We start from the raw sequence: 72,089 nt of genomic DNA on the forward strand, positions 1-72,089 counted from the left end.
GTTAGGTAAGAAAAGAGATGTAAAATTTGCCTTTTCATACAACAAAACTACCACTTTTTCCATTTGCTTTAAATCTCAGAGAAAACATTTGGCCATCAACTATATCTATAGGGCCATTCAATAGATCATGCTACATGTGCCTCTTAAATACAAATAATGACTTAACAAGAGCTATATGAAGTAAAACACTAATAAAATTTTTCCTAGACAGAAGGGTGAATGTTCCTAATCTTGAGAGTCCATTAGAGTAACTGGTTCCAAGTATGCATTTGCTTAGTATACACCAAAAAGATCAACTTTTCTACTTTAGCAGTGGTATCTTTATATCTTCTCCACACCTTGAATAGAAACTGTCAAAACAGTACTGTTTGGAGGTAACAGATTTTTTTCAAATAGTTAATAGTATTAAAAATTCTAGCCACTGCATATTTAACTTTACTTTTTAACATGAACATTATAATGTCAGACAGTCATACTTTAAAATCTAATATTAGGCATCATCAAGTCCATGTATTTTATTTTTACTTTTTTATTCTCTAAGAATGCTCTTTAAATTGTATTTATTCAGCTGAGAAGAGTAAGAATTAGAGGATAATATGAGCCATTGTTCTATAATCAAATAAGTCATATACTTCAATCTTCTTACATGCTAACATAACCTGTCAAGACCTGACCTTTTTGTATAGTCTTACTTGATTTGGAGCTAGAGAATAAATGAAATCATGATGTTCCTTCTGTCTGTTCTTTAAGAACTCCTTTGTCTTCCACCCTCATCTGTGGGACTGTGAAAAGCTAACTGTAGAGCTCGCAAGTATAGTGACAATACACACCCTTTGTACTTCCTAACTTTTTTACTAAAGTTTTTATTCTGTTAAAAAAAGTGTTGAGTATTGCATTGTTATGGATTAAATGTTTAGGTATTTAATACAAATAGGCAAACTCTTTGCGAGAGAATTATTTAAATTGTACTTTATTTGTCATACTTTGTCAGCGCAGTGGGTAAATGAACATGGATTTTTGCATGAAATGTGATATCACATTGTCTATACATACATATATTGTGTATATATACCCTACTTATACATATATAGTATATATAGACATATATAGGCTACATATATCTATATATACATATATTTCATACACAGACACTACCAACATAGGATGTGATTAAGTCTGTAATTGGGGAAGTTATGTATGAATAGTGAAAAAACACTTTTATTTTCTCGTAGATTCAAAAAAACAATTCAAACAATGAAGGAAGAGGAGGTAAAATAGTTTTTAATGAAAATGAGGAAACTGAACAAGCTGAGATCTAGAGAACTGAGGCTCTAAGCAAGCTAAAACAGATATGTCAGTGGAAGTCCATCTCCAGAACAATCAGTAAACATCTGGACTGGAGGCATATTTTAAGTAGTAGGGTGCCAGTTATAATAGTGATGAGTACCAGCATGAGTCTCTGATTCCAAACACTAATTCTGAAGAAAAAAGAAAAGAATGCAAATTATTTTAAGGCAGATTACAAAGAAATAATGAAGCAAATGTCAGCTATGCTTTTTAAATAGCATATATATAATATATATATAAATATATTTTTAATCTTTCTAAGAACTTTTGAAAAACCAAAGATTCTAAACTCTCTTTTGGGGAGAGCTAATATTTGATCATGGCTTTGATTTTCATTTCCTTGATGATTAATGATTTTGAAAATGTTTTAATCCTCCCATTTGACATTTGTGTTTCTTTCTTGTGTTTAGAACCATTGACTATTTTAATTGAAATATTCATTTGTTTATTAGCCTATTTACTTATACATTTATTTCGATTGAGTTATCAGAGCATTCCATATATGGTCAGTATATATATATATATTTTTTGGGTCCAGTCATGGGGCCTGAACTCTGGGCCTGGGCACTGTCCCTCAGCTCTTCAGCTCAAAGCTAGCGCTCTACCACTTGAGCCACAGCGCCACTTCCGGCTTTTTTCTTTTTGCTTATGTGGTGCTAAGGAATCGAACCCAGGGCCTTGAGCATACAAAGTAAGTGCTCTACCACTGAGCCACCTTCCCAGCCCCCGGTCAGTATATTTTTAATGAGCTTTACAAGAGAAATGTCTTATGTTCTTGAACCTCAAGTGGATTCTGAGAATTGCTATTAAATTCCCAGTAAAGAAGCACAATTAGAATGTGTTCATGCCGATGACCAACTCATAAGTGACGTATTTAAAAATATTTAAAGGGAAGAAATATAGGTAAAGACCTTCCCTGAGTACCCATCTCACTAAATATCATATAAACTTTGTATTCATTGTATTTTGTAATATCATACAAAATAGAATATTAGAGAAATATTATGCCATGTTATTCCTGTCAATAAGAATTATAATTGAAAGTTAGAGAATATGTTTCGATTATTAATTAATAGGAATTGTGCTGAATAGCAAAAGTACACAAAAATGGAAATCTGAGTGTAGATTCAATACGAGGAAATTAAATTTGTAAGTAATTAAACTGGAAGCAAAAAAAACAATGTTCTATTATGATCTCTGTAATGGAGTAACTAATTACTAAAAACAACAATTAGAATATTTAAAAAATTTGCATACCCATGTACCTCTGTAATAATTGCCAATGAAGTGAAGAAAAGCTTCAGTAAATATTGAATTCAATATCTGAATACCATAGAGAACAATCTTTGCTAATTGAAATGTGGTAGATAAACTGCTTGGCAAAGCAGAATTATTCAGTAATTTTTCTACAATAAATGTTTGCCGAAAAATTTGCCAAAATGTCATGTGCATTTCAGTTTTTAATTCTTCTATTCTTGTATTTAAATTTAATATGTTTATTTGGTGAGTGTGATTATTTATAACACACAAATAGTACGTTTAACTATTAAATATAGATATGTGTTATATGTAACACAGTTACGTTTATTTGTAGCTATTAAATACAGATAGGTAGAGATTAATGTAAATATAGACTTAAGGATGATGAATGAATAAAAATGGGCAAAAATATAAGAATAAGATCTTATCTCATTTTTATTATGAAGGATAAAAAACTGATTCATTCTTGTCCTGCATTCAATATCTTAGGGATATTGAACTGTTTTTTTTTTTTGTTTTGTTTTCTGCTTTTGTTTTGTTTTCTTTTTTCCTATATGTTTTTGTGAGTGTTAGGGGAGGCATAGGAATGGAAGGAGAAAGGGTAAAGAAATGCAACAATGGTACTCACTGGACACCATGCTGAAAAGGAACTATACTACTTGTGGGTGAGATGGGAGGGAAAATTGGGAGAAAGCCAGGTAAGGGGTGACATTGTCCAAAAGAAAATATACTCTTTAGCTAACTTACGTAACTGCAACCCGTCTGTTTAATAAACAGTATATCTATATCTATCTATATCTATATCTCCTAAAGAGCCTCATTTTGTGAATTGACATTTTATTAAAGCTTTGATGTATCAACCTGGGACTATCTGGCTGACAGATATATTTTCTAAGTAAGTATAGATTTTTCCTCTATTACATTATATTGATATGTTAATAGTTAATGAGTATTTCTTTCCTTTTACACATGGGTATGAGAGAAATGTTGAATAGCAGCCAGGAAATGCACCCTTTGGTTTATCCCAAATGTTGTGAGAAGCATATCATCTGAAGGATTATGTGCAAAGCATTAAGTTGTATAAAAATAGGGCAACAATAGTTTTCTGTAAGACTTTTATCAAAAATCAATTCACTGTTCCCATTCTGTAAGGTATCTTGTGGGAGAACAGTTCCCGCCTCAACCCATGGGGGCTTTCTAAGAAGGCTCAGACCACACTTTCCTCCAGGCCCTATTTATTACCCCAGCAACTCAGAAGTAATAGTTAAAAGCAACACCTGTACAGCTGAATTATTGAGATGAATCTTTTCCATGCTAGTAGGTTCACTAAGCCTAATCCACTTGCATTTGAAAGAAAAGATATAGAATTGATGTTGTGAATCGAGAGATAGATAACTGTGACTTCAATGACTTGATTCACTTTCCAATGAGAAGCGGCAGAAGATATTCTACCTTTCTAGTCTGGCTTCCAATCTGTAACTGGCTGAGGTAATAGAGTGACTATTTCATTTGGATTTCTTTCTGCAGTGAATTTACTTGCTAAGAATTCAATAAGATTCAGTCTGCCCATTCTATTTCTTCTTAGTCAGAAAAAGGAAAATGAAGAATGTGTTTTTAAGTGGGTAGTAAAAAGTTGACCTTTGGGATTCTATATAGATATTGACCTCTCAGTGACAAACTTACTATAATTTAGCCTAAGTTGAAAGGAGTATAATTCTCCCCAAATTATAAATGTCTATGCACTAACGTACATATGTGCACATTCATATATGCAAATACACATACATATACACATATACATATATACACATACATACATGTATATGTGTTTGTTAATGTATAAATAAATATAACTATATATGTATTGTTTCTCTTTTATCTGTATTACAGTCACAACATGGGAAATGAAAGCCATTGAAAACATGTTCATGCACACATATTCACATAGACACACACACACACAGAGAAACAAACACTCATAGTGAAGTTTTACCTCCTATTTCTATTCTTACTCGCGTGGTAAAGCTTGGATTGTGAGAAGGTACATCTGTAAAAAAATTGATTTAAAAGTTTGCAAAGTGAACGGACACAGATGACCAAAAGTAATCTTCTTGTTTAATGAAGCTTACTCTATTTTCAGCATTAATGTATTATTTCCAGTTGATGTTTGTTGGTTTGCTGTATTCCATAACAAGAGAATAAAATGCACTTAAAAGTTTCCTTCTGCTGAGAGAAGTTATTTGAGCATTGTGCCACATTGAATGAAAAGAAAAACCAGGTTTCTTCAACTTTGCCCCATAATCTATTGGGAATTTTGATTAAAAAACAACACTACACATGTATTTTATATACAAATTGATTCTTGAGTTACATATAGAAGTTATCTACAAATGAGTAATGTAGGGAAAGAGGATACCATCAAGCTTTCACAAAATTCAAGTCACCCTTTTTCACTCTTATTATGATAACCAAGTGCTTCAAACTCAGAAAGAACTGTTGCCTCACAAACTTAATTTACAAAAGCACAATCTATATTCAGTTTTTAAGTGTACTTAGAGCATTTGAGTCTCCTCCCACCTCATAACACTGTCTCTCACCTGACACTTGTCTATTTACTTCCTTTCCCTCGAATCACGACTCTGCTTTCTTTTTCCATTTTCTTTCTTTTTTGTTTCTTTTAATTTGTGTTACTGAAAGTTTTACTTAGGAATTTACCTGATAGGGAACTATTCTAACACTAAGCTTCATTATTAGCCCTACCTTAAACCTTAAAGAAACATTCTTAAAATATGCAGAAGAGAAAAACAAAGGCCTTTCTGTGTAACCCAAAGTGGGGTTCAATCAGACAAATATCTGTTTCATCTTATTCAGTTTACCCGTCTCTCAAGCCCAGAAAGCACAGCATCGAGAGATCCCCTTCACCTGTAGAAAGAAAGCTAAATACCTGAGTTTGCTGTGGTCTAAGCAACAGGCCAGTTCAACCCATTATGAGGAACCCAGCCAAATCAAGATAGTCCTCGTGCCACACCATCTGTTTCCTTACACATTAATGTTTCTGATCTGATCTAGTGTTAGACCATACTTCATGAATTTAGACAGTGATCCCATCCCCACTAACATAGACAATGGCCTTTTTCAAATTTTAGTTACTTCTTCAAGGAGATCTCAATCCAGCTTCAGTGTAATATTTTATCCTTTGGCTCTAAGATTCAGACCTACACAAATGCACCTGTTTGAAGGTTCACCCAAGTGGAACTCACTGCAATACTGGTCACTGTAAATCCACTTTATAGGTCTGACTCCACAGATTGAAACACAAGGCTATCATCTGAAAACCAGGTTCCAGGCCATCCTGATGCCAATGCAGACCAATGGCATTGGCTGTCTTACATGTTCATCAACTGTAGCCAATGACCCAGTCAAGAATACTGGGTTGTTAAGAGACTTTCTCTGCCAAAACCAATATGGAAAGACCTCAATAAGTGTTTATATTTTCAAATGTGCAAATACTAAATTGAACCAATAAGGATCACAGCAGGCAAAAAGGAAACAACACAGAGCAAAAGAGTGCACTATAAACCAACTCAAAAGAAATTGAGATGAACTGATGAAAAATTCAAGCTGATTTTCTTAATGGATCTTAATGTTCACAAGTAAACACAGACAAGCAAACAAAGCCATTAAAAAATATGCTGACAAAATAGGAATTGCCAAAAAGATTGAAACTGTTATGAAATGAATATGACTGCCACCAAGTCTCATGTGTTTAGAAACTTGGTTCCTAGTTATGGTGCTATTGAAAGGTGATTGCTTTGTGAGAACATTAACCTCATCAATGTAACATATTTTATTTGTTCATTAACCAGGCGAAGTCTGGTTAAAGGAGGTAGGGTAGTGGTACACACACACACACACACACACACACACACACACACACACACAAACACACACACACACACACACATACACATACAAGACTCACATATCTGGAAAAGGAAATGAATTTCAATCCAAATACCTCAAAGAATCAAAAATAAAATAAATATTTACTCATCCAGTTAGAATATTATTATTCAATGTCAAATTATAAAGGAAAAACAGTTAATCGTATTCAAGGGAACCATTCGGGTAATGTTCTCTTAGCAGAAACATAGCAGTCCAGTGAAGAGTGGGTGATGTATTAAGAACACTGAAGTAGAACATGTTTTTCAATAATACCATGCCTAACTAGGCATTATTTAAGAAATGATAGACACACAAAGGATTTTCTAGACATAACCTTTGGGTTCAATAGTTTGTCATCAATAGACCTGCCCAATAAAATGTCATAAAAATTAGGTGCTTGTGGCTCAAAGTTGAAATCCTCAGGAAGTTGAGATTTTAGAACTACAGTTCAAAGTCAGCACAGGCAGAAAAGTCCACATAGGCACACACAGAGCCAGAATTGGAGGTGTGGCTCAAGTGACAGAGGTCCAGCCTTGAGAGAAAAAGCTAAGATACAGCAATCAGGCCCTGGGTTGAAGCCTTAGTATTCTCATGTGCACACATACACTTATACACACACACACACACACACACATATAAATCATAAAAATTAAAGAAGAAATGAAAGAAATTAACAATGTATACATTTACTTTTATGATAAAGGTAACAATATTCAATTTGAGACTATTTTTACAATAAAAATATATAAAAAAGAATAATATGCTAATGGTAGTGAGTCAATAAATTTGAAAGTTCCTAATAGAGTTTAAAGAAAAATTTATTAAAATGATCTTAGCAGGAATATTTTGTCAATTTACACAAAATATCTAAGATGTAATAACTATGAAATTAGTAATTCAGAATGTGTGAAAGAAATTAAAAATGTAGATTTTTACATACAATGTAAACTGAATAATTTAATATCTCAAAATGTTGTTGTGACTACAGTAGGTCTCAGATGAGAGTTTTGTTACTAAATAAAATATGTATAACAAAAATAAAGAGAAAGTCATCCAAGTATAGCATAAAAATCCACCAAATCAAGAAGATATACAGAGATAAGAATAGAACTGGAAAGATCATGAAAAAAAGTGGAATAATGAAAAATGCATGAATGAATGAATAAACAAATAAATAAATGAAGCAAAGCTCTCCTACGAGAGACAAAGATCAAGTTTAGCTTTAAAGATATATACAGGGGGCTGGGAAGGTGGCTCAGTGGTAGAGCGCTTGCCTTGCATGCATGAGGCCCTGGGTTCAATTCCTCAGCACCACATAAGCAAGAAGATGAAAGCCAGAAGTGATGCTGTGGCTCAAGTGGTAGAGCGCTAGCCTTGAGCTGAAGAGCTGAGGGAACAGCACACAGGTCCAGAGTTCAGGCCCCATGACCGGACCCCCCCCCAAAAAAAAGATATATACAAACTGAAAGTAAAGATATGGCAAAACTATATTCCATGCAAATAGTACATTTAAAATAACAGGGTTGGACAAACCTATAACTCAGAATAGACTCTAAGTAAAAACTGTTACAAAAGATGAGAATGTCATCATATAATGTAAAGGGGTCAATTATCAAGACATTAATAGGTGTGCATCAAGTATTAGAGAATTTAAATTTAAAATAATCAAAAATAGGAGTAAGAGAACAATATAATAATAGAAAAAGATCTTAAGTACTACACTGTCAATACTGGAGATAGCATCCAGACCGGAAATCAATAAGGAAATGGCATCTTTCACCAATATTAAAGGTCATATAAACTTACAAGATAGAAATGCTCATGGAGGAGGGTTGGGAAGGTGACTCAGTGGTAGAGCGTTTGCTTTGCTTGCATGAGGCCCTGCGTTCGATTCCTCAGCACCACATAAGCAAAAAAGAAAAAAGCCAGAAATGGTGATGTGGCTCAAGTGGTAGAGTGCTAGCCTTGAGCTGAAGAGCTGAGGGACAGCGCCCAGGCCCAGAGTTCATGCCCCATGACCGGACCCCCCACCAAAAAAAGATATGCTCATGGAAGAGAAGAAAGCTACATACTCTTATGCATTGTACACATTTCATTGTTTAGAATAGGACATGTGTGAATTTCAAAACAAGTTTTAAACATTTTAAAAAATGTAAAACAAACCAAGTATTTTTGTTGAACACAAATGGTATAAAATCAGAATCCAATACCAATACCAACAGACAACCTGAAAATCTTCAAACATTGTAAGTAAAATTTCCATTCTAGGAAAGTGAAGTTTCAAAAAAGAAACAAAAAGAAAATTAAGTCACATCTTAAGACAAATAAGACATACCTAATAATGAATTCTGCATTGAGGAAAAAATGTGATATCGTTGGAACAAGGTAGCTTTACACATTAAATAAGTGCAGTTGCAACGGCTCATGCCTGTAATTACAGGCTGTTCACGCCTAACTACTCAGAGGCTGAGCTCTGAAGATCATGATTCAAAGCTAGCCCACGCAGGAAAGTCTGTGAGAAGCTTATCCAATTAACTATCAGAAATACAAAAGTAAAGCTTTGACTTGAAGTAGTAGACTACGAGTCTTGAGCAAAAACAGCTCAGTTTCTTTGGGTCTGTCTTACTTCACTTATTATGATTTTTTTCCAAGTCTTTCCATTTCTTTACAAATAATGTGGTCTCATTCTTTCTGATGGTATATAAGGGGTGTGTGTGTGTGTGTGTGTATACATACATATATACATATATATATATATATATATACATACATACATACATACATACAACATTTTCTTGATCCATTCTTCTACTATGGGGTATCTGGGTTGGTTGGTTCCATATCTTAGCCATGGTAAATAATGCTACAATAAATATGGTTGTGCTGGTAGTTTTAGTATGGTCTATTTTGTGGTCATTTGTGTAAATGCCCAAAAGTGGGATTGCTGGTTCATAGGGAAACTCTATGTGTAGTTTATACTTCCACCAAAAGCAACTTTCCTTTTGGCCACATCCCCTCCAGCATCTGTTGTTATTAGATTTCTTGATAATGGCCATTCTAATTGAGGGGAAGGGAGGGGAGGTGGAAACTCAATGTTGTTTTGATTTGCATGTCTTTAGTGGCCAGAGAAATTGATCACTTTGTCATGTGTCTATAGGCCATTCTTATTTCTTCTTCAGAGAAATCTCTCTTTAAGTCTTTAGCCCACTTATTAATCATTTCCCTTATTTGTAATAATTAGTATATGTCTAGGATAGTCCTAGCAGGTGAGCAGATTAGCTCAGTATCTGTGTACATATAGGATGATGCTAAGCAAAATGAACTCAAAGATATGGAAACAAGAGGTTTTCCTTTGTTGCTGCTTTTAATGAACTATATGTTTTCTTTTTCCTTTTGTGTTATTTTTTCCCTATGCTTTATCCCCTATTGTTACTATATTTGATTTTGATACCCAAGGTATTGCATATAGTTGTATCTGAATTTAGGAAGGGAAGGGGATCAACAAAATGGTGAGACAAAGGACAAATGGCCTATGGATGCAATGGTAATACTCACAACACAATATGATGGAAATGCACTGTACAACTTGGTGGGGGGGGAGATACAGAGGAGATAAAGAGGAGAAAAATGAGGGAAGGGGTAATAAGTTTGACAAGTAATGTACTCACTAACTCATGTATGTAACTGTAACCCCTCTGTTCATCACCTTGACAATAAAATTAAATTTGATAACAGAACAAAACAAACAAACAAAACAACTTAGGGACAGTGCCCATGCCCTGAGTTGAATTTCAAGCCCAATGACTACCATAAAAAAAACTAAAAAACAAAAAAATGAAAAAAGAAACAAACAAACAAAAAGTATAATTGAAATGGAACCAAAAAGTCCAGAGAAGAAAGAAAATAACAATCAGGGCTGAAAGAATTAAAATGAGGAAAAAATGTCCTTGATGAAAATAGAATCCAGCAAATAGCTGATTCATTCAGGTCAAACCAAAGGAATAATTATCAGAGAGATGATATAAATAATGGAAACTAAAACCTGCTATTTACATCTTGCATTAAGAGCAGAATACCCTCACAGGGGTTTCACATAAGCAAACATCATTATTGATATTTTCTTAGGTACCTGGATAAAGTCGTCCTTCCAAGTGTTCACTGTGGTAAATGACCATTCTCCTCTTAACACTGCAATTTCTGCAATGAAGCTAGAATGTGAAACCTATGCTGAGAGAATGATAGCTATGGTTGACTTCCTTGATGACAAAATATTACTTCTTTATTTTTCAGACCATCTGCAGATTTAAGCATAATGTATATCTTTTATTTCATGTGCTTATTAGCATTGGTTAGTTATAGAAGGGTCCTTTGACATGCCCATATATACACAGAATATACTTTCCATCACTCTTCATCTCTCCTCCCTACCAAAATCAATCTCAAAAAGCTGCATTATTAAATCTTCACATATGTGAATAAAGTATTTCAAGCATATTAAATATCTATATAACTGCATAAAATTCTGCACACAATATTGGTTCCCATTTCCACCTTTATATGCACAAATAAACCATTTAAAAATCATGGATATTTATTTGATACTGTGGAGTTTTAAACCTGTTGTCTTGTTGTCTTTTAGTTTGAGTTTTTATGCATTTGGTTACCTAAATTGTTCAAACTCTTGTATTTAGGAGGTAGTTTTCCTGTTTATTTCTGAGACCTTTTATATGCCAATTACTTCCTTTACATTTCTGTTTATTAGAATTACAGAATGTTTTGAGTTTGTATTGAATATCCTTTATCCAGAACCTTAGAACAAGCCTTTCAAAAACAATAAGCTAAGCTAAAGCCCCTGAAATTGCACTGACTTACATATCGCTTCTGAAAGGAATTATTATTGAAATTCTAATAAGTCTAAATTCCTCAAACACTATCAACTGTATTTTAGCTGTGATTTAGAAAAATCTAGGTGAATTTGTATGCATTTATTTTATCTCTTGCACAGTTCATTCTTACCAATATCATTTTCCCATCTTCAATTATTTTTTTCCTTTTATTCAAGGTGCTTCCTTTCTCATACTTAATAAAAAAGGACAGAATGTGCTTTAAAGCCTTTGTACAAATGGTATCAGGAGCTCTACTTTGCTCAAGTGTTCTGTCAAAGGTATTGGCATAGTACTGAAATTTCCATACTCTAGAAATGCAAATGACTTAGTTTAAGGCATATTACATTTGCTTTTCAAATAGGTGTCCTCTATTTAAACAGAACTGAACTAGAGTATATTAGATATCTAAGAACTGCAGGCAACCCTCTTTCTACCATTTTAATATTCAATACAATTATATCAAGCAATATGCAGAAAATGTCATCTAAATTTTCCTTCCAATCTTAAAAAATATGTATAATGACTCACAGCAAATTTCTAAACATCAACAACAACCACATTTCTCTCCCCATAACTCACTAAGTTTTATTCCAATGAATTGGCTTTATCTCACTTCTTAATAGGAGATAAAAAGAACACGTTGTTTAAAATTCAAAGATTCCTTTGAAGTAAGAATTTATACATATTTACAAATCTCACAGACACCACTCATTTTTTATCAAAATATTTATCACAGTTTTCAATTACTAAGAGAAACACATGAGAGATGACAATTTTTCTCTGCCCAGCACTAAATTGGAAAAAGAAGACTAATAATGCACTGTAGCTGTTACAATCTAAGTAGCATTCCTGAAGTATTACAGACTTGGTCAACTTCTCTGGAAGAAACCATTAATGAGAACCAAACTCCCCATCTCAACCCCATTATACTTTCAGAAAACAAATTCTAATATCCCAAATAATCTGATTAAAAATGACATATCTTCTATTCTTAGCATAGCGTTACAATGTAGTAGTTTTACTCATATTTCTCTAAAGTATGGAAAATTGATGTAAAAGGGAAGAGAATTTGCTTTTGAATTACCATTTTAAAAATGAATGAGGCCAAAAATACTGTAGGGGCAATTCACATAAAACTGAATATTATGTGCATATCTTTATTGTTGAACATCTGTAGCAAGTTTTATCTCAAACCCTCTTCTCTTATCTACATATTTAATTTCCCAGATAAATTTTAAGACTTTTTGATGTTAGGAAATGTGTATCTGGAATGATTAATATATTTTTGCATTAGTGTATTACTTTGAGATCTCTATATTTGAAATCTACCAATCTATCTTCTATCTACTGAAGGGATAGATGTAGGTATGCATATATATTTTATTTTCCTTCAGATAAAGTATTACATATTGGAGGGAACCAATGAATACTTTTCAGTGAAATTATAACTTAAGAAAGTAACCCAGTAAGCAAGCAAGCACTGCCACAGATTTTGGATCTACTATTGTAGGATGATAGAGCTCAATAGATGGAACTAAAACACTGTATTGGAACCACTTTCCCTGCAGTACATAAGAGCCCTAAGCCCAAGAAGGCAGTTTTAATTCACAAATATGAACCTAATGATTGTCTAATATTCTGAATATAGTTTGGTATTTACAGTTAAAAAATAAAAGTGAGAGCCAAATTTCATCCAAATTCATAGACTAAGTGAAGTAGAAAAACATATAAAATGATTACTGTGAAAAACTGAAATTACACAACATGTTGTAGTGGGGCAGGGTATGAGAAAACAAAGTGGAATCTCAAAGTGGATTAAGGTTAAATATCATTTGTAAAAGGAGTGTTTTTAATTATAATTCCACCTAAAAATCACCAGTTAATACAATGGAGGTGGAATGCAGTCAAGAATTCACTGTGTATCCTACAAAATTAAGAAAAGTAAGGGAAGGGAGTGTTGATAGGGATGGGTGAGAATGTTGAAAGGGGTGACATTGATCAAGATGCTCTATAAAGTGGCAACTCCTTTCTACAACTACATAAAGCTAAGAAGATTTTTTTAAAAAGAAGTCACCAGCTAGAATTTTCACATTTTTTCAGCCCTATTTTACCTCTCTAATACTTATACCAAATTTTGAATACATCCTTTCACTGTAACCCCTTTATTTTTTATTTTTATTTATAAACTTTCACTATTTTTCTCTTTGTTTTGCATTGTGAGTCCTATCATTTGATCTTAAACTCACTAATTCTGGCTCTTCCATATCCAGCCTGCTTTCTCAATCCATTTGACTTTTCAGGTTTTGAATTTTTGTTACTGAATTCTGAATTTCTAGAATATATTTTCATTAGATTTTTTTTTCAGTCATGGAGCTGGAACTCAGGTCACTGTTTTTGAGCTTTTTTCTCTCAAGGCTAGAGATGTACCACTATGAGTCACAGTTCCACTTCTATTTTTCTGGTGGTTAATTGGAGATAAGAGTCTCATGTACTTTCCTGTTTGGAATGGTTTTGAACTGTGCTTGTCAGTTCTCAGCCACCTGAGTAGTTAGGATCACAGGTGTGAGCCCCCAGTGACAAGCTTTTTCATTCTTTTTTTTTCCAAATCAATTACTTGTCCTCTTAAACTTTTCTATGGAGTGGAGCAAATTATAACATCATTTATTGCTTGTCTGTCCATTCCAACATGTGATGTTCATATCAAATGCTTTCAGATTCTCATTCATAAGGCTTCATGTCACTTACTACAGTTTGTAATTATTGGTAATTGCTGCTCACTGACTTTGACTGGAAGTACAGAAGGACCAAATCAGTGCCACAAACATGGCATAAATGAGACCTCAAGCTGTGTATACTGAGGCTCATGACCCTCTTTTGATCTTACAATATTTTAAGAACAGCTCCTTAATACTTTCATTTAGTTTGCCGTATTTTCTTGTTTTTTAAAATTTTATTTCTCTCCTAAAGCACATCTAGATTAAATCAAATGAAACATTTTTCTTTTAGTCATTGAAAATTTAGCTTTGTGGAGAAAGTTTGTTTTGTCTTTAAATTGTGAAAATACCATACAGAGGAGTTACAATTACATGGTTAAGATAATGAGTACATTTCTTTTTTTTTATTATTTTTTATTGTGGAAATACTGTACAGAGGGGTTACAATTACATGGGCAAGATAGTGAGCACATTTCTTATCAAGCATTGTATCCTCCTCCTTTGTTTACCCTTCCCTTCCCTTCCCAGCCTCCCCCCTCCCCCCACCTAATCCTCCCCCCCACACCAAAGTTGTAAAGTTCGTTTTCCACATGACAACTTGTACTTCTCATTGTTGCAATAGGTCCACCTGTATCCTTATTTAAATAGCTTGTTTTTCTTATCAAGCATTGTTGCCTCCTCCTTTGTTTCCCCTTCCTATCCCTTCCCATCCGCCCCCGCCACCGCCCAATTACTCTCCTCCTCCTGCCAAAGTTGTAAATTTCGTTTTTCGATATAATGACTTGTACATCTCATTGTTGCAATGGGTCCACCTGAATCCTTATTTATCAATTTGTTTTTTCCCTTCCCCTCCACAAATTATACCAGCATCAAATACAGTGAAAGCAGAGGTTATACCGTGGGGGAGGGACATATAAAGCAACAAAGTAAACATCTTATAAATATGTTAGAAACAATCTCATGAAAGAAAAAAAAACATTTAAATACTTATCTTGGGGTTCATTTCACCTAACATAAACTTATCTGACCTTTTCTGCTTGTCTCAGACATATACTAGTTATTACAAATAAGGGAAACCATGGGGCCTATGTTTCTTTGGGCCTGGCTTACTTCACTTAATATAATTGGACAAATGGGATTGCATGAAATTGTAGAGCTTCTGCATGGCAAAGGACATAGCTCCAAGATCAATAGAAAGCCCACGGATTGGGAGAAGATCGTCACTAGCCAAATAACGGACAAGGGTCTCATATCTAAAATATACCTGGAACTCAAAGAATTAAATCCCTCAACAACAAATCTCAAAGAAACAACTGCGCAATAAATAAGTGGGCTAAAGACTTAAAAAGAAACTTCTCTGAAGAGGAAAGAAGGATGACCAATAGATACATGAAGAAATGCAAATCAAAACAACATTGAGACACCACCTCACCCCAATTAGAATGGTTATAATCAAGAACTCTAATAACAACAGATGCTGGAGGGGTTGTGGCCAAAAGGGAGCCCCACTGCATTGTCGGTGGGATTGTAAACTTTTCAACCACTTTGGAAAGGAGTTCGGAGGTTACTCAAAAGACTCCACATTGAGCTCCCCTGTGACCCAGCAATGCCACTTTTGGGCATTTACCCAAACGATCACAAACGAGACCAAACAAGATTAAAGCCACCAGCATAAGTATGATTGTTGCAGCATTATTTACAATAGCTAAGGTATGGAACCAACCCAGATGTCCCTCAGTAGATGAATGGATCAAGAAAATGTGGTATATATACACAATGGAATTCTATGCCTCCATCAGCAAGAATGTCATTGCCCCATTTGTTAGGAAATGGAAAGACTTGGAGAAAGTTTTATAATTTTTTTAAGTTTTGTAAGACCTTTCATATTAGGTTTTAGACCACAGGAATGCAGAACTGAAACCTATGTGTGTTTCCTTCAGAATTTTATCTGTTATACTTATGTATAAAGGATAGAAATAATATTCAGGGTCAGTTTCTGAATAGTAATTATCTAGAATTCAATCTATTTAAATCCAATATTCATAATTTTGTCCACAAATTCTCAATGATATTATTCAGTCTTTCAAATAAGGCATTGAGCTACACGTTCTTCTTGCCAAGTAAAATTGCCCAAATTTTGAGAAAATCTGAGTCTTTTCAATTTCTCCCCACAGAGTACCTGAAGGGAAAACAAAAAGGTCAATAGGTGAGAGAGAAGAAGAAGGGAATGTAGAAGGAAGAGAAAGAAGAAAAATGTAGAAAGAACAAAGAGAGGAAAAAGGAGTAAGAGGGAAAAGGAATAAGAAGAGAAATATGAGGAGAGGAAGAGTGGGAGGGAAGAAGAAAATTCCCTTAGTGATGAACTCATAATCTCACATAGAGATGTTGAAAAGCTGTGGTTCACTGTACTTGATATATGATTATTTCTCATGAATTTCTAGAAGTTTCTTTATTTCAAAAAGAATATTATTTTCCTTCCACAAAAAAGATAACCATCATTACAGTTCAGGCTCATCCTATCAATAAGTAATAAGTAATTACATTGTGAAAATAATTTAATCCTTTTGTTCAATTTCAATTAATAGCTAGACAATTAATTTTTGTATTTTCTGGGACATTATCCAAAAGGAAAAACCTATAATAATGTAAAATCTATGAAGATAAATTTTAATGACATCTGTGATGAAAAACTGAAAATAGATACTGCCAAAGTTCAGAGAAAAATTCACCCCAATCCTTATTTTTATTCATTTAATTCTGAGAAATCAAATCCACTCTACTCTTGAGCAGAGAACTTAGTGTGATGTTCCAACCATGTACCAATGAATTTACATCACTTTTGTAACAAATTTTAAAAGACTTTTTGTAGGTTAGTGCTGATGTTTTGAGATTGGTTAAAATACTTTAGAGAAAAAAAAGTGCACTAATTTACACAAGTGGAATTGCAAGGAGCAAACAATATATTATGCCTTTAAAAATGTAATTGCTTAGCTGTGACTATATACAAAATACAGAAGAAGATTATGTGTTTTTATGAGAACTCAAAAGAAAAAAAAGAAGATAATGGTTTCCATTTACCAGGTGGACCAGGAGAAGCCAGGATGACAGTTGGCAAGAAGCTGCTTGAAGCTAGACTCATGCCTTGTTGGATCTTCCATGCCCTCTCACTAGCAGAATGCTAGTGAGACGTTTTTAGATATATTGGATGATCGAAAGAATAAGTTAAGGCACATTTAGTGAGTGTGCGTAGGCTTCAATAGACAAGCTTCATACAATTTCCTACTCATATATTACAACAATACTAATTGCTTCTGCAATGCTCTCTTTTCTGGCTCATATTCTAACAGGTAAGGAACAGATAGGTTGTAATGGTCATAAAATGCGATATATGTGAATACGTTTTCTTTTATTGGGAATTGCCAATTGCATTGGAACTTGATTCTGTTCATGCAGATGACGTGAAATGCATGAACAATTACTCCTTGGGAATCCTCCTAGTTGGAAAAGGGGGAGATCAGGCTCAGTGTAGGAGACAATGATTTGGAGGGACCCAGAAAGTTTTTTACTAGTAAGAGCAGTATTTCAGATAGCATAATTCTTTAAGAGGGCTAAGAGCTTGCAAAGGAGAGGAATTCCAGTTATTATGTTGAGCCTCAATGAAAGTAAGTTTCCTCAATTTTTAATGCTGAAACTCTTGAGGAGGAGTGATGGAGCTGTGTTTTGAAATAAAACTGCAGGTGACTCCAGGAGATAAGTTCAATGACTAATAATCCAAGCTAAGCCTCAGATGCAGTTTTTCCCTTCACACCAAACTCATAACCTCCTGAGATAAATCAGAGTTGACTGTAAAGTTGGCAAATAACAGTGCACACTGGGAGATAAAGAGGAGATTAGCTTAGCCTTTTTATTAAGTAGCTGGAGGCAAATAGAAGTCATAGTGTTTCAGTAAGTGGCTGGCTCAATAGATGCCATTGAAGCAGTAGCCAATATTCACAGCCTATCCCCACCACACCTACATACTGTGATGCATTGTGGCATTCCATTGCTGCTCTCTTCCCACCACAAAGTCAAGATTAGAAATACTTGCCTTTGAGAAGCCTGTCCAGAAGATTCTCTTTATTAGTATTAATAAAAGTTTTCTATGAAATATATCTAAAATCAAGTACATGCATGCTTTCAATCTGACAGTTTATTTGGATCTTGACTTGAAAAATTTGAGATTCAGCTGAGAAATTATGCTTCCAGCCAATTTCCTGGGAAAATAAATGCATTTAAAAATGTGGACAGTTTTCAGCTTTCTTGTAAAGGATATCACTTTGAAAAAGGAAAATGTAATCTCTATTGCTTTTTGCTCTTTCATACATACAGAATAGTTATATATTTACTATGCATGCATAATTTTATTACATATTATTAAAACTGCAGATGTTACATACCCTACATGACACTTCATGAAATTTTGGCCTTAGTATAAACCTCTTTGTGGTCCTAAACAGGAAAAAAAATGGCTGTTTATCAGCCTTGAAGGAAAATGTAGGAAACAAGTTTAGAAAATTATAGAAAGAAGCTCTATCAAATGTTCTATAATTTTCAGAAAAGTCTACTTAAAATTTTCTTTTTTTCCTTTCTGTTCTTTCTTCAGGATCTCACTATGAAGCCCAGGCTCGCCAGAAATTGTGATCCTCCTACCTCTGCTTTCCAAATGTGGATTCTAGTGACGCTCCTTACCCAGATATATTTTATGTTAAAAATACTCCTTCTTTATCTCCTCCTTTCCCCTACGCCTCACCCAATAATTTACAAGTTAAACAACATGTAAAATTTTTTCCTTCTATACTTGTACAAAATCCATGTAATTGCTAGAAATAAATATAGCATGATATTTTCAAGAGTTATGGGGAAGAACACTCTATGTTACATTAATGTATTTATACAAGATATATGGAAGAACCATTTCAATGTATGAAACTAATATCTATATATATACATATATATTATGTCCTAGTTAAAAATCTCTAGATAGCAATTATAACAGTTCCATATAAATTCCTTTTTTTTTTATTTTTGGTTGGTCGTGGGGCTTGAACTCTGGGCCTGGGTACTGTCCCTCAGCTCTTCAGCTCAAGGCGAGTGCTCTACCGCTTGAGCCACAGCGCCACTTCCAACAGTTCTATATAAATTAACCTAAAATATAGTATGATCATAGCAATAATTGATTTGATATTTATAAAAATATTTGGGGAATATAATGAAGTGATGTGAATTGACAGGAGCTTATTTGTGGTTTAATATTGACATATAATGAACTACAGATATTTGGAGTAAGAAACAGGATAATATTTGCATATATTAAAATAAAATTGTCTCAGCAGTTATTACATTAGACATATCCAGAATCAAATTGGGTGTTGTTCATTAAAGAGATGTGTGAAAAGGTATATGTGTATTGTATTCATATAATTTATATACCTAGAGTGATTACTGCAATGATTCTAAATTTAATAAATATTAATTTATTATTTCTTTGTAATGGAATTAGTTTTCCTGTTTTTATATACTCTGAAGCTTCTTAAAATGATTCTGTACATTTAAGAGTGCAAACCATCCCCAAATACTCTAACTGTATCTATAGTCCCAAACCAAAAATCTACATATCCTACATGTTCCAGTGGGAAATTCAATATTCCTCTGGCATGTTGCTCAGATATGTACAAACCACATTTGGACTAAGAAAAGAAATTTAGTTAAAATATGTATATTTAAGTCCAGGCAGTCTTACAAGCATGAAGCACTTACTTTTCATCCCAGTACTCTGGAGACTGAAACTGAGAGTCAAAGTTCAAGACTACCCTGAGCTATAGTGAATGCAAAACTGTCATGGAATTATCCCAAATACGTACTATACTGTGTAATTTCTATATGCACTTTCTCTTTCAAATATCATAGTGTCATTTCTTGTTACTCAATGACATATTGGGGAACAAAAACAAATTTCTTTGAGCCAAACTTTCTTCTTTCCTTCTTCTTGGATAGAAACCTTTAAGAATTCCCTTCAGAGAATGCTACTACACTGTGGGTAAACTTATTCAATCATTATGGAAGGCATTATGGAGGTTCCTCAAAAGACTAAACATGGAGCTTCACTATCACCTAACAATCCCACTCCTGAACATTTACCTAAATGACCACAAACCAGCCACACTAAAGCCAGCTATACAACCATGTTCATTGCAGTATTATTTACCATAGCAAAAATATGGAATCAACCCAGATGCCCTTCAGTGGATGAATGGCTCAAGAAAATGTGGTATACGTACACAATAGAATTCTGTGCTTCTTTCAGAAAGAATGACATTGCCTCATTCATAAGGAAAAGGAAAAACTAGAAAAAATTATATTAAGCAGAGTAAGCCAGACCCAAAGAAACATAGGCTGCATGTTGTTCCTTATTTGTAATAACTAGAATGTGTCCATAAATCTACAAATTAATTCAATGGATAATAAAAGACAAATAATTACATTCAGGCATGATTAATTAAAAAGCACTCTAAGCATTTGCACTGTGAGAACAAAGGAGGATATTCTTAGGAAGGGATCACAATGTTATGTTCATATGACCATATAAAAGGATTATTGGAATGAACTCCAAGAAATAGAAAAAAAAGTTTTATTTAATTGAACTGTTTGTAGTTATTTTTTTAATTTCCTTTGGTTTATTCTCTGTTGTCACTCTTTTTGATTTCTATACCCTTTGCCTTATAGTAAGTTTATCTGATTTGGGGAAGGAAAGGGGAATCAGGACAAAGTGAACCAATTCAACAGCCACATTCACTAGACACTATGTTGGAAATGAACTTTACAACTTGGGAGGAAGGAGTGGGGAGGGGGAAAAGGGAGAAAAAAGGAGGGCATGACAATGTTCAAAAAAATGTACTCATACCTGATTTATGAAACTCTAACTCCTCTGTACATAGCCTTTACAATAATTTAAATTTAAAAATATTCCTATCAGAGATACACATCTTATTTTTTTAAGTGCAAAGATATCCAGAAACATCAAATTCTACTTTTTCATTCACTATAGATAGGTAGACAAAACCCAAAAAATATGAAACCTTCTTCCACAAATATATATTGGAGATGAATCTTGATTACTTATCTAAAATAAAGTGACGTGTTCTAATCACCAGAAGCCTGTTTTTCAATTCTATGAAAACAGCTTGCCTATAGTTTTGTGGATATGTATACATATTTAATAAGATAACAATTATCTTTGTTGTTGGCTATTGTTCATAATATTTCTGCTTGTCCATGGGACATTCTTTTAGGTAACTTACATAATTACACCATGACCAAGTTTTGCTCTCATCAATCAGTGGTGTTAGGCCCCATATTGAGGCTCCATATTAGCAGATGGAACATAATCTTATTCTTGTCAGCTATGGTTAGTATGCATAATTTACTATTTTAAATGTATTAAGATGTATATTATGTAAAAGTTTTAAATATTACAAATGTAGCTCCTTTTATCTCCCCTTAGAATTTTAAGCCTCATACCTACATTTTGTTAATTATTTAGTTTCAAATATCTAGCTTCAAATTATCTCTTAGTTTTCTATAGTCAATTTCTTCACATATTTTTTTCACATTGATTCTCTTTCCTTCTTAGTTCTGATAGTTCTATAAAGCATTGGATTTAACACAAAGCCAATTAGGGCTAGCCTAATTAGCTATGATTCTTTATATTCTGTACAGATTGCAGCTGTCTTTGAATGAAAAAGTCACCTCGTGAACTCCTTTAAGCCTTCATCCTTTTGGGGCTTGCCCTTCTTGTGTCTGCTAGAATGTTAGAACTAATATTTTCTATTCCATTCAGATTTCCTTTGTTTGCAAAATTACAAGACTAATGGTATGGTTTTTGGCCACAGGAAGCAAAGAATCTGCTTTGCAATGGAAACACAGCTCTTTCCAAACAGGTTCAAAAAATGATTTCTATGACAAATGAATAAATAACCTGTGAAATGCCCCACAATTGAATATTATTAAGTTAAACAGGCTTATTAAGATTCATAAAGCAATTAGAAGTATTAGCCTGAATTCTTTTGTCAGTTTCTTGTGCCCATCCTCACATTAAAGTCAATGGAAGCTGGATGTTTTGGGCCATGGGCAAAATGTGTCCTGTTTTGAATAAGAATAGCATCTGCAATTATAGAAGCTGAAATAAAAATTAAAAGGTCCATCAATTCTCATGCTTCAGAGCATAAGATTATTACCAGATGGTGCCAGAAAGTTTCTGCTGGGCATGACAACTCACTAATGGACAGGTGCATTATGACAATTTTCTTTTGGCCTCCCTCCTCATAATGCCTCACATACAAACAGATGTGCCAAACACAGGACATCCAAATAAATGGGACATTTGCATTTTATCAGGATGAAATCCTTCCATGAGCTAACAGTAATGTGACAAAGAAATTCTAACAGGTATGGGGTATTTCAATAGTAATCTTTCAGGATCCAGGTCAAAATCAGTATTTTTGCTCTTCACTCTCTTAGCTGCTTTTTCTTTACTATTCTCCAATGGTTTACTTTAAACTACATTTTCAGGGCATAACCTTATGGAGAATCTGTGGTAGAGAAAAAGAATATCAAGACACTGGAGATTACAAAATCGTACATCTACATGGGGAAAATAAAATTAAGTTATTCATATTCATTCAGCACACTAGTTTCTATACATTGTCTAGATGTGTGGAGAATACAATATAATGTCATGCCTCTCTTGAGATAGTTGAAATTTTTCATATTGAGATAAATATAAATTACTATGTAAGATTACATGGTATTGCCTATAAATCTCTATATAAGATTAAATGGTATTGTCTATAAATGTAATGGAACTCAGACAATAAGTGTGAACTGGAAAAATGAGAATTGTCTTATAAAGACATAAATACCATGTATAATAATGTATATATGAAATAAAAAATAGATGTGTGTATTATGATACAATGATACAAATGTTTGTGCTTTGATTTGCTGATTTGAAATATCTGAAATACAGCAACATTCAAACCATTCTTGAAATAACTCATTGCTAATTAGAAGATATAATTATTTGAAAATTATCACTTTAAAAGAATCCAATTACTGATGAATTTAAATTACTAGTTCTATGAAGCTTTCTACAAAAACACAACAAATATTCTTCTTGTTCTCATTTAAAATCTTTCACATCTTAACAAATAAATTTGTATATTCCAAATAATGTTATCATTAATACCTCATTTTATGATAATACTTTAAATCCAAATGCTTTCCAGAGACTGTTCCCACTGGGTTCTTCAATTCCCACTGTTCCGCCCTCTAAAAAGTAATGTGAAGTCTAACACTCAACTTCACCACTCATATTTTATAAAAACAAAGTTTTGTGGTATTAGACAATTATGGTAACTAAAATATAGCAATCATAAAGTCAAAACAACAAAATAAGAGCATTGGAAATGTTTCTCTCATAGGTGAAAAATACAAGGAATGTTGGAAGGACAGGGATGTTTAAAGGCATAAAATCTGTTTCTTTAACCTCATTTTTACAAGTTCACAGAAGTCAGATAGGTTGTTCAACATGTTTAGATGAAGATTAGACATGTGGAAATGTTATGTGATAACAAGACTTCGAATCTATGTAATATGTGCACGGTAATAATAAGATAACTAAAATATTCTAAAAATATTTGTGTTTTAACAGAAAACAGTATAATAATACTGAAATAATAATGTAAAAAAGTAGTTTTTGAAAAAATAAATATAAATTAGCATAAATTGTATTTAATAATTCTTGTTTTCTTAGTAATTAAATATCACATTTTCCCGTTAGAATAGTTAGTTCTTATCTGTAAAGCTTTGAATATTTGCATACTTAAACTGTACATTTATATTTCACTGATAATTTGGACTCAATACTATCATAAAAATATGATCTTAAGAAAAAGATAGTATTCTAAACACATAGTTTTACTAAGTCCATGTTGTTGTCCTATAGATAAAGGTTAGAGTCCTTGTGGTTTGTATGTCCCACCCCCATGGTATAACCCCTGTTTTCACTGTGTTTGATGTTGGTATAATTTGGGGAGGGGAAGGGAAAAAAGAAATTGTTTAAATAGGGATACAGGTCGACTCATTGCAACAATGAAATGTACAAGATCCTAGGTCAAAAAATGAACTTTACAACTTTGGGATGGGGGAAGGCAAAGATGGTAAGGGGAAACAAAGTAGGAGGCAAGAATTCTTGATAAAAAATGTACTCATTACCTTCCTCATGTAATTGTACCCCTCTGTAAGGTATTTTCACAATTAAAATACATTAATTTTTAAAAAAAGATTAGCAATTTGAACTGGGCACTGGTTGTTCCTGGCTATAAATGAAAACACTTGAGAAACTGAGAGCTGAGAATCAAGAATCATGTTGAAAGCAAGTTAAGGCAGAAACATCCAAGAGACTAGTCTCCAATTAATCAGTAAAATACAGAAGATGAGGCTCAAGTATAGAATGCCAACCATGGACAAAACCAAGCAAGAATATGAAACCCAGACTTTAAGCCCAGTACTCACACAATACAAAGATAAGAAAATTGAGGGAAAACAAAATTTTTGCTATACTGAGGTTTGATCTATGGTCGTCTTGTTGTGAAAATCCTTTCCTATGGGAGCTACAAGTCCCTCCATTTGCCTTGTTTTGTTTTCCGAATAACTCCTTGAATTTTTTATGGATCTATTTTTGCCTTAAAATTCTACTGCCTCTTCCTCCCAAATAGGTAGGTTTATAGGCATGAGCTACCATGCCTGTTTGAAAATACAATATTGTTGAGAACAAAGTATTCGATTCTTGTTTTCATAAGTTTGAAATGATTTTTCAGCAGGTTGTAATTAGTGATGAAAAATATATTTCCAGGAGATAAAAATAAGAGATGTATATTTAATTTCCATTTTAAACATGTTAAAAATAGTACTCTTAGAAATAAACTACTATTTTCTTTTCCTTTTTTTTGATGGTCCTGAGACCTGAGCTCTGGGCTTGATCAGTTCCCTGAGCTTCTTTGGCTCAAGGCCAGTGATCTACCATTTGAGCTGTAGTGCTACTTCCTCCTTTTTTGAGTAGTTTATTGGAGATGAGTTTGCTGCTCGGGCTGGCTTCAAACAGTGCTCCTCAAATCTCAGCCTTACAGGCATAAGCCACTGGTGCCAGACAAACCAATGTTTTAAGCAATGGAAAAAAAGTTTGTATCCATGGTATGCTTTAACAAAACATAATTGGGCATTTTGTGCTTGTTATAAAATAAACCTGTAACTTATGACTTCTGGTATATTCCTCATAAAATATTAAGCTATACAACATGCTGAATATGATAGTTATTTTAGTATTATAACTGACTTTCTTACTTAGGCAATGCAGCCTTATTTGGGCATTTGTTGAACTGGCTCTCTCCTTATATATGAAGAATATTATGAGAGCTCCTTCAGCAGCACAAACTTATCCATGAGTAATTTATGCCTCAGCGTATCTGCATCTTTGACAATATGACTACATTACATATGCTATCTCATTTATGCAAATATTACTTGATGACACAATTATCCATAATATTATTTTCTAAAAACAATGTATTGTCAATAAAACCCTGAAAGGGTTAGGTGAAATGGAATGTTAGGTGATCATTTGGTGAACTTATGAGACTCCTATTAATTGAGATGGACATGCTTTGATTGACTCTATGTTGTAGGCTTTGCATTACTATTATGGAGAAGACCCAAATTCAAGTAGATAATGCAGTTTACCGAAAGCTATTCTGTGGCAGGAATTCAAAATCATGTGAAAAAAAGGAGTTTTTCATATAAAGATGCCACTTATTGAAAGTCAAGCAAGAAAAAGGCACATAACAAGTGGAAAAGTCTTGTGCAAACATTGTGATGAGTAAGACTCTTTTGAATGAGTTTAAGTTTGACAAATATTAATATAGAATGAAATAGTCTAGCTGACAAGGACAGTTAAGATAAGATGAATCATTTTGACCAGAACAATTCAAATATATTCTAGCCCTATCAAAATTTTCTTCTATCTGTAATGATTTTGGAAATTTTACAATGAAGTATAAATAATATTAACTACATATTTTATATACATTTTCCATAATCTAGAAAGAGATCAAATATGCTGCAGCATAAGATATTGACATAGGATGCCTAGGATTCAATATTTACATCATTCAAATTTTTCATTCAATTACATAAATGACTTAATCAGCATATAAACAGTGTAAAATATTTTAGCCTATAAACTTAATCACAGCAATGCTCTAATGTCATAGCAAAATAATCTAACATACAGGATACTTCATGCAATAAAAATTAATTTAAAACTTGACATATAAAAGATATTTATTAGTACATTTAAGTAAGTATTCTATAAGAAAGTATGCACAGTTTAGTTGCAACCATTGTTGTATTTGGTCTATCTAACAAGGCCTTATTGTCCTTGAGTCTCTATATCACAAGGTTTCTTCAATATCAAGTTTATGATAAGACAATCTTCCCTTAATAAGGAAAAATATCTACTTATGCTACTAGAGGATTACAGGTATTGGTTTAGAACATTACAGGACAAGTTACTATTTTCATAAAACAATTTCTGAGAGGGAGTATGGTATTTATTTAGGCTTTGCTGATCTTAACAAATTATTGTGACATCCTACCTATCATAAATGGACAAAAACAAACAAAACTGAGACAAAAATATCCTCTTACTTTGATCTCTCAATCATTTGTGCCACCGCTGCATGAAATTTAGCAATTCCAAAAATTTGTACCAGACAAGTACAGCCACTACTGTGACTAAACAAGATTGTGAGGTTGTTGAGACTTTCAAACTGGGTTGTGGAGGAATTTGGAATAGCTAGATCTGAAGAACTAGAGAATATACAAGATGCTAAAAGCAGAGATTAGTGGGAGTTCAAAATACCACAATGCAGACTGGAATGCAGGGACAAGGCCAGGCTTGTGAGGTTATAGATAGAACCATGTATTTTACCTTGTAGCAAAAAATTATTAATTCTGTGACTCTGAATGAAGACCAGTTTAAAGGTGATTGATTATTTGGTAGAAGGCAACATCTCTTAGATTCAGCATAGCATTCTGCCAGTGGCATGACTATTGCTGGATGTTTTTAGACAGATTTACAGTGAGACTTGGAAGCAAAAGCAGAGTAGAAGAACTGAATCATAGTCTTGTCAGTAAAGTTGCATATTGAAAATTGTAGAGAAGGAATATGATTTTTAAAGGAATTAGCACCTTAAAAAAGGAAATCAGCAGTTTTGCTGCATGCATCCATCGGAAAAATGCTTTGAGTTTCTCAGGAATTAGCAAAATTGTACACAGCCCAGGATCCAGGGTGTTAATTTATAAACTCATTTGAAAGGAGAATGCCTCCAGAATACCCTGCTTACTCAGGGAGACTAAAGGGAGATTTTCGTATCTGGATTCTGCCATCCAGATAGTTAGGATAATTAGTATAATTCAAGGAAATTGGCTATTGCTTGATTGAATCTGACCTTTGAATCATCCGTGTAATGTTGTTTTTCAGGGTTGCAGAATGCAAGAGTTAAGGGTTCTTCATGGGGTTTCTACCAAGACTTCAAACTAGGATCTGGAGAGCCAGACAACATATGTCAGGATTCCTTCAAGGAGTCTCCTAAGCAGAAATGCCTGAAGCAATGTGGATGAATCTAAGATGCTCTGGGGACATGTTCTAAAGAGACATGTCTCAGATATGGAACATTTGGCAATGAATATCACAGGCAATAAGTACAGCCAATCTAAGAGAGCAGATGCAGGCTACAAATATCAAGATACAGTATTGGGATGCTCAAGCCCATTGGAGCTCACTTCAAAATGCCACATACTTCAGATGATAGTTATAGAACTATAGTATTTAATAGTTTTCTGGTTAAGTGAAAGTCTTGAATTGTTCTGATCTTTCTTGCTATGTTTATGTCTTTCCTTCTGGAACAAAAAGTGTTTAATCTCATAGTACATTAAACACAACAAGAACAAAGAAAAACCTCTTATATCCATATCTTGGGGTTCACTTCGTTTAGCACCATCTTATATTGTCATATATACATAGCTTTTGAGCTTTTCTGCTCATCGGATAAGATTATCCTAGATGTATACTAATTATTGCAAATAAGGAAAACTATAGGACCTATATTTTCTTGGGTCTAGCTTACTTCACTAAATATGATTTTTTCCAAATCTTTGCATTTCCTAACAAATGGGTAGTGTCATTCATTCTGAAGGAAGCACTGAATTAATCTCTCTCTCTCTCTCTCTATATATATATCTATATATATATATCTATATATATATCACATTTTCTTCATTCATCTACTTAGGGGCATCTGGGTTGGTTCCTTTGTTGTTGTTGTTTTTAATGTACTATGTGATTTTTTTTTTGTTTATTTTGTATGCTCTTCCCCCTATGGTATATGCCCTGTTGTCACTGTATTTGATTTTGTTACTCTGGATCTTATATATACATTTATCTAATTTGGAGAGGGGAAGGAGAGTAACAAAATGCTGAAACAAGGGCACAGGTTGACCCATTGCAACAATGATACACACAAAACACTATGTTTGAAATGAACTTTACAACTCTGGGGGTGGGGGAGGAAATGGATAGTAGGAGAAAAACAAAGGAGGGGGTAACATTATTGGACATGAAATGTACTCATTACCTTATTCATATAAATGTAACCGCTCTGTACAGCATTTTTAATATATATATTAAAAATTTTTAATATATATATATATTAAATTTAATATATATATAGTATTATATATATTAAATTTAATATATATATATATATATATATATATATATATAGTAGGTCATGGAACTTGAACTCTGGCCTTGAAAGCCGTCCCCTCAGCTCTTCAGCTCAAGGCTAGCACTCTACCACTTGGGCCACAGCGCCACTTCCAGTTTTCTGAGTAGTTTATTGGAGATAAGAGTCTCATGGACTTTCCTTCCCAGGCTGTCTTTGAACCACAATCCTCAGATCTCAGCCGCGGCGCCTCTTTTTATAATAAAAATTTTAAAAAGTGTTTAATCTGTTCTTTTTTATTGGATGATATAAACTGCTTATTGATTTATTTTGTAAACAGAGATTCATATCCAGTATTATCCCAAATCTCAGTTATTAGAAAGTGGGCTTTAAAAATGTCAGCTTGTTGATGTTCTAAGGATTTATGAGATGGATTGAATGCATTTAGTATCATAGCACAATACGAGCCTTTTGCAAGACCTGAGGTAGCATGGAAGGATTTAAGGACACTTACCAGGCTATCATGCTTAGAAGGTGTTCACATGTGATTGCGAATCTTGATTGTCCACTTGACTATGTGGAGTGTCTACTGTGGTAGTAAATCAGGTCCTTAGGTGTGTCTTAGGAGTGTTACAGGAATGAGTTAGTCATAAGTTCTGTAACCTAGTGGATGGACTTAAAATATGATACCCTTATGGGGAACCAGTATAGAGTAGGAATTTGGGTCTAACTGAAGAATGTAGTCAATGAGGTTGTTCTTGGTGTGTTTTTTCCCCCTGATCCTTCTTGTATTCCCTTTCTCTGTTTCCAGGCCACCATGATTTCACCTTCTCTTCCCCACTGTACCCCCCTTATCAAGAAGGGTTAAAATCTCTGAAACTGTGAGGGAAAATAAAGTTTTCTTCCCCTTCAGTTCTTCTCTAAGATACTTTGTTAGGACAATGTCAAAACAGACCAATATAGGCCCCATATTTCTACGTAGGCTGTAAGTGTCCATGTTTTTGAAGTTTTATACAAATCTCTTCCCCATTCTAGTATCATGGGGAACATTCTCTTTTTTCTTGTAGTAAATTTCACAAATTTAGACTCTATTCTGAATTGATTTTCCATTTTCTGTTTTTGGATGAGAAGAGTTAAGGGTGCAGTTGCATAATTCTGCAGGGCATGTCCCATTTTCTTAGAACTATTTAGTGAAAATTGTCCTCTCTGCAATATTTGTTGTTGGTGTTCTTACACTTTTTAAATAAATGTCCATTGATAGGTGAGTAGAAGAAGAAAACTTTGGATGAACTATAAAAATTCTGATCAATTATAAATGAAACTCTGACATTGTGGTAAATATATGAGCCAGGCAGATGTTTATATTAAGTGAAATAAGTCAGGCACAGCTCTGACATAATCTTACTCATGTGTACCCTAGCAATATTATAGAAGACTCATCTTATAGAAGTATAGAGCTAAATAATGGTTGCTACATGGAATTGAGAAGGTGTGCAAAATGGATGGGTAGGGAGAGATTGATTAATGGATACTAAGGTGTATTTTTATAGGAAGAACAACAACAATGTTCTGTTACAGATTAAGATGATTATGATTATAATAAATTGCTCTGTATTTCAACATAGCCAGAAACAAAGAACTTATGTATCTTCTCAACAAAATGATAAATATTTCAGGTGATAGATATACCAATTACACTTATAGAATAAAAACATTCATGGAAATCTCACTCTGTAATATACAAGCACATATAGTCAATTTCTGAAAATTATGAATAAAATAAAACTAGAAAAATATAAATAATAGAATAGGACTATGTGAGGGGAACTTGCTATGAAAGATGTACCTTATAATAAAATCCAAAAAGTAAGTTCCTTTGATTCCTTGCTCAGTATCTTATGAAGAGTGTGATGTAGTATGTCACTACAAACAACACATAAACACAAGGTGAGATTTTGGATGCAATGCAAATAGACATCTTGAAATTACCTGAGGCTGCCTAACTCTAGACATATCTTAAAGTGAAATAATATGTACATATTGATAAATCCACCTCTAATAAGACAGCATGTCACCTGAATTCACGAATTAAAATGAAATAGCTGAATTAAAAGCCACATGAAATATGTAGAACATTGATATTAATTACTGTAAAATGTTTTTCTTAGTTTTATATTATGCAGACATAATTGAATATACAAAAGCAGACTCAGTATAGCTTACCATCACATCATGCGTAACTTTGTTTAATAGCTATGAATTAAAAAGTTAATATGACTTTTAAAGCAATAAAGTGATATGATAAATCAAAAATAACACAACAAAAGAAGTTGTAAATTAGGGCTAAAACAAAAGGAGTGAGGACCAGTCTTGTAGTTACATAGACTTAGAAGTCAAGAAGGTCAAGACATTTTCAAACTATAAATGTGTTTTGACTTTTAAAAATATGGCTTTCACTGAAATAGTTACCATTAAGAATGCTACTAAGTATTTTCATGTTCCTTTTAAAAATAAATCTGATATTTCCTTCTGCTAAAATATGATCATACATTTTGTATATTATCAACTTGAAAATAAGAAAGAATGCATCATTAATGATTCACGTTAAATATATAATTGCAAATTGTGCTATTGAAAAATAAATCTTATCTTTTTCTTTTTTGGCTTCAAATTCTACATTTTAAATGTAAAGATAAGGAGTAATTGATAGTTACATCTTTTGCCATATAGCTTTGCAATGGAAAATTAGAATATGGCTAGAGGCCTATGCTACATAACAGAATTTTTTCAATGCCCCTGCTTGGACTACAGATCCTTAAGCAAGCAGAATAAATATTCTATTTGGGGGACTCCAGCGCACTTCTAGGAAGATGATGGAAACTCATTTCAGGGAAAATGCTTGAATGCATTCCCAACAGATATTGATAACAGCACAGCACAGATGCAAATGTTTGCTTCCATTCTCTCTTCAATCTTGACAGTCAGTTTTATGACCTTTCTCCAAAGCTCCTTGCAGGTTGGATACATGGAAATGGGTTCATCTTTCTATGAACTGGATAAAATATGTACAATACAACCAACAAAGCTAATGTGTCTTTTAAACATTAAACTGCTTTTTGTTTGTTTGTTTTGTTTTTGTTTTTTGTTTTTGGCAGTTGTGGGGCTTGAACTCAAGGCCTGGGTGCTGTCCCTGAGTCTCTTTGTGGTCAAGGCTAACACTGTGTCGCTTGAGCCACAGTGCCACTTCTGATTTTTGAATGGTTAATTGGAGATGTAAGTCTTCACAGGACTTATTGCCCAGGCTGGCTTCAAACAACGATCATCAGATCTCAAACTCCTGGCTACTCAGGAGCCACCAGCACCGGCTGCTCTTGGTTTTTAAAGATTACTGTGTACAATTCTTAGTATTAATATCATTGATATTATATTCTTCAGCATTATGTCTAGTAAAACATGAATTAATACATAAGTAAAATTGTCTTATAGAACTTGTTATAATTAATTATATGCTAACAAATAGTATAAAAGAAGATATTATTAAGCTCATTTATACATAAAAATCAATATGAACAAATTAAAATAAAGACTAGGGAGTCCAAACTGTAAAATACCAAGCAGGGAGACAAAATTAGTAACTGGAAGCATTTCTACAATTACAAGCCCAGGATCACATATCATTACTGGTAAATTATACCAACAGTCAAAGATGGACATAAACACTATTTAAATTCTTACAAAAATAGCAGAATTAATACTCTCAAACTCATTTTATGAATCTATAGTCAGATTGAAAAAAAGGAGAAAAATATATAGCAGTATCTTTCATAGATACATATTCAATCACACTTTATATAGAAAAGTATAAATAAGTGAAACTTAAAAGCTCAAATATAGCCATAAATGATGATCCAGATAGCCAAGGAAATCTTGAAAATGTCATAAAAATGATGGAAGCATTATACTACTTATTTTCAGAATGATCTTTATGTACAAATAAGAATCAAAATAGTAATGTATAGGTATAGACATAGACAGAATAAAGAGCTCATATATGGCACTGTTCATCCACCATTGAAGGAACGTCAATGGAGGTGCTTCAGAACAAACAGTGGGGAGAGGACAGTCTTTTCAACAAGTGGTGTTAGGACAAAAATGGCCACAATAAAAGGAATAGCAACAGGTCTTTATCGCATTGTATACATATAAATAAACTCAAAGACAGTTCTAAACTTAATAAAAAGGTGATATTATAAAACATCAAAAAGGAAACATTAGGAAAACCTTTTTGAAATTTTTATTAACCTAAATTGATTGTTCAAAGAGGTCTTTTGGTATTTCCATGCACATGTGTATTGTGCTTTGATACATTAACACTTTCTATTAATTCTTGCTTATTCCTCTCTGTCCTCCAAAGGGAAAAGCCTTCTCAACATTGGTCTTAATACATTTTTGTTTATGGCAGCAAAAGTATGGAAAACAGAAGTTAAGTTAGGCCAAAGGGATTGCATTAATATTAAAAACTTGTGATATCGGAAAAAAATCAACAAACTGGGTGCCAGTGGCTCAGGCCTGTAATCCTGGCTACTCAGGAGGCTGAGATGTGAGCATGGTGGTTCACAGCCAATCTGGGCAGGGAAGTCTGTGAGACTGTTATCTCCAGTTAACCACCAGAAAACCAGAAGTGGTGCTGTGGCTCAAGTGGTATTTTGCTTGCCTTGAGCTGAAGAGCTTAAGACAGTGTCCAGGTCTGGAGTTCAAGCCCCAAGAATGACCAAAAACAAAATCAGCAAAATGTAAAGCAGGCTAAGGATTTGCAAACTATGTACCAATAAGGCCTTTTAATTGATATGTTTAGAAACTATATTAATAATTCAATATAAAAATACAAATGACTTTATTAATGAAAAAAGATTAAGTAGATAGTTTTCAAGAAACAAACTTCTGAAGGCTAAGAAGGAGATAAAAATGGCTTACTTAGCAGGCCTAATTATTGAAATGCTAATCAAAATTCAATGGGACATAGCTTCATAACTGCTGGAATGAATCCTATAAAAAATCACAAAAGATAACAAGTGTTGGCAAGAATGTAGAGAAAAAGGAACCCTTGTACACAGCTGAAGATAATGTAAATTAGGATATGGGATGTAAATTATAGGATAAAGCTTCATCAACAGTTATAAATAGAATTATTCTGTGATAAAGCCATAGAAGGGTTAAAAAATTGGCAAACTGATACCTGAATTTTCAATTCAATATTCATTGAAAAATTTTCAGTAACATGGTTGGAATGGATGTACATTCAACATAGTGATATAAATGACACACAGAAAGAAAAATGTTCTATGATGCACATCACTCACATATGGAATCTAAAAATAGAGAAGATTACTAAATTTTGGAGATTTATTATAAGGCATGGTAACAGTAGTTAAAAATGTATCACATACCTGTAATTTGCTTAGAGGATAGCTCTTTAATTTTCTAAACATGCATATACACATGTACACAGAAAGTGATAACTATGTAGAGGTGATTAGAAAGTTATGTTAATTAGCTAGAATGTGATTATTTCCAAATGTATAGTTACATCAATGCATTTAATTCTGTACATTAAATATGTAATATATGGTTTCAATAATATCTCAATAAATTGCTTAAAACCAAATGATATCTTCTATCCGAATGAAACAAGAAACACACTTTTATATTTCTGTGGAATCTTTGGAAACTTTTTTTATATTTTTATAGAATCTTTTAAAAATTTTTATTGCAAATACGAAGCATGGGGTTATAGTCACATAAGTTAGGCATTGAGTACATTTATTTTTTTCTTGGTCATGGATCTTGAACTCTCGGCCTGGGCACCGTCCCTCAGCTCTTCAGCTCAAGGCTAGTGCTCTACCACTTGAGCCACTGCACTACTTCCAGTTTTTTGAGTGGCTTATTGGAGATAAGAATCTCATGGACTTTCCTGCCCAGCTTTGAACCATGATCCTTAGATCTCAGCCTCCTTACTAGCTAGGATTACAGGTGTGAGCAATGGGTGCCCGGCGAGTACATTTATTTTTGAACAGTGTCACCCCTTTCCTCATTATGGAATCTTTATAAAACTTTATTGATAAAGCAATAAAAGTCTTGAACTAAAAATAAAATTACATTTTTACTCTGAATGCTTGAATGTTTCTATATTCTTTTAGGAATATAGATTGACACTCATCTTTCACATTCATAAACATGCAAATACTAACCTAGATACATGAGCTCATTCTGTTATGTTTGAGAAAAGCTTTAGTTTAGACTGAGGGTAGAATTTTCCCCTTCCAGGTGCAAGGATTTGAAATCAACCCATATCATGAGAGAGAGAGAGAGAGAGACAGACAGACAGACAGACAGCCCGCCCAACAGACTGATTGAGTGAGAGTCAGAAAGAGAAGGAGGAGGAAGAAAAAGAAGGGAAAGAAGAAAGGATAGAAAAATAAGAAACAAGGGAATGACAACGAAACAGGAAGAACCAAAGCAACAAAAGAAAAAAGATAAAAGAATGGAAGGTGAGAATAGGGGAGAAGTAAGGGAAGAAGAATGAGGAGGAAGGAGGAGGGAAGAAAAGAAGAGAAAGTAGGAAGCGAGGACGGAAGGTAGAAAGGAAGGAAGGAAGGAAGGAAGGAAGGTAGGAAGGAAAGAAGGAAGGGAGCGAGGAAAGGAGGGAGGGAAGAAAGACGGAGGGAAGCAGGGAAGGAGGAAAACAAGGGAGGAGGAAAAGAAGGGAGGAGGGAAACAAAGAAAGGCTGAAGTGAGAAAGGAAGGAAGGGAGGAAGGGAAGGAAAGCGAGAGGCAGGATGGAAGGAGGAAGGGAGAAAGGAAAGAAGGGGGGAAAGGTATGGAGGGAGGGAAGAAAGAAGGAAGGGAGGGAGGAAGGAATAAAAGAAAGAAGATTGGTGTCATTGAATAATTTTATTCTATAAATATTTTTTAGCATAAATGTGTGTTGCATGAGAAAGAATACTAGATTTTTGTTAGAGCAATTTTAAATTAGCTTATTAATTAAGGAGTGTTTATTGAGATATCTTCATTATTTCATCTTTCTTCTTCTGTATTTCCAGTGTGAGTTACATCGTGGTAGAATTAGATTTGCATTTTACTTCCCTAATATATAAGTTTGATGGTAACAAATTGATGGATGTTTGGAATGAGTGAGTTAAGAAAGCAATCAGTGACTGAGATTAATATTTCATATCAAATGAATATCATGTATGAAGCTATAAAATCCTTTCTGATCATCCATAAAACATTGTTTATGCTCATATTTTTCACATAACTACATTTTATTTCTCCTCTTCACTGGTGATTTAAGTCTTGTCTTATTTCATGTAATTCTTTGTATTAATTAAAATGGTAATGAGCACATGAAAGTAGTTAATGTTTTTTGGTTGACTGAATTAAAAATCTCATGGAACAATGGAATAGAAAAGTGATCGAGAGAGGAAAGATATAGTCCATTCCTAGGTCTAGTAGTAAGCATTATATTGTCTACTTTTTGCTTACTTGTTTATTATTGCTATTATGTTAATGGCTTGCCTTTAAAATTTGCATGAATAATGTTGGTGATTGAGCTCAATGGTGAAGAGCTCGCTTGTCTCAAGTTTCATTTCTGCTGACAAACAATTGCTCAGACATGATTCTATGTGGCCTACCTTTTCTGAAATGGATGCATGTATTTTGCTCATATCACAGTCATAAGCACATTAACAAATGTAAGTTTCTCTCTGGTGTTTGGTTTACCAATGCCCATTAGGTTTTTACTTGGTTATACTCTTCCTTTATTTATTCTGTGATGCAGCAACTCTTGAATACTGTGACATCTCCATTAATTGATGTTATAACTGATATAACCTACACATGTCTTGTAATGAGTCATCTGGCAATATGTTGTTTTAACTATAACACAGATAAATTTAAGAGATACAATTTGAGAAGAAATGATAGAAAGTGTAATTATATCCTACTGAAAAAAATCAAGTTGTCTACAAATCAAGATGCATTGTTTTATTAAATGTTAAAAAATTCACTATTTAATGTAAAATAAAGATAAGTGACAGAAATGCAGGGTGGGGAGGGGTGGATGAGAATATTGAAAGGGGTGGCATTAATTAAGATGCCCTGTATTTATAAACTGTTTTGGTGAATGGCTACTCTTTTGTACAACTACTTAAAATAATAAAAATCTTCAAAAGAAATTAAAGACAGAACCCTTTTTAATTGAAAGATAATATTTGATCATAAATTGATAAGTGATATTCTATTTCTATTTATTGTATGATTATATGCAAACATTCCCAATTATTACTAAATATGTGCACACATACAACACATAAGTATACCAGCTTTCATTTTAAGAACAAATAATTAATTCATTCAACTTACTAGGACAATAAAATATGGCTGGTCATTTGACCAAAATGTTGCTAAAAGCATTCAATCCCCATTATTTACCAGGGTGTTTTAAGCACTCATTTAGAAAATAGACATAGGAAAACTCATTTAGAGTAGATTCTAATTATTGTAGAGTAGTCCACAGTCCAAGTGTTCTTGAACTCTGGAATCCTTTTAGCATCATTAAAATTTCCTCCTTCACGGCTCAACATTAGCAGAGTCATCTGCTGAGTCATTAGAACAGAGTATTAAAAAATGATGAAATGTTGATGTGCTTTCAAAGTTTTCTGTTTAAAAGGGGATTTTTAAACTTTGTGTCTAATTTGTTCTCTTGAAATATATGAGCTCCTGGCCTTTTTGTGGCCTTTAGAGTTCTCTCAGTCACGCACTTCAAAATTTACTACCAACTTGATCGTGGTTTTAATTTAGTGAAGCAAAGCAGTAATGTAATAGTGTCCTTACAGAAAAGCACTATCATTATTTTAAGGACATTAAACCCCTCTAATCAAATCAATTTCAATATACGTTTCTTTTGTGAGAATACATAACCTTCCTTCAGATGCAAATGCTCAGCTGCTTGGAATGATTCTATACACTTCCACTCAATGGATGCTGGCAAATGGGATAGATTAAGAAATAAAGTAGTCAAGAAAACCCAGATTTGGGGTATATGTTGATGGGGAACAATGCTTGCTTGTCAGTATGAAGAATATTACATATAGATCTTCTCTTTTCTTTTTGGAGAAATGAAAGTAATCTTCTTTATTAGGTATTAGTGGCAGAAAAAGCAAGCTTTAAGAAGAAAGCTTCTGTAGTTGCAAACCAAAGTAATGAGTAAAACTATGCTCATGTGCTCTGACAGTCAATCATTTAGAGATGTTGAAGCTGTGTGTTTTTTTCATTAAAATATCATTTTTGGCATACATTACTTGTACCAGGGAGCTTGCATGGTTCCATTTCCAATCATGTATACAATGTATCTTGATGAAACTTATCCCCTACATCATTTTTCCTTATCCTAGACCCACAATTTCAACAGCTTTCATTGTTCTATTTTAATACATAAAAGGAAAATACTCACACTGTATTATTGCATATTTACCTTCTCTGTTGGGTTACCTTCTTTCATCCTGCTGGTCCCCTCCCTACATTCCCACAGCCTGTTTGAAGATAGGTTGTTGACTTAATGTTTCAGAGCCTAAAAAAAAACTGAGTCAAACATGACTAAAAGTTATGCATTCTTATAATTTGCCATATGTGTAAGTATCAGGCACTGGGTAATGACACTGCTGCCATTAAAACAAGTAATTTTTTAATATGAAGTCCATTTTTGCTTAAATCGTCAAAAACAAACTGTCAAAATCATGTACCTAGGCAAATTTATTTCTCCAAAACACTCGAGAGGCTATGCTCAAGATGGAAGATAAACTTACATTTTACTTTCTGATACTCAAAATGTGCTCAAACATATTTTATTTCCCTCATTACTCTCTGCCTATAAATATTAGCAGAGCAAACAAGATTTCCCTCTACCAAATTGTCAAAGCAAGATACTTGGATTTTAATGATCTGGTTGTTTCATAAACAGTGGTGATACAATTCAGCCATGCTTTCTCTACTCTATGTTATCATATATGTCTTCTTCATGATCAGAATTATTTTGAGTTGCTAGACACAGTCTTTTCTCTCCTAGTGTTCACTTACTTCTTTCAAAAAAGATTTTATTGAGATTGATGGAAGACATATCAGCATTTTTGTTTTCAGTCCTTGGAGCTTGAATTCTGATCATGCATACTATCCTTGAGCTTTTGTGTTCAAGTGTTCTACGACTATAGCCTCAGCTCTATTTCAGGTTTTTTGTGGTTAACTCATGGACTATCCTGCCTGGCCTGGCTTCAAATCCTGATCCTTAGATCTCAGTGTCTAGAGTAACTAGGAATATAGGCATGAGCCATTTGACTCCTGACCATTTAAACATTTTAAATCAAGGAGTCACATCTTCCTTCATTTTCTCCCAGTTCTTTTCCCTCCCAGCCACACCTCTCCAATAAGTTGTATGGTTCATTTTCAGCATAGTGTCTACTGAGTATCACTTCTGTGTTTGTTCACCCTTTGTCCCACCGCATTTGTGTTCACTGTTCAAAAAGAGATCTAATCATAATCTGACTTACATAACTGTAACACTTCTGTACATCACCTTTACAATCAAAGTAAATATAAATCACTTTTTTGGCATGTGCAGGCTCTATAAGTTTTGACACTCTTCATACATTCATGTACATACTTCTTTGCTGACCTTACTTTGTTATTCTACTTATGTAACAGATTACCCTAGGATATCTTAAGATGTTTTCATTAATAATATGACCAGTTACCTGCTTTCTGCATAATGTGTGAAGCTGAAGCAGTGGAGTAATAGAGAATTTGCCAAGGAACACCATGTAAGGCATAAATAAATAAGTACATAAGTAAATGAACAGAATCAAACAAAAAATACAAGGATTCATAGAGAGGCTTAAAACTTTCCTGAACATATTTAAAGAGGAGATAATTACTTTGTGTCAACATGTTGGTGTTGGCCATTTCTACTTATTCACACTTTCTCCTGTCTTGTGACTAGGTTAATAGTGCTTGTCTTCTCATAAGAAAAACAAATGGGGACCCATATGCATGCCCTTCCAAAGAGTGCAATATGCTTTCAATAACCAGCTCAAGATCTTAGTTTTTAAAAATCAACCCTGTTACCACTTTACAACCAACCTACTGCTGATGGTTTATTCCCAAACTGTTAAGTATGTATCATTTGCCCTCAGAATTAGCAGTGAGTTTTATAATTTTTAGATGTCACCTTAAACACTCTTCAATGCTAATTTAAAATAAAATCATTTCAATAGGGCTAAGAGTGTAACTCAGTCAGGGAGGAGGTTAGTTTGCTTAGCATGCTCAAAATCCTGGGTAAAATCCCCAGAAGACACATCCCAATCATCTCTTGAAAACAGCAATTATTAGTTAAGTATATAGAATATAGTGAGTGTCAGCTCTAGGAAAGGAGGTATTTACTTATCACCCCAAACACATCTGGGCCATTCTTATAAACCTTAAAATATGTCAGAAAAGCAAATCATTAAGTAAGTAGGTTTAAGTTGTGATGAATTTCTGAAAGAAGTATATGATTGCACTGAATCACTATAATGACATTCTGGAATAAGCTTCATATAACATGAATGAAATTTTGAAGAAGTGCTAATATTATTTGACAGTTAAATGCTAACTCTGAGAAGTTAACATAATACCAAAATACTTATAGTATTTAACAGATAAAGACAGGATAAATCATTCCAAAGCAGAAGTTACCTGATTTCAAAGAAATCATCCATGCACTAGGTAGAAGTTAAATCAAGGAGGCTGGTGGATATAAGGATAGACATATGGTTTGAGAGATATTCAGTTAACATGATGCTGTAAGATTTGAATCAACTTTTCAGATGAAGACGTGACAACAGAGAAGTAGAAAGATGGAAGATTTGGATTATAATATGAATATAAAACATTATTACATTTTAGGTATACTCAGGATGGAAAAGCTTATTTCTATTTATGACTCAAAAACTATATTTATAGATACTCCTTGGTAAAATACAGAATTAGAAGTAGAAACTCCATGATTTAAAAAAGCAAGATTACTTTCTCAAGCCTAAAATATTTTATAGATATGCAAAAAGATGACATGAGGATATGAGAGAAGATCAGGAAATAAATTAAAAATGCTAAATTTGAAAAAGAGACAAATATAAATGCATTCATACTTGAGAAAAATGCCTGTAGCTATTTTGAAATACAAATTTTTCACTCAGTTTTTGTAACAATTATTGTTTGGTAATATAAATGTCCTAAGTGATTTTACAGCAAAGGTAATTGCTTATTATAATTTCAATGATTCTAATTTTCCATAATTATCTTATAATTGTTTTTTCATATTAATTATACATAAGTATATTATAAATTTAAAATACAGTGTTCAAGCTCTTTCCTCTTATAATCATGTTTGAAATGTTATTTTGAATGCATTGACATAAATGAAGTTTTAGAGATTAATTTAAATGATTTTGGTGGCATTTTTGTAGCTTACAGAGTAAAAGAAATTCACAATAGTTTAGTGACACATTCCTTACAGAATCTTAATGTATATTTCTCATCCTTGTTCAGGACTGTAACTTCAGTGAATAATAAAGTTGTGTCTAGCAAGTTTTTTATCTTCTTGTTTGAAGACTATTTGATCTATATATGTTAGACATATAACTGAGACTCATTTTTAGGATATTTCCTCTTTTGTTTAAGAATATGAGCTTATAGTTTTTAAAAGTTCTCTGAGTTATTCTCTCTATTGTTAATATGATATTTCAGGTTTAGTAACTGAGGTGCTTTTTTCTATTATCATTTAGTTGTGATGAATTTCTCATTCACAATGTTCTTTTGAAAGCAACATAGTTGGCTGTGGTAAATAATACTGCAACAAACATAGTTGTTCTGGTAGCTTTAGTATGGTCTTGTTTGTGATCATTTGGGGGTAAAAGCCCAAAAGTGGGATTGCCGAGTCATAGGGGAGCCCTATGTGGGGTCTTTTGAGGAACCTCCATATTGTTTTCCAAAGTGGTTGAACAAGTTTACACTCCCACCAACAATGCAGTAAGGTTCCCTTCTGTCCCCATCTCCTCCAGCATCTGTTGTTATTAAAGTTCTTCATTATAGTCATTCTAACTGGGGTGAGGTGGAATCTCAATGTCGTTTTGATTTGCATTTCTTTTATGGCTAGAGAGGTTGAGCATTTCTTCATGTGTTTCATGTGTTTATTGGTCATTCTTATTTCCTCCTGAGAGAGGTTTCTCTTTAAGTCTTTAGCCCACTTATTTATTGTGCAACAATTTCTTTGAGGATTTGTTGTTGGGGGATTTAATTTTTTGAGTTCCAAGTATATTTTCGATATGAGACCCTTATCTGTTGTATGGCTAGTGAAGATCTTCACCCAATCTGTGGGCTTTCTATTATTTACCATAGCTAAAATATGGAACCAACCCAGATGCCCCTCAGTAGATGAATGGAACAAGAAAATGTGATGGAATTCTATATATGATGGAATTCTGTGCCTCCATCAGAGAGAATGACATTTGTCAGGAAATGGAAAGACCTGAAAAATTATATTTATTGAAGTAAGCCAGGCCCAAAGAAACATAGGTTCCATGGTTTCCCTTATTTGTAATAACTAGTACATATCTAGGACAAGTAGAAAAGGTCAAAAGCTATATACATATGACCAGACAAAATGAAATTAACCAAAATGAACCTCAAGATAGGGACACAAGTGGTTTTTTCTTTCTTAGTATTGTTTTAACCTATTTATAAGGTAACGTGATTTTTTTGTTTCTTTGTATGTCCTTCCCCCATGGTTTAACCCCTGTTGTCACTTTATTTGATGCTGGTATAATTTTGGGAGGGGAAGGAAAAAAATGCTTAAATAGGGATACAGGTTGATCCATTGCAACAATGAGATGTACAAGACACTATGTTTAAAAAAGAACTTTACAATTTAGGTGTGGGGATGAGGGAGGAGTGTAGTTGGGGAGGTGGGAGGAAGGGATGGTAGGAGAAAAACAAAGGAGGCAACAATGCTTGATAAGAAATGTACTCACTACCTTGCTCATGTAACTGTAACCCCTCTGTACAGTATTTTCACTATAAAAATTTTATTAAATAAAGGTAATGTCACCTGCAAACGAGAAAAAAAGAAAATATTATACTTCGTGTAGTCATTTTTGAGACATATATCTTTTGTTTTTTAATATTTTGTTGTAAAGGTGATGTAAAGAGGGGTTATAATTATATAAGTCAGGTAATGAGTACATTTCTTTTGGAACGGTGTCACCCCCTTACTCATAGTCTCCCACTTCCATCCAATCCTTTGACCCCCCCAGCTGTAAAGTTAATTTCCAACTTAGTGTCTAGTGAGTATCACTGTTGCTTTGTTTTAACCTTTGTCCCACTGTTTCTGTGATTCCCCTTCCCATCTATAAATCAGATAAACTTATATACACAACAAAAGCTGCAGAAAAAGAAAACAGTAACAATAGGGAATAAATCAAAGGAGAAAAAAAGAAGGAAAATAGAGCGTTTAAATAGCGATACAGGTTGACCCATTGTAACAATGAGATGGACAGACACTATGTTTAAAACAAACTTTACAACTTGGGGGCTTAGGAAGGGAGGAGTTGGGGAGGCAGAGAGGGAAGGGATGATGAGGGAAAAAACAAAGGAGGAGGTAACAATGCTTAATAGGAAATGTACTCATTACCTTACTCATGTAACTGTAACCCCCCTGTACACTATTTTTTTTTGGTCGGTAGTGGAGCTTGAACTCTGGGCTTAGGCACTGTCCCTCAGCTTTTGAGCTCAAGGCGAGCACTCTACTGCTTGAGCCAGAGCATCACTTCCAGTTTTCTACTGGTTAATTGGAGGTAAGAGTCTCACGTACTTTCCTGCCCTGGCTGGTTTGAACCGCGATCCTCAGATCTCAGCCTCCTGAATAGCTAGGATTACAAGCGTGAGCCACCAGCTCCCAGCTTGTACAATATTTTTACAATAAAAACTCCATTTATTGGAGTTCATTTCAATAATCAATGTTTTATATGGTCATATGCATATAGCTATTGAGCCCATTGATCATCTCATAAGAGTATTGTCCTTTTTTCTCACCGTGCAATGCTTACAGTGTTGCTTCATCATGTCCAAATGTAATTATTTGTCTTTTATTATTCATTGCATTAATTTGTAGATTTATTGACATATTCTAGTTATTAAAAAAGAGGGAAACAATGCATCCTATGTTTCTTTGGGTCTGGTTTACTTCACTTAATATGATTTTTTCCAAGTCTCTCCATTTACTTACAAATGGGGCAACATCATTCTTTCTGATGGAAGCATAGAATTCCACTGGGTACATATACCAAATGTTCTTGATCCATTCATCTACTAAGGAGTCTCTGGGTTGATTCCATATAATAGCTATGGTAAATAAAGCTGCAATGAACATGGTTGTGCTGGGAGCTTTGGTGTTGGATTGTAGGGTCATAGACCCTAAACATAGGGTCTTTTGAGGAAACCCCATTCTGCTTTTTAGAGTGGTTGAACCAGTTTACATTCCCACCAACAGTGTAATAGTATTCTATTTGGTCCACATCCCCACCAGCATCTGTTATTATTAGTTGCCTTAATAATGGACATTCTAACTGGAGTGAGGTGGAATTTCAATGTTGTTTTAATTTGTGTTTTATTAAGCCCAGAGATGTTGAACATTTCTTCATGTGTCTATGCCATTCTTATTTCTTCTTCTAAGAAATTTCTCTTGTTGTTTCTTTGAGGATATGTTACTGGGGGCTTTAATTTTTTGAACTCTAAGAGGCCCATGTCTGGTATATGCCTAGTAAAGATCTTCTCCCATTCTCTGTCCTTTCTATTTATCTTGCTAACTATGTCCTTTGCCATGCAGAAATCTTTCAGTTTAATACACCCATTTATCCAACCTTTGTTTTGTTTTATTTCTGAATCTTAGGATGTTTTGATCTGTGCCAAAGAGCATTAGTGTTTCCCCTATCCCTTTGTGTAATATTTTCAGGGAATCTGGTCTTGCATTGAGGAAACATATTTCTGATTTATGAAGGAACGATTTAGAGAAGAAATATATATGAGATTTGAAATTTTAAATTGTCTTGTAATATTATGAATCATTTTTGTTGAAGTAAAATTTTACTTTCTCTTCTGTTTAGCTTTCCATGCCCACTCCTGTCATAAATGCATTCAAATTCTGACTTTGTATACTCAACATAGTTCCTTTTCTGCAGAAAAGATGTTAATAACATCTTAATCCAGTACCTAAGAAAAAGAAAGTTGTGCACAGGGCAGGGATTTCTGCCATTCCCAACTTCACTATGCCAGTAAAGACAAGGTTGCCAGAGTTAGGAGTGTATATCATGTTCTCTACAGGCTTTTTTAAATACATTTTTATTGTAATAATACTGTACAGAGGGGTTACAATTACATGAGCAAGGTAATGAGTATATTTCCTATCAAGCATTGTTACCTCCTCCTTTGTTTTCCCTTACCCTCCCTTCCGTCCTGCCTCCACAACTACACTCCCCACTCCTCTCTCCCCCTTCCCCTCTTCCCTGCCTAAATTGTAAGGTTGTTTTTCAACATAGTGTCTTCTACATCTCATTGTTACAATGGGTCAACCTGTATCCCTATTTAAGCATTTTTTGTCCTTCCCCTCCCCAAGCTTAAGAAGTGTATATAAAAGATTCAGGGCATCGACATCAAATACAGTGAAAACAGGGGTTATACCATGGGGGAGGAACATACAAAGAAACAAAAAAAAATCACATAGTCGATTATGAATATGTTAGAAACAATAGCAAGAAAGAAAAAAGATGTTTGTGTCCTTATCTTGGGGTTCATTTTGCTTAACATCAGCTTATCTGGATATATGTATATAGCTTTTGACCTTTTCTGCTTGTCCAGGACAAGGTAGGTTTGGCACATAGAAACTTCTGTAATGAAATGATGTTAATGAGCTATATTACACCTACTCAACCATTGTAGAAAAGATAGTGAATGCACAGATCTTATCTAATTAAATCATAAGGAATAGTGTGTCTGTTTCTTTGATTTTCTGTTGGAAGAGAACTGTAACTACATCTGCCTATTTAATACAGGGAACAAGCCTATGGATCATTGATTCCATCCTTGGTCATCCATGCTAAAATTTACAAGACAGGATACAGTAAAGACACTTTTCCATCAATGTTCACCACAGCACTATTACCATAGCCAAATATGTAAACAGCTTAGATATCCTTTAGTGGATGAATGAAGAAGACCAGTTATCCTTCAGTGCATTAAGGGATCAAGAATACACATACAAACACATACACCTACATCATCTTTACAATAAAAGAAAAGAGAAGGAAAGAAAAAACACATTTATGAGAATATATATATACATATATATGAAATAATAGCAAAGATCTCACAAAAGAGGGAAAAAAACTAGCCTTCAGAAGACTTCACAAAAGTGATATAAGACTGTAAAAAGGAAAGAAAGGATGAAGTGATTCTAATTAAAAGAAAGAACTAAGTAAAAGTCAGAAGACCCTAAAAAGGTATAAGACATGGAAGAAACAATTACTAATGTATGTGTCCAGATCTTCTTCAAATCATTGCACATGATGCTGAAATAAGACCATGTAAGAATTGTCTAGAATCTCATAGGCCACATTGACGGGAATAGAATGCTTGAGCAGGTTTTCAGAAATGTCTGAAAGGATTACTTGTATTTATTTACTTAGAATGTCTTGGTTATTTGTTCTCATGGTTCACACTAAAATGATTAGCACTTTTCAGAGGATGGAAACTAGAAAATATCTACAACCCACTACTTCTTGAGGATTTCTTTTCTGTACAAAAAGTGTCTCTTCTGTGTGTTTTACTCTCTCTCTCTCTACGTCATTGCACAGCCTTACTTATAAGGTGAATAAATATTCCTCAGGGTGGATATTGCATTGTCTTCTTCAGATATTCTGATTTGAAGACTTACTCAAACTTCTGATATGTTGGTGCTTGTATACTGTCAGTCTATTTTTTGAATTTATTCTTTTTTATTTTGTCTTACACTGGAACTTGAACTTGGTAGCTGATGGTTTTGCTCATTGACTGGTGCTCTAACAACTGAGCCATACCTCCAACCCATGAATTCAATCTAAACCTGCTTCCTTCTATGACAAATCCTGCTGTTTCTTTGTAATTTCACCAAATTGCTGACATTTGTGATCCATGTATAAAGAAATAAGAACTTCAAAGGAATTATGGAAAAAGCAAACTTACATCTCAACTTTTTTGCATTCATTTCTAAGCACAAGTATGTGTGACGTGTGTAATGCAAGATTCCGATTAAAACAATGGGCAGACAAGGGACCATGACAATATTCATGCAAGGATCTTTCTAAATTTTTCTATTTATATATTATATTATATTATATTACTGTACCCATCTACTACTACTACTATTACTACTATTACTACTGTTATTACTATTATTTCTGATGTGCCATTATTATTTTTGGCTGATGTTACAATGAAGAAATCACAATGTCTTTTGGAAAATGGCACTTTAGCAATTTATTAATACATATATAAAACTTGATAAGGCTGGCACCTGAGACTAAATCTTCTGGCTGTTTAGAATGGTTGGTTCGCTAGGATCTGTATTTGTATAACTTATTGTGATATAGCAGTTTATATGAACTTGGCTTTCTGCCGGACCAATTGTGAGATTGAAATTTAGGCTGCATTTGAATCTTAATGGTTTATTTTCAAAATGTAATACTAGCAGTATACCTTGGAAAGCCCTCAGAAGGAATTTATTTCATTTGTATCATACCAACTTCTAAAACTGATGTGGGGTAGTGAGGCACTCTCACTTTTTCAGCATAGTTAGGACACATATGAATCATTTTTTTAAATCAGTCAATCCAACAGATATTCTAAGTACTAAGCTTTCATAAATCTACATATTTCCTACTTCATCACTCCATTAATTCAACTCTGCTAACAAAGACCTTTATATTATCCTTTCCTCCCTCAACCAATCATTCTAGCTACAGTAAATTCACAGTAAGAATTTCATTTTGTATTAATCTACTTTAAGACATACTCTCTAGTCATGCTTTGCATCTAAATGTGGTGATAGCCTTGCCAAAAAGTGTAAAGAAGAATTTATATTAGCTAAAGGAAGTTAGCTTTGAAATCTTATTCTTATTTCTCTTCTTACAACCCATTCTTCCAAGTTGTAATAACTAATCTTTCTTTTCTCTAATAGGCTTTCTCTTGTCAAAATCTCTCCCAACCCTCTGGCTAATACATTCATCTTAATTTCAGCTTTGATTTCTCATTCAAACAATATTCCATTTCATGATCAGAATACAGCATGAGTGGATGAACTCACATTTGTTCTTTGACACTCTTCATGGTGCCTTTGTCCAGATAACAAAAAATATTGTGCAAGTTCATGGGTGACTTTCTAAAAACTTATAAGAATGTACATTTTTCAAAGTTACTGCTTTCTATTATGCCATACAATAACTTGCTTGTAGAAATGGATGATTTCATATTATTAAAATAATGATGTTTCCTCCATTAACATTCAAAAGCTTTCTTGAAAAACGTTTGGCTTTTAGACACACCAGCAGATTTTTTTATTAGATATCACAGAACATATTTGTTCCTGATGGTACCCTGGCTGGATGCAACAAGAAAGGCAAGATTGCCATCTAAAATGGAAATCTAAGAAGTAGTGGGGGCTGGAGGAAAATGCAAATGTGCCTAAAGCTTTTTCAGTAACTCCAAACTGTGTACTGAAGATTGAATATTGATTTGAAAAAATATATTTGAGTCATTAGAAAGGAAATTTTTGTGCTTTCAGAGAATTATGTTGGTGGAAAGCGGGAACATTTTAAAACAAGGAACAGAGCAAAACTAAGTTATCTCAAATAGTTGTTACTCTTAGACATCATGATTCATATTTGCCCAAACACTTACAAGAAAAGATAAGAGAGGAAAAAAGATGAAATTAAAATCAACAAGGTAATTTAGAATGTCTCACCTTACTGTATGCAGAATCTTGAGTAACAGATTATTTTATTTTCTCATCTTGAAGTTATTCGAGATGCTTTCAAATAATGCACACATAGCACAAATCAATAAAAATTGGCATACTCAAGGTGAAAACGTTGCCATTTGCACACTATTTGTCCAAGTACTTCGTCATAAGTTGTTTCCTTGGTCATTGAATTTGTCTCAAATTTTCATGCACAAATATTGATGCAAATTGTTTTAATACTTTAAGTGATAACCAACAAGGCAGTTCTAACAGCAGGCTTGAGCAAAAAATTGAAATTAAAGGTTATTTTGAGACAAAAAAAGATTATGCAAGTATACAGAAGCACTTTATTTAAACTATTTTAACTATGAATTGTCATCATGTACAATTATTTCTAATCATCTTGAAAGATGGTTGAGAAAATAATAAATATCAATTTTTTAAATTCCATTTATTTTATTCCCAAGATTCTTCTCAGGATTTTGTGCTTTCTATGTAGATAGTCTATCACTGAGCCATGCCTCCAGCCCTTTTCACCCTAATTGTTTTGAAATAGGGTATCATTTCCCATTTAGAGATGGCAGGTGTGTGCCACTGTGCCCAGACATTGGTTGAAAAGAGGGTCTCATGCACATGTTCCCCTAGCTGCCCTGGAGCAGCAATTTCAAATAGACAGGACTTTTAAAGCTACCCATCACAGGCCTAAATAGAATAATATGTTTATCCTGAATGAGTCCACACAATATACACAACAGCAGTTTTAGTAGTAATTCATCACGCAATAGACATATGGAAACAGGGGTTATACCGTGGGGGAAGAACAAACAAGAGAAACAAAAAAACCACATAGTACATTTTAGATACATTAAAAACAATAGCAAGAAAGAAAAACACAAGTTGTGTAACCCCTGTTTTCACTGTATTTGATGTTGATGCTCTGCATCTTGTATACATATTTTTCTAATTTGGGGAAGGGAAGGGAAATAACAAAATGCTGAAACAAGGATACAGATTGACTGTTTGTAAAAATGAGATGTACAAGACACTAAGTAGAAAACGAACTTTACAACTTGGAAGGGAGTAGGGAGTTGGGGTGGTGGGGAGGAAAGAGATGGTAGGGGAAACACAAAATAAATAATAATAAATAGATATATGGGCAGCTGAAAGACATGGGAAAGCTTCTTGGGAAGTATGCCATTGTGAAAGAGCTGGAAGAACAAATAGAATGAGTTAGTCCTTCTCTGGTATGTTGCATCAAACCCACAGATCTTTAATGTTAGTTTTGTGGGATGCCATTTCCTCATTATACATGTGTATTTGTGTGTGTGTGTGTGTGTGTGTGCTGTGGTGGGAAAGAATGTAAGAGACATCTTACATGAAGTGATTTAAAAATTAATCTTCCCTAAAGGAAAGCCTAGTCATAATACAATGTTATAATGTATCATATCTTTGCTGTTTGGAGAATGCTAATCTATAACTTCTCTTTTGGAAAATTTAGGAGTAAGAAGGCTTCGTGTTTTTTTAATGTCCTTAAAGAGGACATTTCAGCCTGCATGCAAGCATGTGTGTGTGTGTGTGTGCGCGCGCGCGTGTGTGTGTGTGTGTGTGTGTGTGTGTGTGTGTTTGTGTAAAGTCAGAGCTTTAAAATATATTGCTGAGATATTTAAACACTACCTGGTGTTTTTCAGATTAGTAGCAAGTATTTACAAAATGTTAATCTGGTATTGGTACAAACTCTATTGGCAAAGTAACAGAAATGGAACTAATAAATCAATTGTAAAGCTGTGCTTTGGGCAAGAGGTTGGCAAAGTGCTGCATAAATATCAGTCTAGAAATCATCTCACAAAGGAACTTCCAGCTACATGAGTGACTTGAGAGTGTCGACACATTTTTCCTGAAGTACATACTTGATTTAATTGTCACTATTTGTATGTTACGCAAATCTAGTTGCCATTTATATATTCCAGTGTGTGCAGAAAAGAAAAATTTTATTCCTACTGGATTTTGTCCATCAGTTTTTAAGTTAGAAATGCTATGCTAGAAACTACAAATAACTTTCTTGAAATGGTGACTCATGATGATATTTAGGAAAACCTATTCTTTCAGATATTGCAATTATTTTCCCATGATATCTAGCAGTTACATGTAAACACATAAACATATAAGTTTAAAAAAAGAACAGATCCTACACACATCAAATCCATAAAATTATTTATCTAAGGAATAAATGTTGTATGCATGTTATTTGATCACTCTTCAGGGTTTTACTATAAAAACCATTAAAATAGTAAAACAGAAGCTGCACAAGTTCCAGAGCATTTTTAGAACCTGAAAATAGAAAAAAACACCTGTAAAGGCAAAAGAACCAATCATTTGGGGAAATGTCTTTGTTTTTTACTTTTTTAAAGAATGGATTTCACAATTCCGACAGAAAACACGTAGTCCATTCATTGCAACTAACAGCAGAAATTAATAATAGATTGAAACAGAAATATATCAAAGTCATCTGTTATAATTCATAATACCTACTGAAGTGATTATTTTATTGCATCTTCCAAAAGTGAATAATCTGGGTCATAGTGCCATGATGACACTTACATATGTCTTCAGTGCACTCATTTACTTGTATCACAAGTAGTTAGTGCCAGATAGTACCCCAAGTACCAGATATAGAACAAAGAGAAAGATCTTTGCTATAAAGGATCCTCTATCCTACTGTGACAGCATCTGCATGGACATATAGCCTAGTCTGCACACAACCACTTTTTCGTACTCTATCGGTACTCACTTTCACCTACTCTCCCTTTGTCTGACTGGATCAGTATTTAGCTTCACCAACTTGATTTTTTTTTTTTTTACAGATTTACAGGAAGCACAATACTCAAGCTGTAGGACTTGACTTTGAAAATACTCCACAGAGACCAGTTACTCAACCCAGCAATGTGTTTTCTATATAGCCAGTAGGAAGCAGTATAGGCCCATGAACCTCTTCTATAGAAATGACTTTTTTTCAGTGGTGCCTTCTTCCTTCCATCCATCCCCAATTCTGTGTGCTGTTCTATATGAAATATTTCACTGCTGGTCACTTTCTATAGTTAGTGGGAGAGGTGACTTGCTCACAGGGCATCACATCTTAACTTCTTTACTTTTCTTCTCACTCTTATCAGTAGGTGTTGATTGTACCTGTTAACACGTTACTCTTTCTTATTTGCTCTCCTCCTGTGTAGTGTGTAGTCATGAAGACAAAGGAATAAGATATATAACTTAGTCACTTAAAAGCTACCAAGTTATTAAGACATAGGAAACTAACTAGTAACAAATGAACACATACTACCTATCTTCAAGATACTTTTTATCCAGTGTTTATAATTTATAAATGACCTATTCAAAAAAAACCCCAAAACAAACAAAACATGTTTTCCTTGTACTCTGTAGGAAGAAAAAAGATCACATAAAGGAATTTTAGATTTTCTGTACATGAAGGATATATTTTTATAACAGATATTCAAGAAATCATTTAAAGGTTTACCTGAAGATATAGGTAGGTATGTATTTTTAAAGTACAGAAGAAGAAAAATCTCAGAAGAAATTTCTGAGCTCAGAGAATATGAGTAAAAGGGTATGTGTTATATCTTGAAATGTAACTGCTGAAATCATAATATTAACACTTTCTTATGTAGGGCAGGGTTGCTCATTCCTATAATCTCAGCTATAATGGAAGCATATAGAGAGAGGATTGCAGTTTGAGCACAGCCCAACTATAAAGACAGTAAGATAGCTTATCAATAAATAAGCCGGCAGCATTGACTCACATCTGTAATCCCGACTATGAGAGAGGCTATAATTTGAAGAATCATCATCTGAGCCCAACCTTGTACAAAAATGTAAGCGCCCCCTTCAAAATAACTAAATGCATAAAAGGGCTTGAAGCATGGCTCAATTATAGAACACCAGCATACCAAGCTTAAGATTTTGAATTCAAGCTCTGTTACTACAAAAATTAAAAATTAGAACTTTTTCTGTTGGTACTTACACTTGAAACTTAAGTAATAATAAGGACCATTTCAGCACAAAGTAGTCTAGATAAAAAGACCCAAATTGAGTAGTGTATTTCATCTTGTTAAGGAAGAATAATGCTTGCCATTTCTCACATGGTCTCAATGCTTTCTTTTGTTTTTCTAATATTACAAGAGTATTTAGAGGAGTGTGATATAGGTAGATGATGTCACCTAGAGCTTAATCAAATTTCTCCATAAAGTTAGAATTGTTTTCTAACATGGAGATAAGCTGATCTTCCAGGGCTATGAAGGAGACTGTGCTGTTCTCAAAATGCCAAGGTCATTGCTGGGAAGACATTTGCATGCTGATGAATGATCTATAGATTGCTGAGAAAGGGATGCATCAGAATTGTCAATGCTTGAATGAATGAATGAATAAATAACAAGAATCGGAGGCAGTGATTCAGAAATAATGTAGCTTGGAGGAAAGACATAGAATAACTATGGAATTAAGCTAAGGTGAATAGAATGGAAGAAGCAGAACAGTGGATGCTTGCCAAAGCCAGACTATACTTAAAAGTTTTCTTCCATTGTTAGTTTATGTTTGTCTTGACTAATTTTTGGAATGAGAGCATGATTTTCTTGTATATCAAAGGTTTGGATCCTGAATATCCATGTCCACCTTAAATGACTCTAAAAAGCTTCAAATGTTGCACCTCATAGAAGGAAGTCAGGTTATCAAAAAGTGGCTCTGTAAAGGAAACAAGGACCCCAGTCCCTCTTCTCTCGTTTTTTAGTTTCTTGGCATCCATGAAATGAGCTAGGCCTCCTGGCTGAATATTCCACCATTATGCATTAAGCTGCTAATGGTCCAAAGCAAAAAGATCAAATGAACGTGGACCGAAACCTATGAGACAATGAGTCAAAGTAAACCTTACTTTCTGTTAGCTTGATTATCTCAGTTATATTGCAAGAGTGACTGGGAGGTTACTAACATACTTAGCATGGAATTACATAGAACATTGCTTGACTTTCTTCCTTTGGCATTTTTTCTTTTTGGTCATTATCACAGTGAGTGTTTTGCATAATGCAAATCCTTTATCCACAGTGAATAACAGTAACTTAATAGGTTTTGACACAGTGTTGTGTCATTTTTATCAGATGAAGCATGATCAGCTATGCAGTCTGAGATCTCAAATGAAGGGTACTTGTGACTCTGATAAAACTGGTGGGATTTGACTCCCGCTCATGGGAGAAAACATATATTCACAGGTACTGAAGGTGTCAGTTGAAGGACAGACTTGACAAGTCAGCAAACCTTACAAATGTTTGACATGACTTTGAATTGAGTAACTAGATTGCAGAAGATAAGGGACATAACCCTCTTTGGATATTTTATTTTTAGCATTGATCATTGCCATAAAGAAATCATAGGTTTGAAAGAGGAAAAGATGACAAGACAAAGAAAAGAGAAGAAATTCTTCAGATTGTTGCTTCTAGTAATTCTGAAACTAGTACAGATCACTGTATAACTTTGGGCAAGTATATAATACTCATTATCCCTAATTTTTCTCAACTAAGAAAATAAAATTTAATAATTGATATGCATTGAAAGCTGAGGAATTGAGTATCTGACTTTTTTATCCTCTAGTTTCGGATGTTATTAAAAAGTGTAAGATAAATTTGAAATAACATAAAAATGACTCTGTAGCAGGATAAATATGAGGTTGCATATTTCCTTTCTCACTTTCTTATTATCAGAAAAAAATCATTTAAACTTTTTGAGATGGTATTATTCTATTAGTAAATGATCAAATTGAACAGAAAATAATAAATACACATAAGTAAATGCCAGAGCTTAGACTAATGCATGAGGATTCTTTTTTCTTTCAAATAAATATCAATAAATTAAATTTTGCTTAGTTTTACTACATTTGGCATACAATCATTTAGTTTTTGACTTTCTAAAAACTTTAGGTAGCACAATAACTTCAAAGCTTGCCTTGGGTACTCTTTTGTTTATTCCTGTGTTTAAGTAGTTTTATTTTTTTTGTTATTATACTGGTAAAAATCACAGGAACCTACTCGAAAGATAGCTCCTATTTGAAGAAGATATGATAGGAAGTAATAAGTCACAAGTTATTTTGATCATCCATTGTCTTTCAGGGAATAAAAAAATAAAACAATAAAAACAAAACAAAACAAAAACACCTCTTTGTGCCAGATGCTCACGGTGCATGCCTATAATCCTGGTTATTCCAGAGGTTGAGATTTGAGGATCATAGTTCAAGGCCACTCTAGGCAGGAAAGTTCTTGAGACTCATCTCCAATTAATTACAGAAAACCTGAAGTGGCACTATGATTCAAAGTGACAGAGTGCTATCCTTGAGCAAAAAAATCTCAGCGATAGTGCCCAAGCTCTGAATGCAAGCCCCATGACCTACAAAACATCAACAACAAAAACAACAACAAACCCTCTTTATAAATCATATATTCTATTTTAGATAAATTTCTATTTTTGAGTAAGTGCTGATAATACAAAATGAATGACTCAGTTTTTTCTTCCTATTCTAATTCCAATGGGTGGATGGATGAGTGTAATTAGATATGCATGCATATATTATATATGAAAATGTGTGCATTAGCACTTGGTCTTTAAATTTAATCATTTCTTCATTATATTACAAAATTATTAAGAAATTATTGGAAACTTCAGGATGAGGATAAAGTTAGCTCATGTTATATCTTCTTCAAATTCAATGTAGCAGTCTTTCATAAGCTTCTAATTTAATATAGGTTTGCTCTTGGTTTCTCCAACTGTCTCAACGGTGTATATTGCTTCTGATGTTCTATCCTCTGTCTAGTGCACTTCCTGGCATCATATTACAAATGAAAATAAACTTTGAATACTACTATCAACACATGTCCTTAAGCACATCTTTTTCAATAGATTAGAGTTCTTTGTGTGTGGCAGGGAATATGTCTACTGGGTATCAAGATTTTAAATATAGCCTAGCCATGTGTGAGTATCATCCATGAAAGCATCAAGTCAATCCTTAAAGCAATATTTGTCTCTATTCACTATACTTTTCATCTTCAGAGATCTCTAAAATGTTTGGCTTCAGTCTTAGCCACAGAAATTTTCAAATTCTGCAGCCTCGTGATTTAGAATTGTGTTCTTGGAAAGTTCCCGCAAGAGAACAATAAAAGTTGCTTCCCAATTTCTATTGTATTTTTCACACTATTATTTTACAAATAAGTCTGAATAAGTACAGTTTAAGAAATTTAATAAGTAGGTCTTAATTCACTGTGCTTTGTTTATGTGTATGAAAACCTCAATGTGCTTTGCATCTTCAGAAAGTCAAGCATGATGATTAACTTTTCTCATTCATTCTTTCTTCTACAATGGAAGAATTATTTTTAGCTTCTTTAGAATGGAGACCTAATTTCCAAATATCCTTTGAGTTTGATGCAGCCTTATGATGAAGTTCTGGTCCTTTAAATATAAATGGAAAATTTCATTGCAGCTCTTGGAAACTTTCTTTAAAAGTAAGCCAGTCAACTAGCATCAAACTAGAGATCATATGGTATATAAATAAAAGGTAAACACTGCAAAATTTAACTTGTGTAGAATCTAAAACAGTTTATCTCATAGGATGAAAGAGTAGAATTTGTTTTTTCAGTGCTCAGGGTGGGTGTGGGGGACAAAAGTACCATGGAAGTTGGTTAATGGCTACAAAGTTACAGACACATAGGAAACATAAATTAGTATTAGAGAAAGAATGATTATACTTAACATTTTACTGTTTATATAAAAATAGCTGGAAGAGAGGATTTTGTGGTATTCTCACTACAAAGGAATGATCATGGATAAACTAGAGATCTTGAATTGTTCAATATGTAGTATGTAAATAGACCAAAACATCCTATCCTGTACTACAAAAGTACACACTAAAATAAAACCAGTGCATAAAAAAGAGATAAAAGCTGGGACACTGGTGGCTCATACTTGTAGTCCTAGCTAGTCAGAAGGCCAAGTTCTAAGGATAGAAATTTGAAGCCAGCCCAGGAAAGAAAGTCATGAGACTGTAATTTCCAGTTAACCAGCAAAAAGCAGGAAATGGATACATGGCCCAAGTGGTAGAGCACTAGCCTTGAGCGAAAATCCTTCTGGAGAGTTCCTAGGCTTGGCACCAGAACTGGCCCCAAGAGTTCCCAAGCCAAGCCCCAGAACTGACACAAAAATGGAGAAAAAGAGAAAGAGTCATTCAATCTACTTTTCGTCCATTCCTTCATTGATTCTGAAATGCAACTACTACCAAGTTGGAATTGAAATGAAATCACATGTTCACATGTTGGTATTGTAGAGCAGTGAACTAGAAAGCAGAGTGCTTTCTGACAACTTTGTGGTAATGAGCTTCAATTTCAAATAAAGATGTACCAATGTTTAATTTATATTAAAAGGTAAACTATGGCATATTCATTATGATACTTACTAGTTACTTTGTTGTTAATACTTTTTATGAAATGTTTTTGTATTGACAACTTTTATATTTTTCCACTTTATACAAATATATATAGCTTAAAAGCAGGTCATCTTAAGCCATAGATAACATACCCATAAAATATATAGCTAAACAAATGAAAAATAAAACAATAAAATTATTAAATCATAATGCAGGTTATTTACTAAAGTACAAAATGATAAACCCATTAAGTAACTTCAATAATCAAATTTGAGGGGAGGGATTACTGAAAAATCTAACATCTCAAGGAACATGTTTTAATGATAACATTTTAATCGAGTCAATACATTTCTAATTCTGAAAAGTATCCCATAGAATGTATTCTTTTAATATATGTTAACTTTCTTATTATTAAATGTGAATAATATGTACTTAATATTAAAATAGTCACAGTGTTTTCAACTAATTACCTCCTTAATAAAACAAAATATCCATGGCAGAAAATATAAATGATGTTAATAATATTTATTTGGACATATATTTGATTTAAATTTATGTAAATGTAACTGTGCTAAAAAAGCATACTTGTTTTTACGTAGTAAATATGACATTTTATGTTAAGCTTGATGGACTGTGAGAAAATCTTGGCCCAAGACCTTCTTGAGACAGGAAGAACTATAAGTGGTGCAGAGAGAATATAATTTTAGGACAATGAAATGTCCTTGGCATGGGAGAGCGGTGGGGGGCAGGCGGGAGTGTGAGGATCAGAAGGAATGGTAAGGGAAAACAAAGGAGGAGACAACAATGTTTGATAAGAAATGTACTCATTACCATGTTCATGTTACTGTAACCCCTCTGAATGGTATTTTCACAATTAAAAAAAAAGAAATAAAAGTCCCCTGATCTCCATGGTTTTGCTAACTAGAAGTAATGTGCCTTTGAGGAAAAAAGAGGAATTTATTTTAATGGAAATTATGACAATGTAAAAGAAGTTAAAATGAAAAGTGGGACTCATGGAAGAACAGAAAAAGTAGAAAACAGAAAAAGAGTAGAAATCATTTTGGAAAAGAAAATTCAATTTTTATTTTTCACTGGGCTTCCAAAGACTATTCTGTCATGAAGCATATGTATATCTTATCTTTCCATCATGGAATTTAGTGGCATGTTATCTTATTATGAGAATCCATGTAACTGACAGTTTTCTATCAGGGAGAGACAACATTAAAGGTGATATTTTTAATTGCTTCACTTAAAATATTGTACTTCAAGGTAATTGATCCCAGATAATGATGTAAAAGGAACTGAAAACTTTATCACAGCAAAGGTAGGCAAAAAAATAAATTGAATTTTAGACTATGAACAGTCTCTTTTGTTTGGCAAAACGAGTGATGCTTCAAGGGACAGAGTTTGCCATTGTAATTCTTACAAAATATCATTTGTAAAACAGAAGTTACTTAGCATTTGTTTGTAAAGAGAATTTTGCTTTGTTTCTTGGATACATTTTATTGAGGAATAATACTACAAATGAGAATTTTTTAAATTACAGTCAAATGAGCAACATGAATAGGAACAAAGCAAAATCATTTATTTAGTTGGCACAGCATATTCAGAAGACAGCACTTTCATGCTCCTAACATAATTATCAACCCAAGTGGAAGAAGATTCAAACCTGCATAATTTCTTCTTTATGTAGCATAGGCAGGATGGAATCTATCAGCAAATAATATGTCAGAATTCTACCCTGTGTCAGTTACTACCTTTCTGTTTTTTCTTAATTCAGCCTTGCTTTCTTCTTTTTGTTTATTGGTTGTGGGACTTGAATTCAGGGCTTGGGCACTGTCCCTGATCATGTTTGCTCAAGGCTAGTGCTCTATCACTTTGAGCCACACCATCACTTCCTATTTTTAGATAGTCAATTGGAAATATGAGTTTCATGGATTTAATCTGGCACTGGTGGCTCATATCTGTAAATTCTAACTATTGAAGTGGCTGATATCTGAGGATTGTAATTTGAAGACAGCCTGGGCACAAAAATCTATGAGACTGTTTCCTCCAATTAACTACCAGAAAACTGCATACAGAGCTGTGGCTAAAAGTGGTAGAGCACTAGCCTTGAGCAGAAGAACTCAAGGACAGTGCCCAGGCCCTGAATTCAAGTCCCAGGAAGAGAAATGAAGCAAGAAAGCAAGGAAGGAAGGAAAGAAGGAAAGAAGGAAAGAAGGAAGGCAGGAAGGCAGGAAGGCAAGCAGGCAGGCAGGCAGGCAGGCAGAAGGCAGGAAGGCAGGAAGGCAGGAAGGAAGAAGGGAAAAAAGTTGCACATACTTTCCTGCTTGGGTTAGCTTCAAACCACAATCGTCAAATCTCAGTCTCCTACTTAGCCTCCTGACTAGCTAGGATTACAGACATGAGCCACCAGGGCCTGGAAAGTCTTGCTTTTAAAACTTCATTATTTAAAAAATCTTTTATTATTTATCTCTTGTAAGATGTCTGTAATTCTGCATAGCTAAACATAGTTTTCCATTTCATTGTACTACTTCCAGCCATCTTATTATTTCCATTCCTCTTTTCTCAGCTAAGTAAATCTGAATTTCACAAGAGTTAATCTCTTTGCTGTGATCTCTCTGTCCATAGAATTGAAAAGGAAACTAGGACCTGGAATGCTTGGGTACTTCATTAACTTTGAAGCAATTCTTCTACCATCAACCAGCCATTTTACGTGGTGTTTGGTACCCAAGACTCTGCTAAGATTTTGTAAGACAAACTTTCCATTCTGTTCCAAACATAACTAGAATGACTTCTATCTGCAGAGTCTGCTACTCCATTTACTTTTGCCAAACATTTGATCTGCTCTATATTACAGTTTCCTACTTGTGCTTTGTTGGTTGTTTGCTTTGTGGAAGATTGGTTTCTTCTTGTTTTTGTAATTTTCTGTGACATCATAGTACTGAAATATGGACACTAGGTCTGATCTGGAACCATCTTGGCATCTTGGTGGATAATAGGGAATTTCTAAAAACTCTTAGAATGAAATCTGACTCCGACCCCAGGTGATAGGCACCAGAATTCCCGGAGCAGGGACTTGAACAATAGATTACCAGACCTGACAGACCCATGCCATGAACTACTGAGACTCTGAACTCTCCTCCAGCCCCCTGTGACCCTGCCCTTTGACCATGACCCTATTTTGACCATGACCCTATTTAGAATCTGACCACCTTAGCTGCCATTTGGTACCTTGTTTCTGTCTCCTGACTCTCTTCGAGTCACCAAGACGCCCCTCTTCAACTCTCTCTCTGGTTTGTTGAGATTGTTTTTCTGCTCTTTCTTTTCTCTGCTACCCTCTTGGCTCAATTTTCTAACAGTATTAAGTATATTTGAAGTTGCAAGGTTTGGGGGGCCATAGGTCTATTCATAGTGACTGGCTTGATTCATCTTCTAAAAATGTGACTTCTCTGTATCTCGCAATCAAATTCCCATATAATAGTATTGAAGTAAGGAGGTCAGGTCTGGCTGGTGCCATATTCGCCACATGGTTGAATGGTAGGGTCTGGCATCTTGTCTTCATACTGGGGGAGGAAAATGCCCCCTATCCATCACGTGCTTCCCAAGTGATCCGCGCCTAGAAGCAGAGGCCGGCACTTGGCTGATAAATTACTTAATCTTTCAGTCCAGTGCCTGGGACTGGGAATTTCCTGTGGACCCACCCCATACTCGGATCCTATTTAGTCCTCGACCATCCCAGCCACCAGAATGACATGCTATGTGTCTCTGTGATCCTGTTCTGTGTTCTGTCTCCTGGCTTGTCTCCGGTCATCATGGCGTCCCAATTTGGCTCTTCATTGCAGCTGAATTGGCCTGTAGGTATTATTTTTGTTCTTTTTATCCTCTAGCATGCTTCCTATCTGTGTTATGTGTATTTGGGGGCTGCAGGCCTTTGTAACAACACGCTTCCTGCAGCCTGTTAACGGTGTAATAAAAGACTCCAGTATTTCATATTCCAAAATGTGGCTTCTGGGATGATTTACCTTACAAAGTATAAACTGGCATTGATGGACTTTAATCTGATCACTCATATTTTCCAACAAAATTCAGTAATTTAGCATGTTTTCAACCATGAAAAGGAAAGACAATTCCCCTCTTGATTATTCTGACTGATTTAATTTTCATGTGAATGACCTCCGAAATTCCATAAATTGAATGCTTGATCCCAAGGTGGTCACAAGGGAGACAAAGGGGTCAAGAGAGAGAGACAAAGCTTCAGGAAGTGGGTAAAAGTGAGAGGTCCTTAGGTCACTGGAGGTCTACTCTCAGAGAGTGTTATGGGTCTGTGACCTTTTCTAATTTATTTTGCTCCATGTTTTATGATACAAACAATTTTGCTTTGTCATGTGCTCCTACATTGACCTTAGACTCAAAATAATGGGGACAGCTAATCACAGGCAGAAACTTTTAAAAATGTAGAAAAAGAGAAAATAAACCTTTTCGTTTTATACATTCATAATTTAAGTATAGTGACAGGAAGTTAACAGATTGACCTAGATTGTTTATATCTCTCTGTCCCTTTCAATAGAGAATTTCACCTGATTCCACATTGTCTTTGTTTACCTTTGCAGCTCTTAAAATTGTATTAGACATATTGCTATCATCATAGTAATTACCACTACCAAATTCATCCAACATCATCGTTACGCTTCTTTCAACAATTTTTCATTCTACTTACATTATATTACATCAGACTCACTAGGAAACATACATTATGATAATGTCCTCATATTAGGAACTTATGGTAACAGGTGTATACAGATATTGTAAACAGCTTACACATGAGGAAACTAAAGAACGAAGCTTAAGTGAAATTTATAGTTATGTAAGAATTTGCTTTGGATATTACTTTTCTTCTGGATGCATACTTCCTATTTTGGCTAAGATAAAATTCATCAATTTGCTTCATTTATATATCTGAAGGACTGAGTCCTGCCTTATTCCCCAGGTCAAGCAAAGCATCAAATGTGTGCTCATATGTTTGTCCACAGGCAGTTCATTCTGACCACAGTCCCCACACCCCAGATGGAGCATTCCACTGTGGGGCTGGACAAGGACACCACCCTTGGCCACCAAGAGATCATAGCCTATTGTTATTTTCTGCTTCTTGCTAAGATCTATATAAACCTTGCCCAAAATCCAGTCCCTCCAAACCCGCGGAAAAGTCTGTGACCCCCACTGTCCCTCAGAAAACAGTCCTTACCTGTTGACAATTGAGCCTATTCCTTTTCGGTTCTTCTCCAATGTCCCCACAAATATCTATTAAAATAAGTGTTTCCTTCATAAAAGAGAAGGGTTATAAGTGATCTATTTGGATCAAAGTTACCACTTAAATTCAATATACTTCCAGAAACAATAAATAGAATGTTTTAAAAAATGTACATTTGCTTCTAATTATACTTTTCTACATCAATAAATACATCTAAATTTGAAAAGTATAACAAGTTTCCTAAGCAGTAGCTTGCTCCTTGAACTAAGGACTTAACATTTGCCACACTGGCATTCTACTCTGTGAGCCATATCTCCAGGTCTAATTTTTGCTCATTATGTTTGGGATAGCATCTCACTGCATTTTTTTCCTGGCTAGCCTAGAGTTACAATCCTAATCCAAGGCTTCAGAATAGCTACAATTCTAGTCATGAACCACTGGCATCTGCCTCAGTAGTACTTGCAATGAGCAAATGAGTATGTGTTAAAAAGATGTTAGTATAAAGTAACTTTGATCACCACATAACAGACTTCCTATAGTGGAAATTCAATGAGATCAGTGAGTAGTTTGCTCTTTCACTGGGGATTTCTATAATCTTAAATGTACCTGGGGCTTAGCTTCTCATGACATAAATACATGTTGTGTTAAAATCTGACTATGAACTTACCATGTGAAGCAATAGTTTAAAAGAAAAGAAAAAACTGACATAAAATGCAGGAAAGGCAATAAGGTTATAGCTGGCTTCTGGTTTAAATATAAGCATTAAATGATAATGATTTGCATTATGGAACTGATTATCAACTGACAGGTTGAACTGGCTGATGCATTGACAATAAAATCAAGAAGAAATAATGATTTTTTTTCAAATCTCAGAAGAATTATCTTAGTGATAGTATTCAATGAAACCTAGGTAGTGTAGAATATATGTAGAAGAATTGAATACGTACCCACAGGGCCTCAATAAACTCTGAGATTTCCATGATGTCATTACCTCACCCCTTCCATAGCTTGCAAGGGTGAGTTTGCATTACAAGGCTAGGGCCTTGATTTTTGCAGCCTTTATATGTGCTGGGAAATACGAGGAGAAGACGTGATTTGAATCCACAGGGCCTGACACACTATGTTTCAGGGAATGAAAGGCTGATGTGCCCTGAATTTAAAATGGCTAACTCTTTTTCTGTACTAAATTCCCAGCTACTGACTGGTGCCTAGTGCATTCTCTGTAGGCAGTCTCTTCTGTTTGTGATTTCTGAATCCCAGTGTTCCTTTCTTTCAATAAGGCAGCCACAGTCAGGGATAGAAGTCCATTTGTACGGATGCGGTGGCGGTACATTATTTATTTTATGCTAAGCCTTCCATTTGAAAGCTTAATGCACAACTTCTGCTGAACTTTAGCATTGTGGCAATGGGTATCAAGGAATTTTATTTGCTCAACATTTTTTTAAAGTATGTCTTTATTACTTTTAGAAGTGACTGAAAATTCATTTAAATAAAATAATAAAGTTATCCTCAATGTTATAAAAATATTGACACTAACAGGAAAACAAACAAATGCAATTCTCTTCTTAGGGATCACACATTTAATTTTAGATTATCAGGAAGCTGAGATCTGGAGGATCCTAGTTTACAGCTAGCCTGGGCAAAAAAGTTTATGAGACTATAATTAATTAGCTAACTGCTAGGCTGGAGACATGCCTCAGGGGAGTGCCAGCCATGAGCAGAAAAGCCAAGATGGAAGCCTTGAGTTTAAGCCCTACTAGTGGAAACAACAACAACAACAAAAATAATAATAGCTAAAAAATAGTAGTAAGGATTCTTGCCACTTCTAATACAATAAAGAATATTCTGCTTTACAGAAATTAAACTGGTTGGAAATATTCAGTTATATGTTCCTCCAGTAAAGGATTTCTTCCCAGAATATATATCACAGTCCTCTAATATTAACATTCTTCTGTATATGCTTAGAAGGAAAAAGGATGATTGTAAGTACATTAAAAAGAACAACAAAGATAAAACCTCTTGTGTCCCTATCGTGGGCTCATTTCACTTAGCATCAGGTTATGTGGTCATATGTACCAAGCTTTTGATTTCTGCTTGTCCTAGACATATACTAGTTATTGCAGAAAAAGGAAACCATGGGACCTATGTTTCTTTGAGTCTGGCTTACTTCACTTAGTATAATTTCCTCCAAGTCTTTCCATTTCCTAACAAATAGGGCAATGTCATTCTTTCTGATGGAGGCATGGAATTCCATTATACATACATATATATATATATATATATATATATCACATTTTTATATACATTTTTCTAATTTGGAGAGAGGAAGGGAAATAACAAAATACCGAAATAAGGATACAGGATGACCCATTGTAACAATGATATGTACAAGACACTATGTTGCAAATGAACTTTAAAACATTGTGGGGAAGAGGTTTGGAGGAGTTGGGGAGGTAGGGAGGGAAAGGATGGTAGAGGAAAAATAAAGGAGAGTGCAACAATGTTTGACAGGAAATGGACTCATTACCTTGCTCGTGTAACTGTAATCCCCCGTACAGTAGCTTTACAATAAAAAAAATGTATATATTAAGAAAAAACAGAAAAAGGATCATTGAAATCACACAACTTCAAAAATCAATTAACTTTTGGGAGAAATAATATATAGTGTGGCTCTAAAAAAGTGACTGGATTAAAAGCTTTACATGCACCATAGATATAATAAAAATACTGAATTGAAATCCTTTTAACCAGTTAAGGATAGTTCAGAAACATAAGTAAATATCTGACAATGACATAAAAAATGAAATGTAAAGTGTGCTATATAAGGCATTGTATTCACCCATTAAAGGCTTAGATAAGAGAATAGGATAAAGATAAACAAATTAAATAAAGAAAATAAGTTTTTTTCTAAATATGTTCAAATATGAAAATTCAAGCTTGAATGTAAGCCACTTCTGACCTTAGATTATTGAAATGCAATAAAATTATAGACTTCTAAATCTTGAATGAATTCAACAGGTATGATATTAGAAGATAGTACAAATGACCTTTACAATTTACTGATGTCCAGCTCTTTATCCTAAAGTAATCTGTTCAAGTTTATGTAAGGAGAAAGGTTTCCTAAAATTATAGAAACTATTCCCTCTATCACTTTGAAATTATCCCTAGCTCCATCATTGTGTGATGGATATATACATCTATTATTTATTTATTTATTATCAAATAGTTGTACAAATCAGTTAGCATTCAAGAAAATAGTTTATAAATACAATGCATCTTGATCAATGTCACCCCTTCATCCTTCTCACCCATCTCTCCCACTCCATCCCTCAATTTTCTTAATTTCTAGGATATGCATTGAGTTTTATGACTGCATTCTCACCGTTTCCTCTCTTATTTGTCTACTCCCCATCCCTTGATCTTAACCCTCACCCTTTCCAGTTCTGGTTTTCTGTTGTCTATTTTGTTGGACTGTAACTTAGCCTTTCTAATGAATTACACCATTTGAGTTCTCCCTAAATCTATTATGGTTTGGCTTAGTATGCCTATGTACATCTGGGTACAACACCAAAGTGTTTACTTCCTTATTTATAAATTAATTATAAGCTCCACATATGAGAGAAAACATGCATCCTTGTCTCTCTGGGCTTGACTTACTTCATTTAACAAGATTTTTTCTCATCTTTCTTCAGAACTTGTAAACCTGGAAGATTTGTGCTAGTAGCCATGGGAACAGAAATAAATGAGGTGTATGCACATAGTTGTATATGATGTTGGGGCTGAGGATAGCACGAAGGACAGGGAAGACATAGCTTTTGTATATTTACATATACCCAGATATATTCTAACATTCCTACAGAAACACTTCCATTTCTTCCTTCCTTTCCTTGCCCAGTTTCTATAACAGTTCTTCTAGACCTCAGCGCACATGCACCCAATGTGATGGTTACATAGAGCCCTTTTGTTAGAGCTTCCAGAATAACACATCATATCCAGGATTCAAACAAGAGTGTAGAAAAATTCATTGACTCTTTGGCAAGACCTAGTAGAAAGCCTCCAACACAACTCAGGGTTATTTATTTCAGGCATGCAATTATTCTGCCTGATTTTGTTGCCCTTTTTACGGAGCCAAATTTTCATTTGCATAAGTTGAGTGATTATGTGTTCAGAGCATAGACACGAGCTGAAAGATGATATCAGTGGCAGGAAGAACAGGATGCCAGTCCTCTTACACAAAATGATATGGAGCAAAAAAAGCATCTTACCTCTTAATGGGTTATGATAAAATGTCAGTGTCTTAATTAATTTATTTTTTGTTTTTTATTGTAAAAATAGTGTACAGAGGGGTTACAGTTATGAGTAAGGTAATGGTTACATTTCCTATTGAGAATTGTTACCTCCTCCATTGTTTTTCCCCTACTATCCCTTCCCTCCCCACCTCCCCCACTTCTCTTTGTGCTCGCCCCCCCCACCAGAAAAGTTGTAAAGTTCGTTTTCTACGTAGTGTCTTATACACCTCATTGTTACAATGGGTCAGTCTTTATCCTTGTTTCAGCATTTTGTTATTTCCCTTCCCCACCCCAAATTAGAAAAATGTATATACAAGATGCAGGCACCGATATCAAATACAGTCTTAATTTATTACCTCTGGAATTCTATTTATCAAAATGGAACTTATTTACTTGATACTTAAATTTGTCAATATTAACACAGTTTCCACAAATTTGTACTTATTAAAAAATGTAGGAAAAGCTTACATGACCACAGCTTCAATTCTTTACAACATAAAAAATTTAAAGTTAGAAACAAATTTTTGGATATTGAATGTGAGAATATAATGGGGAAAGTATATTTAATGTAACAACTACTACAGAAATGTGAATTTAAATATTTTATGTAGATTATAAACAAGTAATGAATTTTGGAGTTCAACAGAAAGGGGATTTAATTTCTTGAAATTTCATTTTCATGATTTTTATAGCATTCATGCCTCATCCACCTTTGCATTTCCTCTTCTGTCAGATAATAATATTAAAATATTATACTACCTAGCTGTTTTATGAGAAAGGAATTATAGTATATATGCATGGAAAGAGGTTCACTTTTTGCATATATTTTTATTCAGTGTTTCTGATTATAAAGGACAGGCAATTATATATCTGCTTACTATTAATTATTATTACTACTTATCAATTAATTACTTATTGCTAATTGCTAATCATATGTATGATTATTACTAATTACTAACCTGATTACTAATTGTTTTACAATAGCATAAATGAGCCCATTCGTCTCGTCATTAACATGATCTTAGTCAGGCAAGTGGCACAAAGTTAACATTGACAGTTTTTCTCCAACTACTCATCAGACATATGAGTTTTATTCACTGAATGTGAATTTTTGACTTTTTTATATTAAAAAAAATCTCATGACATTCTTAAGCAGATCATCTAATATTGGGAGATGTTGGTAAACGATTATCTGCTAACCTAGATTTACATGAAAAAACATACCAGGATCATTCAGGGAAATTCTGGATCAATTGGTCCTAATAATTGCTTAAATTATTAACTTTTCTTTGTGCTAGAGAAGTGGAATATTCCTGAAATTTCTATTTGTTAGACAGAAAAGACAGAAAACTTCACAACATGATAAGAGATACAAAGTAGTTCTTCAGTTAGTTCATTACATATTGTTGACTCAGGAGCCTGAACTATGAGGATGTAGCCATGCTGGCTAGATATCTCCAATCAACCAGAAAAAAATAAATGTAGAGACATGGCTCAAGTAGTAGACTGCTTGCTTTGAGCAGAAAAAGGAAAGGTAAGAGCATGAGGCTCTGAGTTCAATCCTCAGTACCAGCAATAATAAAGATACTTATATAAATAAAAAACATATTAATTTACAACTGATAAAGGATACTCTTGACTATTTAAATAGAGTTGATGTTTTTTGAATAATACCTTCTATTGAAGAATATGCTAGAGTGAAATTCACACCATTCAGAAATATCCATGAGGGGTCTGTTTACTTGTTTAATTTTTAAATAAATTTAAAAATTAACCTTGATTTTTTCATGATATAGAAGTCAGAGTTCAATAAAATAAAATGAAATTACTTCATTATTCAGAGACTATGTTCTGAGTACATTTTTAAAAAGTTCCCTGTTTCCAGACTAAGTCTTTCTAAAGAAACCCAATTTTATCCATAAATGACATCTTAGACCAATATCTTCAACATGGCTTCATCAGATCCTTGCTTTCTCTCTACTCTCCTCCCCTCTCAGAGTCCAGTGAAATATTTTCTTAGTTATGTTTAATGTATTATCTATTGCTGTAGGGCACAAGTTGGTCCCTCTAACTTGGAATATTGTGAAGCATTCCTTCAACTCCCAGTCATGTCCTCAGAACATCATCAAACTCACTTCGTTTTACATTTATTTGAGTGAGTATTTGGTCATTCTTTTTTTCTCACTGTACTATAAAATATAGTTCTTATATTTGCATCTATTCCCTCCTTTTGGGCACTAATAGTCTAGTTTATAGAGTATGGAGAAAAAAATAAGTAGTCAATATCATTTGAACCCATTCTAATACATATAACACAGAAATGATCCATGCCCCCATAGATCACATATATTATGATATGTTCAGGGAAGGAAAATCAATGCATAAAGAAGTTAGATTAATAGCTGTCTAGAGCTAAGAGTGGTAATGAGGATTAACTGTTAGCTGGAATTAGGGACCTTATGAGAATGATGGAAATGTTCTAAAACTGGAGTGTTAAATGATGCTCTACAATTTATTAAATCCATGAAAACAATCATTCAATTACAAGTTTAAAAGGAGTGGTTTCTATAGCATGTAAATTATATTTTATATATTCACTGCAGCCTGGAATTTTTACTAGAAGTGATATAATCCTCTTTAGGAAAGCCTAGAGATTGCATGTACCCATAAAGAACCATGTTGGTATTTTTAGAAATTCCTTTTTTTCATTGTGAAAATACTGTACAGAGGGATTACAATTACATGGGCAAGATAATGAGTACATTTCTTATCAAGCATTGTAGCCTCCTCCTTTGTTTCCCCTTCCCATCCCTTCCCATCTCCTCCCCACACCTCCCCCAACCACACTTGTAAAGTTCATCTTCGACATAACGACTTGTACATCTCATTGTTGCAATGGGTCCACCTGTATCCCTATTTAAACGATTTGTTTTTCCCCTTCCCCTCCACAAATTATACCGACAGCAAATACAGTGAAAGCAGGGGTTATACTGTGGGGGAGGGACATACAAAGCGACAAAGAAATAATCTTATAAATGTGTTAGAAACAATCGCAAGAAAGAAAAAAAAACATTTGAATACATATCTTAGGGTTCATTTCCCTAACATCACCTTATCTGACCTTTGCTGCGTGACTTAGACATATACTAGATATTCCACATAGAGCTCCCCACCCTATGACCCAGCAATCCCACTTTTGGGCATTTACCCAAATGCTTACAAGACTACACTAAAGCTACCAGCATGATTATGTTTATTACAGCCTTATTTTCCATAGCTAAGATATGGAACCAACCCAGATGCCCCTCAGTAGATGAATGGTTCAAGAAAATGTGGTGTATATACACAATGGAATTCTATGCCTCCATAAGAAAGAATGACATTGCCCCATTTGTTAGGAAATGGAAAGGCTTGAAAAAATTATATTAAGTGAAGTAAGCCAGGCCCAAAGAAACAGAGGTCTCATGGTTTCCCTTATTTGCAATATCTAGAAAATCCTTTAGATATTTTTTAAATTTATTTTTGTTTGTCACTTTGAAGCTTCTTGGACCCTTTGTCTTAGTGGTCTGCATCACTTATTTGTAACCTTGCCCTTGGAACTACTTTGCCTGTCTGATAGAGAGCCTGGTGCTCCTTCAATTTATGTTCCTTCAATTCATCTACCCTGGGTAGATCTTAGATTTAATGACAGCTGCAGGAGTATTGAACCACACATCCTATGAACTGTAGTTCATGCTCATTCCACAGTTTGGTCTGAAATTTCCTTTCATAGCCCTGGATATGATATTTAGTATATTGTGGTGTCATTGCTTTATTAAGTATCTGGCACGTAAATCAGAATATCTAAGTCTATGTTTTGGTTAGGAACTACCAATATGTCTGTCCTTCCAGGACTATTCGTTTTCAAGTATTGAAATTTCAAAAATAATATTATGGAATAATATTCTGCTCTTCCTATACAGGATATTCATTTGTAAATTCCAGCAATCTTTGTATACTCTTTTAACCTCCGGAGATGATTGAATGATCTTTGTGAACTCTATCCTTCAACACAGTGCAGCTCCAAAGTAGATGTTATTTTCTCTCTGGAAGCCTCTCCCTTAAAGTTCCAGTGTGTACTGAGTAGTCCATTTTCTCACTCTTGTATCCCATGCTTCCACTGTCACAGTATTTTAGTTGGCAAGAATTTCTTCTTCATTTGTTTACTCTGCTTCTCAACTGTGTGAATCAAAAACCACAGATTTTTACCTTTTAAATCTGGTTTTCTGAAGCTTTGGCTAATGCCAAACTTATAATAAGTGCATGGTAATATTGATTTAAAATAATTTGGCTATATTTCTTTTTCTTCTTTTTATAATTTAATTTTATTGTCAAGGTGATGTACAGAGGGGTTACATTTACATTTGTAAGATAATGAGTACATTTCTTGTTAAACATTGATACCCTTCCCTCTTTTATCTCCCATTTTTCTTCTATCTCAATGCCCCTCCGCAAGTTGTAAAGTTCAATTCCAACATATTGTCTCATGAGTATTGCTATTGCATTGGTTCACATTTTGTTCTTTATTTCACCATCTTGTTGTTCCCCTTACCTTCCCTAATTCAGATAAATGTACATACATTACACAAGGTACCAAAATTAAATGGAGTGACAACAGGGGATAAACCATGGGGGTGGGAGAAGAAAAAACAAAAGAAAAAAGAAATAATTTCACGTAGTAAATCAAAAGCAACAAAGAAAAACCTCTGCATTTTATTATATATATTATATATATTTAGTTTATACATATTATCTATTATTAGTTTATAAACATTTAACACTGGTTTATATATATTTTTATAAAATATATTGTATTAGTTTGCATATTTATATATTATCTTATTAAACTTTATTTTTATTATTAGGTTATACATAATTATT

The sequence above is a fragment of the Dipodomys ordii genome, unplaced genomic scaffold (genome assembly GCF_000151885.1).
Source record: "Dipodomys ordii isolate 6190 unplaced genomic scaffold, Dord_2.0 Scaffold144, whole genome shotgun sequence".
Taxonomy (NCBI): Eukaryota; Metazoa; Chordata; class Mammalia; order Rodentia; family Heteromyidae; genus Dipodomys; species Dipodomys ordii.